The sequence below is a fragment of the Mustelus asterias genome, chromosome 3 (genome assembly GCF_964213995.1).
Source record: "Mustelus asterias chromosome 3, sMusAst1.hap1.1, whole genome shotgun sequence".
Taxonomy (NCBI): domain Eukaryota; kingdom Metazoa; phylum Chordata; class Chondrichthyes; order Carcharhiniformes; family Triakidae; genus Mustelus; species Mustelus asterias.
In genome coordinates, this window is record NC_135803.1 from 27,285,401 (window position 1) to 27,357,489 (window position 72,089).

The window sequence follows — 72,089 nt, forward strand, 5'->3', positions numbered from 1 at the left end:
CAGCTTACAACCCCACGCAAGCAGTACTGTACAGAACTTGTGAGATGGTGAATAATTTTCCTACCATGCAGTTACTGTTATAACTGCTGTGAACAAACTTTACTGTGGGCGTTACACAATGAACCTGCTATTTCAGTTGCATTTATTTTCCTGTACACCCATATTGTTTTGTTAAAATTGCTGGGACAGCTCACCACAGATTTTTGGTTCTACACTGATTTTCGTGTAACCTTAAAATCAACAGCACTGAATTCCAATGCTAATCATCCAGAGGGTGATGCTTAATCTCACATGGCAGCGTGATAGGTAACAGAGACTTGAATCAATTCGCTCGGAAGATATTTTCTGTGGGCGACAAAATATTCCTATGAATAAATATAAGGTGTAAATGTTTCCATCTCCGCTCCTGCCTTTCTTTTTCATTTCTGTTTTGACCCCCTTCGAGCTACTGAAAACCCACTAAATGAATTTGACTTTCAACCTTCAAAAGAATAGAAAAGCAAATTCTGTAAATGTATTCAGTGGCTTACGTCTGAGTCATCGTATACAGGGAAACAATGTTAATTCTCTGCACAGAACAACATAAACCCAGTAAACAAGTTCTTTCAATCTTGTGGGAATTTTGTTGCAACCAAAGTGGGCTTTTGCGTTGCTAAATTTTTTTTTCAGATTTCATTTACATTCTATTTTATCGTCCTTTTTCTCTTATTAAAAGACTGATATGGATTAAAGTATAAGGGATAGTATCTGTGGCCAAACGGGCCACCTAAGATGGTGATTTGCAAGAGCATGCTGGGATAGTTGGACAAGCGCTGAAACAGACAGACTGCAGCCTCAAAAGAAATTGGACAGAGAGAAACAGGCTGCAGCTGCCGGAGCTGGAATACACAGGATATGGGCCATCTCCAGGACAAAGGACACTTTCTGGTCAAACTGGGTTGCTTACCAGACATAGGGGCACCATAACCCCTTATTTGGGAGGGGGGTATGTGACCTATGTGCCTCCAGCACCAACAGGCATGGCCGTTGGGTATACATCCAGAGATTGGTGTGGCAGCACCTGACTGGATTTTATCGATCAGGGTAATCAAGTTCTGATCAATTGATTGGCAATGGCCAAAAAGGGCACGAAAACCAATGAGGTATAAAGGCTGCTGCACAACATAAGAATCTCTTTCTCTCCCAACGAACGAACAACAACAACAGTGACCATCGCCAGCAACGACCAGCACATGGAGAGCCACCACACCCGAGAAGGAAGGAAGACCAGAGCCAGAGTTTCAGACCAGACCAAAGGACCAGACTACGGAGACCAACACGGGGATAAAGGCCAATATCGGCCTGGGTACTTGCCAGTCACGCAAAAGTTAAGTCAAGGCCTAGTGTTGGACTTGAACTTCAGTATTCTGTAAGATAACTTAGTATCGATTGAGTGGGTGATTAATAATTGTGTGGAAATAAATATTATTGTACTAACGAGAAGTCTATTTGCAATTCTTTGTCCACCATATGAGGGTTAAAACAGACTGTGCGGCAGGCACGGCAACATATCTTTAATATATGGGATCAGGGAGATCATGGCAATGTTCAACAAGTTACATATTACATAGAAACAGAGAAACTAGAAGCAGATGTCGGCCTCTCGGCCCTTCATTCTCCGGCATTCATCTTGATCATGGCTGATCATCGAATTCAATATCCTGATCCCCCCTTTCTCCAATATCCCTTGATCCCTTTGGCCCCAAGAGTTATATCTAATTTCTTCTTGAAATCAGAAAACGTTTTGGCCTCAACTACATCCGGTGGTAGTGAATTCCACATGTTCACCACCCTCTGGGTGAAGAAATTTCTCCTCACCTCAGTTCAAAAAAGTTTACCCCTTATCCTCAAACTATGATCACTAGTTCTGGACTGCCCCACCATTATATCACACCATCTCTTAAACCCTGCATTCATTTACGTTGAGTGGAACTATTACTCCGAGATAGACGGTTTAGGGTGCATATGGGTGATAAGACAAACAATAAAGGAAATAGTTCAATGAACTTTTCCAGGGATCCGTTCTAGCCCTAACCCTTTTCAGTCTCTATATCAATGGTTTACCTCCAACCCTGTCTCAGAAGTTCATCTATGCTGACGATATCTGCTGTGCCCCTCAGGCTCAGACATTTTCTAAACTAGAGGCAACACTAAACAATGATGTTACAAAGCTGGCCAACTACTGTAAGAAGTTTAACAACACCAGGTTAAAGTCCAACAGGTTTATTTGGTAGCAAAAGCCACACAAGCTTTCGGAGCTCTAAGCCCCTTCTTCAGTTGAGTGGGAATTCTGTTCACAAACAGAGATTATAAAGACACAGACTCAATTTACATGAATAATGGTTGGAATGCGAATACTTACAACTAATCAAGTCTTTAAAAGACAAAACAATGTGAGTGGAGAGAGCATCAAGATGCTCTCTCCACTCACATTGTTTTGTCTCTTAAAGACTTGATTAGTTGTAAGTATTCGCATTCCAACCATTATTCATGTAAATTGAGTCTGTGTCTTTATAATCTCTGTTTGTGAACAGAATTCCCACTCAACTGAAGAAGGGGCTTAGAGCTCCGAAAGCTTGTGTGGCTTTTGCTACCAAATAAACCTGTTGGACTTTAACCTGGTGTTGTTAAACTTCTTACTGTGTTCACCCCAGTCCAACGCCGGCATCTCCACATCACAACTACTGTAAGACATGGCACTTTCACCCCAGCAAGAGCAAAACTGTCTCAACTATATTCCACTTCCACAATGCCAGCACCAAGAGGGAAATTAACGTCTCCTTGAATGGCAAGAGACTGAATCACAAACAAAATCCTGCTAATCTTGGTGTTTCCCTTGACTGAACACTGATATACAAAAAACATCTCAGCAAGACAGCAGCAAAGATCAAAATGCAAAATAACCTCCTCAACAAGCTTGCTGGCTCTTCATGGGACACAGATGCTCAAATCTGAGGGACCTCAGCTCTTGTCCACTCAATAGCAGTATACTGGGCACCAGTATGGTACAACTCATCCCACATCAGACTTGTAATTACCCAACTCAATACAACAACGTGCATCATCTTGGGTACCCTCCGATCAACTCAACTCTCCTAAATCCCAGTCCTGAGCAACATCCCACCCCCTCACATAAGGAGGCAGATTGCAACAGGAGAGCTCCTGGAGAAGGTCTATATCAACCCAAGCCTGCCGCTACACAAGGAGATTAACAATTGACCTGCTATTCGCTCCCATCTTGCCAGCCTGTGTGGCTAAGACCATCGTGCCCTGGAATAACAGCAGAGACCCCATGGCAGCAAGAATAGAACCAACACACCGCCATTAAAAATCACTTCCTCACCATAGTCCAACAGCCCACCCACCTAGCTTCAACCTGCTCTGCTAACATTGTAAGAAGTCTCACGACACCAGGTTAAAGTCCAACAGGTTTATTTGGTCGCACAAGCCACTAGCTTTCGGAGCGCCGCTCCTTCATCAGGTGATGAAGATCATCCTTCATCACCTGATGAAGGAGCAGCGCTCCAAAAGCTCGTGCAATCAAATAAACCTGTTGGACTTTAACCTGGTGTTGTGAGACTTCTTACTGTGTTTACCCCAGTCCAACGCCGGCATCTCCACATCATGCTAACATTGGCCATTCCCAACTGTTTCCGGACTGGCCAAGGCCTTTGTGCAGCAAATTGACACAAGTGGGATCTTGTAGGGAACCCGGCCTGCAGCTGTGGTGCTCCCCAATCAATGGCTCACATTTTTAAAGACTGCCCCCTGACAGAGCTCAGCGAAGGACTCAGAGAGCTCCATCTAGCCGTTGCAGAAGGTTTGCCTTGCTTGCTGATTGCTGCACGCGCTAAAAAAATATGTTCCAACTACGAACTGAACTTGCTGACGCTGGGTTAGATTTTTAATTTGCCACCCAGACGTATGCTGGGGTTGAAGCTTGGCTGCCTGTTATTGTCTGACTTTGATCCTACAATGGGTGGGCACTCTGCGTATACAGGTTGGTGCCCTGGCAGTAGGTTGGACATTTAGTCCACTACTGTCTGCCTGGGTAATCCGCTCCACATATTTACCACCTTACAGTATGAAGTAGTTTCCGTGACCAGAGTTTGTGATCCAGTCATTTATTATCTACCACAAACCTTAGATTTCTTTAAAAATTGATGAAGTTTTGCCTGCTCCCTCTTTTCTGCAGTGTATTGTCTCCCCTTTCAACTCAGATAGGGTCCATATTGTGAAGACCCACCCAATGCCAGTGCACAATCAGCCCATATCTCAGAGACTCAGAACAGGCTATGTTGGATCTAGTAATGGATAGTGTGGTTTAATAAATGACCTCAGAGTAAAAGATCCCCTAGGAAGTAGTGATCATAACATGATAAAATTTAATATTCAGTTTGAGAGTAAGAAACTTGAGTCAGAAACAACAGTATTTAACTTAAATAAAGGGAATTAAGATGAAATGAGGATAGAGTTAGCTGGAGTGGAGTGGGTGGATAGATTAGCAGGAAAGGCAATAAGTGAGCTGTGGCAGGTATTTAAGGAGTTAATTCACGACTCTCATATATCCCAGTAAAGAGGTAAGTTTCTAAGAGAGGGACAAGCCAACCATGGCTAACCAAGGAAGTTAAGGAGAGTATTAAGTTGAAAGACAAAACATATAAGGAGGCAAAAGTCAGTGATAGCCCCAAAGACATGGGATAAACTCAGAATCCAGCAAAAGTGGACGAAAGAGACGATAAAGAGAGAGAAAATAAACCATAAGGTCAAACTAGGAATGTAAAAACTGACACTAGGAGCTTCTTTAAATATACCAAAAGAAAGAGAGAAGTCAAAGTGAACATAGGCTCCATAGAAATGAATCTGGGGAGATAGTAATGGGGAACAAGGAAATGGCAGAGGAATTGAACAGATATTTTGCAACAGTCTTTACGGTGGAAGATACTTCACATCCCATTAATACTAAAGAATACGGGGAAAGAATTAAGTACCATCGCCATCACTAGAGAAGTATTAGACAAATTAATGGGGCTAAAGACAGATAAGTCCTCTGGCCCTGAAAGCTTACATCCCCTAGGATCCTAAATTAAATAGCTACAGAAATAGTGGATGCATTGGTTTTAAGTTTCCAAAAATCCTAGGATTCTGGAGAAGTCCCAACGGATTAGAAAACTGCCAATGTGACACCCCTATTCCAAAAGGGAGGGAGGCAAAAAGTAAGTAGCTATAGCCGATTAGCCTAACAGCTATTGTTGGAAAATGTTGGAATCAATTATTAAGGAAGTAATAGCAATACATTTGGAAAATCATAATCGAATCAAGCAGAGTCATCACGGCTTCATGAAAGGGAAACCATGTCTGACTAATTTATTGGAATTTTTCAAGGAATTCTCACCCAGAGTAAATAGAGGGAAACCAGTAGATGAGTTGTATTTGGACTTCCAGAAGGCATTCAACAAGGTATCTCACAAAAGGTTAAGTCATAAGATAGCAGCCCATGGTGTTGGAGGTAGTGTATTGGTATGGATGGAGAATTGGCTAATGGGCAGGCAACAGCGTTCTTTTTCAGGTTGGCAACCTGTAACCAGTGGGGTTCCACAGAGATCATTGCAGGGTCTGCAACTGTTTACAATATATATTAATGACTTGGAGGAAGGAAGCAAATGTACTGTAGCCAAATTTGCAAATGACACAAAAATAAGCAGAAAAGCAAGTTGCAAGAGAGATACAAACTGTTTACAAAGAAATATTGATAGGTTAAGTACGTGGGCAAAAAGTTGGCAAATGAAGTAAAATGTGGGAAAATGTGAAGTTGTTGATTTTGGAAGGGGGAACAAAAGAACAGAATATTATTTCAATAGAGAAAAACTGCAGAAAGTTGAAATCCAAAGGACTTGGGGGCACTTGTGCATGAAACACAGAAAGCTAGGACACAGATGCAGCAAGTAATCAGGAAGGCTAATGGAATGTTGGCCCTTATTTCAAGGGGGTTGGAGTATAAGAGTAGGAAAGTCTTGCTACAACTATACAAGGTACTGGTGAGGTTACTGGAAGGGGTACTGTGAACAGTATTGGTCCCCTTATTTAAGGAAAGATAATATTTCATTGGAGGTGGCTCACGAGGATGATCCCCAGTGTGGAGGGATTGTCTTATGAGGAAAGGTTAAACATATTTGGATTCTACTATTGGAATTTAGGAGAATGAGGGGCGATCTCGTTGAAACATATAGGATTCTTAATCGGCTTGACAGGGTAAATGCTGAGAGGATGTTTACCCTCATGGGAGAGCCTAGGACCAGAGGGCATCGTCTCAGAATAAAGGGATGTCAATTTAAGACTGATATGAGGAGGAATCTCTTCTCTCACAGCGTTGAGTTTTTGGAACTCTTTGCCACAGAGAGCTGTGGGGGGCAGAGTCCTTGGGCAGGGCCTTACCTGCCGTTCACGCCACGCTCCCACTGCAGTGAAGTCGGAGAATTTGGCAGCCAGCCAAATCACCGTTCACTCCAGTGGGATGAGAAAATCCCACTGGCGTGAATGGTGGTGCAATTCCGGCCAGAGTGCATATTTAAGGCTGAGTTATATGAAGATTTTTGATCAGTAATGGAATCAAGAGTTATGGGGAAAGGGCAGGAAAGTGGACATAAGGAATGTCGGATCAGTTACGATCCTATTCAAAGGCAGACTGGGCTCGAGGGGCTGAATGGCCTACTCCTGTTCCGATTTCTTCCAGTCTTATAAGAACAAAGCCCATGATTTTCTGTCTTTTGATTTAATTAATGGAAAATTATTGGTGTAAAACCTTAGCGTAAATCCCTCAACCCTTGAGTCACCCTTGAGTCAACCTCCTCTCCAAAATCGGGAGCTCCCTAATGAAGTACAAAAATCTACTGCTTAGGTTATTAATTCTTATGTTTATCCATTAACCACACTTAGGCCACAAGATCAGCCTCTGTTTTGACAGTGATGCCAGTGAATGGAGGCTCCACCCAGGGAGAAAATGGTTGCTTGGTGCTTCCGGCTACTTTTGACGGAGGATATGTGTCTCCCCATGATGTGTAGGGCATGCCACTTGGACACCAGAAATATTGGGAGTGGTCAGATTGTGATGTTAATCAACCATTCCAGCTCGTTTGATGAACAAGTTTGAAACTTGGGCCATACAAGTCCAAGGTCTGTATCATCCATTCACAGCTGAAAATGCTTTCAACGTGATGAGGAAACCCCAGAGTTATTTAAAGGGCCAATCATCTAACTAGCAGGTGAGGTGCTTTTATCTCTGGATTGGGAAGTTTGTGGTGATGCTGTGGATTGCTTTTGGTAATGTTGTGTGAGTTGGCACACCCATACTGGAAGGCAGATGATTGGGGCACCTTGTCCAAAGCAAGTCTGCAAAAGATACTTCCTTCATTCAGACCGATAGCCTCACACCGATGTGAGCACAGAACTCTGAGTGTCCATCAAGGTCACCTTCCCTTTAAAGTTCAATGCAACTGATTCCTTCCCAGGTAGGAGATGGTAACATAGCTAACATCTTGCAATACACCATCCATCACCACAGAAGGGAGGTGGTCCTGGATACCCTGGATGCCAAGAGAAATTATTTCATCTGTTTCTCTCTAAACAGCTACATGGCTGCCAGGATAACAGGATTTTCAATGGTGCAGGAAGCTATTGATTGCATGCTTAGCATGTCATTAGCTATTCTCCAGGCTCACTCAGCTTAACCACTTGGCCGGTCGAGATTATCCCCAGTGGTAATCGCAGATGGTCTCCACCAGCGGAGACCAGACGTGATGGGCTTACCGGGGGCATCAGAGGCTATTCAAGCCCTCCAGGTGGTCGGGGTCAAGGCTGGGCAATGCCCATGGAGCAGTGCTAGCCTGGCAAAGCCCACCGGGCAACCTGTCACTGTGCCAAGGGCAGTACCAAGGGGGGTGGGGCCTGAGTGGGGGCAAAGTCTGTGGGGTTGGAAGGGGAGCTCCGCAGAGTTAGGAGGGAGGGAGGGAACACTGCAAGGGTGGGAAGAAAGGTGAGAACCTTGCTGGGAGAGAGGGAAAGGAATTCTGCCAAGGGGCGATTGGGGTGGGAGGGAGGGAAGGGAACTCTGCCGGGGAGTGACTGGTGTGGGAGGGAGGGAAGGAACAGCCAATCCCACCCCCCAAAAAACTGGGAGCAGAAAATCCCCCCCATTTTCAATACTACGTTATCATTATCTCATGTCCCCACTTTAAATCCTTGAATTGAAAGATTCAGGAGGTCTGCAGGTTTTATAACCCTTCAATATCTCTTTCATACTACTGTCAGAGGAATAGTAGGCTTTGTGGCTGCTGGTTCTTCCCATTGGTTTGGAGGTTGTTCTGGCACCTGACCAGTTCCTCAGTATCATTGTACACTGGGGATAGAGAGTTTAGAGATGAGGAAGAGACTCATCCCGTTTTTCCTGACTGTACCCTTTGCAGTGCCATCCAGGTACAAGCAAGGTTGGTCCTCGTCCTTTCTAATGATGGTACCTTCTCTCTCGAGGTCTTTAATCCAGACCTTGTCACCTTTCTCTAATTGGGGAAGTGTTTGATGTGGTGTTGTAGGTGGAAGCTTGTTGCTGCTTGCTTTCTTCATGTATTGGTAATCCTTGGTTACCTCCCCTGGTGTGAGTTTTTTTCAACAACACCAGGTTAAAGTCCAACAGGTTTATTTGGTAGCAAAAGCCACACAAGCTTTCGGAGCTCCAAGCCCCTTCCACTCACCTGAAGAAGGGGCTTGGAGCTCCGAAAGCTTGCGTGGCTTTTGCTACCAAATAAACCTGTTGGACTTTAACCTGGTGTTGTTAAACTTCTTACTGTGTTTACCCCAGTCCAACGCCGGCATCTCCACATCGTGAGTTTTTTTGACAGGATTGGAAGGTGTGTGCAGACTTTCTGCACATTAGGGCTGAAACTCTACCTTCTCGCTCGCCCCTGAATCAGCGCTGATGAGGTTCCCAGAATGGAAATCTCCTTTGGCCTTGGGCGGGATTTTACGATCTCGCCCGAGCGCGGCCATTAAATCCCGCCCATGAGTTCAGATGGGGACAGATCGCATTGCAAAGGGATGGACCTGTATATTCTGTGCTGTATATCCGATGTAATATGTAATGTAATATGAGCACTGCTATGAGGAAGTTCTTATTCTTCTTTAGGAGGGCTTTCAACCTCCCCATTTGACTGTGGGTATCTCGGGGTGCTGGTGCAGTGATGGAAGCCAGATGTGGCTGCCAAGTGGACAAAGCTTTGCTCCACACTATTGACTTGGTCACTCTGTCAGTTGGTTTGAGTGTTGCTTTCTCTTTCCTGGATTGCACAGGCAGATCATTCCTCACCTTCTGGGCTTTTCTGTGCTGGGCCGGACAGGTGCCATCTTCCACTGTGACCTCCATCCAAGCCGCCAGGATCAGATGGGAGGGCCTCTGCTATCATTCCGGGAAGCAGGGCACTGTGGCACAGTGGTTAACACTGCTGCCTCACAGCGCCAGGGACCCAGCTTCAATTCTGGCCTTGGGTGACTATCTGTGTGGGGGTACTCCAGTTTCCTTCCACAGTCCAAAGATGTGCAGGTTAGGTGGATTCGCCATGCTAAATTTCCCCTTGATGTTAGGGGGATTAGCAGGGTAAATATGTGGGGTTATGGGGATAGGTTCTGGGTGGGATTTAGGTCAGTGCAGGCTCGATGGGTCAAGTGGCCTCCTTCTGCAGTGTAGGGATTCTCTGGTTCCCTGCTTTTCCTGGATGGCCCATAAGAGGATCTTCAGGAGGGCTTCACTGAAACATTAGGCCAAACGTTGTCTGGTCTGGGACATCCTGGATGATTAACCTGGAGATCCTGGCCTGTAGTGAATGAGCGACTGGCCAACTGCCCTTTAAAAACAGGACCTTCGACCCCACGACGTAACGCGGAGATGGAGACTTCCCGTCCGTCCCCAGCACGCGATTTGGCATAGGTAACATGGTGAAAGGTGCAAGACCTCACGGGGTCAGCTGTCCCATCCCACAGCGGGAATCACTCCCACCTCTGCACTCATCATCGAACATTGACTCCAGAACAGAAGATTCTGGCTAATGAATCCAGCACCATCTGTCAGAAGCCACTGCATCGGTTCTGCCGAGAGTTGTTGGCCATTTACACAGTGAATCAATGATTTAACAATTAATTTTAAACCAATCCACAGCTACTGCTATAATTCTGGATCATACCTTTAGTTCCAACACGATAAAATCCAAATGGTGCCAATTTATTTTGCTTCACATTAGCAAACTGCTCTGAATTGAATCCAACCTTCACTTGTTTTTTAAATAATAGTAATTAAATTAAATTAATTAAATAATTAGTGATAATAATAACAGACATTCAATTTCCAACTAAAATTAGTTGCTTGCCTCATCATCGCTACCGAGTTCGAAGAAGAGTCAGCAACAGTTTGGACACCTGTGTATGGGCGCATACGCGAGTGAGTGTAATTGACTGGAACTTATCACCCTCCCCCGAGGCAAGTTTGGTGGTAGGGGGGGCATTTATTCAGCTGGAGGGGTGGCTGGTGGAGACCCTGATGTTTTCCCATCTCTGCCCTGATTAAGCCTATGGCGGGAAGGCTTGAGAGTTTCTCCTTCCTTTTGGCCAACCCCCACCCCACAATCCCCCACCCCGCAACCCACCCCTCCCACTCACATGCGCCTGTCCCTCAGCTACCCTGGGCCTCTGCTAGATGAATGAGTCAAGGTGATTGAACACCACACATGCTCTTACATTACTGACAGCAGCCACCACTCTCCCAACCACCTTTATCCATTCTAGGCACAGACAGTCCGAAACTCTAGTGTCTCAATCTTATGAATTTCCATCCTATCCATTACCTCCACCACCTCTGCTTCTATCAATATTTTGCCAGATGTTGTTAAATCACTTCAGTGCCGCACCATTTTTACAAAACGTTGCTTACCTATATATCATGAAGAAAACACCCCCAAAGCAAGGGATACCCCAATTCACAGGTATCATGTGTTTTGTTTGAGCCGTGTTGTTTACTTTGTAGGAAAGTGTGGGGAAAGTGCGCGGGTAGGGAGTGCGGTAATTGTGCGACCTGTTTCAGGAATTGTTAGCAAGGGGGCAGCTGTAAGCAAATATCGTAATGGGTACCCCTCCTAATGGCAGGACCACGTCATTTCAGAGGCCGCCCTCAGTCAACTGGGCCACATTAAAAGAAAATGTGAGACTTGCAAACTGAGCAGGGGGAGCTCCCATTCAGAGCAGCAAGAGCTGGCTTGGGTTAGTGTGGGGGTGGTGGTACACACTCAGAATCAAGGCGTAATCGTTACTCACTTGTGGAGGAAACCAGCTTGCTGATAATCTCGAGTATTAAGAGCATGTGTAGTGTTCAATCACCTTGACTCGTTAATGGCACTTTTCTCCCTGGTGCTGTGAAAGAAATGGCCATGGCATTGTTTGCTCAACAAGTCATCTTGGTGCTTTCTGTAACTTTGTGGCAAAATACACTAGGTAAGTACATGTCTCTTTCAATTTTTTGTGGTCTTTTAGTCTTGCTGATGTTGAAAGAGTTGTTTAAATTAAAAAGAAACAGACTTTTTGAGCATTTTATTAACTCAAATTGATATAGAACTTCCAGTACGATGAAGTCTGGTTGTAGCATAGGCAATGACTGATTCATATTTTGTTACCTTGCATTTCATTTCCATAATAGTCTGGAAATTACTGTTTGTGTTGCCATCACAGAAATATATGACACATTTTTATTACCATTCTTTCTTTAGCATTTTAGTAATAATAATAGATCTAAAATAAACAGGGTCTTTTAAAATAGCAGAGAGAAGAGTTTGGCAATGGTATTTTAAGCGTTTGTGCAGTAAACTCACTCGCTGCGCTTTCCAAAACAAAGTTCCTTTCATTATTTATATTAGGCATACGTGTAATCCCTTTGTTGCAAACCCAAAGATTGGGCAGCACGATGGCACAGTGGTTAGCACTGCTGTCTCACAGCACTAGGGACCCTGGTTCAATTCCCGGCTTGGGTAACTATGCAAGTTTGCTCGTTCTCCCCATAACTGTGTGGGTTTCCTCCCACAGTCCGAAAAACGCGTTGGTTAGGTGCATTGGCCTTGCTAGATTTTCCCTCAGTGTACCCGAACAGGCGCCGGAGTGTGGCGATTAGGGGATTTTCACAGTAACTTTATTGCAGTGTTAATGCAAGCCTACTTGTGACACGAATAAAAAAAAAACTTTAAAAGATTTGGTGCCTTTCGGTTGTCTGTCACTTACCATTACCCACCAGTATGATGGATGATGGAAGGCTCACAGTAAGCTGTCAGATAGGGCTACTTAGGTAGGTATCAATAGAATAGGAATGGTGAGAGTCGGTGTCAACTGCTGAAGGTATACTGCATCCACAAGCCACGAAAGTGACTTACGGAGTAGTTGATAGGTAAGACTGATACAGTGTTCAGTGTGAATGAAAATGAGCAGGACCTTGAGCTTTTAGCACCATATTTACAATGAAATAAGGTATCCAATTCAATTTAAATATATATTTGTGTTTGGCTGATGCAAAAAACATTTATACTGCCAATATTTCTGAAACATTGGCAAAGCAAAGATAGTTAGCAGCTCCTCTTGCTGCTTCTTTCTATGGTGTGGTTGGGTCACACCCCACTGTAACAACTTTCCCTAAACTTACTCCAGCTGTCATGCAGCAACTGATAACCACAGCATGCAACTTCAATTTAAAAATTAATGGAATTATTGTTAATATAAAAAGACTTATAGAATCCTCACTGTGTAGAAGGAGGTCATTCAGCCCATTGAGTCTGTACTGACTCTCCCAAAGAGCATCTTACCTGGGCCCAGACTGTCCCTGTAATCCCGCACATTTACCATGGCCAATCCACCTAACCTGCAATCTTTGGACTGTGGGAGGAAACCAGAGCAACCGGAGGAAACTCACACAGACACAGGGACAACATGCAAACTACGCACAGTCACCCAAGGCCGGAATTGAACCCAGGTCCCTGGCGCTGTGAGGCAGCAGTGCTATCCATTGTGCCACCACACAAACTTATATTTGTCTGCAGGAATACAGAATGTTACTACTTTTCTTTCATCCAGAGCTTTTGAAATTTAAGTTTCTTCAGTCGGTCCTCATACAGTGACCATGGGAGTCAAGGAAAAGGACTCACATTGGAATCCAAATCAGTGATAGGAAGGAAAGAATGGGCTTTGGGGTGAGGGCAACGAACCCTGGGCACGAAATTTCACTTTTAAAGAAAAATGGAAATATGGCACCAACAAAATTGCATCTTTTGAAATATTTGGTTCCGAGGAATGGAATTTAATTGGAAATCAAAATCTGGCAATATCAGTGTTTTCTTTAAAAGACAAATTTCAACTCACGTTTTGTGACTTGTTGCATTTTAGAGGGAACCCATCACATTCACTGAGTTGTATAGTCTGATGTGTAGATGCCGGCGTTGGACTGGGGTGAACACAGTAAGAAGTCTCACAATACCAGGTTAAAGTCCAACAGGTTTATTTGGTAGCAAATACCATAAGCTTTCGGAGCACTGCTCCTTCGTCAGATGGAGTGGAAATGTGCTCTCAAACCTTATTAAGTTGTTTATTAAACCTTATTAAGTTGTTTGAGAGCACATTTCCACTCCATCTGACGAAGGAGCAGTGCTCCGAAAGCTTATGGTATTTGCTACCAAATAAACCTGTTGGAGTTTAACCTGGTGTTGTGAGATTTCTTATTGTATAGTCTGGTCAGGGTACATTCCACAACTTAGAATGCATTCATACTTTTACTATCAATGTAAGTGTTAAATGTTTCATTAACTAAGTGTATTCGCTTCTTTGTACATTTGAATTGGTTGAACAAGTTTTAAAAGCACCTGATAACACTTTTACACTGATTGCATTGCCTTCCATGCAAAATAACTGCACTTCAAAAGACATCCATTGGTTGTGAAGCACTTTGATATCATGTTGATGTGATAAGCTGCCAAAAAATTTCAAGTTCTATCTGTGTAATTTCAAATCTAAATGATTTGAGATTGCCTCCCTGAGGGGGAACAGCCTGGTCAGAACCGTACTCCAGACTTACAATGCCACTTTATGTTCTACACCAATGTTAAAACTCCAGCATAAACAGACCTGTGGCTATTTACATAATTGAAGTTCAATTCTTTTGTAACAATAAATGTGAAATAATATGTGCCATCACCGGAGACATATATTGGCTTCATAAAATGCCTCTGGGAAACTCAAAACCAAATCCATACCCTGTAATTCACTGTAATTGCTTATTACTATATTGCTTATTACAGCGTTACTTTCAAAACATCTATTTTGACCTTCTCTTGAAGATTGTTCCCTGCTTTTCTGAACAAGGTACATGTTGAGTGCTTTCTCGGTATTAACGAATGATGAAAAAAAGGGAACAATGAACTACTTTATTGCCAATTTGCCTGCAATGAAAGAAGTCCACAAAATGTTTTTAAACCTTTCACTGTGGGACAGTAAACTCCCTCACAGGTGGAGTTCCCCACAAATGATTGGACTCTGAAAATATTGTAGTCGCCGCTCGTGTTCCTACTCAAATGTGCAGGATTTGTTAAGCTGCGTTTGCAGGAAACGAGTGTGTCTCTGCAACTTCCCTGTGGAACGTTAGGCAAATTTAAGCACTGCTGAAGAACAGAGCAAGCCACGGTGTATCTCCTTAACCAATGAGATTGAAGGATTGAGAAATAAACAGAGGGATGACAGTGAAGGAAGTGCAAGGTAGAGTGGGGGGAATTTAACGTCAGGTCAAGCTTAGAAAGAGAAATAAAGAGAGGGAAAGAACAATTGGATTATGAGAAAAAAGAGACAGAAAGGACATTTTTTTAACTTTAAATGAGATTTTTTAAAATCTGCAATAATGATTAATGCATGAAGAAACGAGACTTCACACCATAAATGCTTAGTATCAGAGAGATTGATTGGTTGATACTTGATTACCTTGTTATGACAAACATGACAAACATACTTTCTGGCATGATGTGGAGATGCCAGCATTGGACCAGGGTGGGCATAGTAAGAATTCTCACAACACCAGGTTAAAGTCCAACAGGTTTATTTGGAATCATGAGCTTTTGGAGCGCTGCTCCTTCCTCAGGTGAGCGCTGCTCCTTCATCACCACTCACCTGATGAAGGAGCAGTGCTCCGAAAGCTCGTGATTCCAAATAAACCTGTTGGACTTTAACCTGGTGTTGTGAGACTTCTTACTGTTACTTTCTGTCATGCGTTAGTTCTTAACTGCCGCACAAATACAGCAACTTCATCACATTCAACGATGAGGCAGACAGCAAAAGGTCACTTTTGCAAAACTATTAGCCGAGTGTTGGAACTCGTGTAGCAACCTTTTGGAACTGGGATTAACCGCGCATCTGCCTATTCCCTGAAGTTGCTGTAACATTGATAATTAAATAACGACAAGCGCCTTTAGCCTCAGTGTTATGTTGACAGAGAAAGCTGGCCTGATAATACACACAGCTCAGTCTCCATTAGTGTAAGACACAGAGAGTGAAATGATTCCTCCGAGCTTAACGGCAGCGATTTATTTTTAAGTTTAGGTAATTCTCCCTTATGGTAGTCTGTCGCTATAGGCCTAAGTCTAATTCACAATGAAGTCTACACATGTCTAGAATAAGTGTACAATATGTTTAATGTATAATATGTGAAATGTGTAAACCTGTAAATTCTAATGTTAGCTCTGTTTGCCTCTAATTAAATTCTTCCTTTGCTGGAGCATTTGTAAATGAGTAGAAGTGATTCTCATCCCCTGGCATTTAAACATGGCTGAGAAAAATGCTCAGAAGTTTCCAAATTGATGTAGCGAACACAGTTTGATGCTGACATTGCAGAGCTTATCATATCTGTCCATCACTGAAGTCTACCAATCCTTTATTGCTTCATTCACAATCATACCGATCAGTTAAAAAAAAGACCTTTTGACCAAAGTATGGCAGTTACAGAGGCAGTGCATTGTCCTGAGCAACGACTTGTGAAGACATGAAGGACCTAGATCAGTATCAGTGTGGCTGGAATGTAGAAAACTATAACTAACAGAATTAAAAGGCATATCAAAATGCTGCCACATAAATTTAAGGGATTCATCCATCCACACATTCACACCACAGTATAAACATTGCGTCCTAAATATGGGTAGTCGTTATGCAAATAAAAAACATCCAAATAAACCTGATGATGAATTGACATATGGGTGGCACGGTGGCACAATGGTTAGCGCTGCTGCATCACAATGCCAGGGACCCGGGTTCAATTCTTAGCTTGGGTCACTGTCTGTGTAGAGTCTGCACGTTCTCTCTGTGTCTGCGTGGGTTTCCTCCGGGTGCTCCGGTTTCCTCCCACAGTCTGAAAGATGTGCTGGTTAAATGCATTGGCCATGCTAAATTCTCCTTCAGTGTATCCGAACAGGCGCCGGAGTGTGGCGACTAGGGGGTTTTCACAGTAACTTCATTGCAGTGTTAATGTAAGCCTATTTGTGACACTAATAAAATTATATAAATTATTATTATAGCTTGAAAAGCCACTCGGAAGGCTAATTAATTGAAAATGTATACTGGTTCAGTACTTTACTGAGATTGAGGTTAAAGTTCATCATTGGGACTGTGTTAGGGGAATTACTCTCCACATCTAACAATGCCATATCTGATCCAGCTTCACTTGACCCTTGACACCCAGTAGAAAAAGTGTTCCCCTCCCAGCACTGAAAATCTTCAAAATTTATCACAAAAACACCGTTAAATTATCTTATTATTTGGGTAATGTACAAAAGCAAATTTTCAATATAACTATATAGCATCATTTAATGTTTTATAACTTCAAGATCTATAATTCTGTCTTCATTATTAGCCATTAACCTTTAACATGCTGTTTCTATCATCCCAGAGATCAGTAGTAAGACAAATATCGGGAAAAAGCAGGTTAATATAAAGAATAGCAAACAGCTGGCAGTCAGCTTAAGCTGCAATTTACTTCTGCATTTCCATTTTCAGTCGCTAACCACAGGAAGGAATCCTGTGTACATTTTGGGTATGTGGTGTATTTGTCTCTGGCACATGCTGGAGGATGGATCAAATTAATGTCGTGGATAAAACATATGCTTTAGCAGAGATTTTATTTCCCCTATCTCTGATTCCATCTGATCTTTTCTTCAACACTGATTCCAAAAACAGACCATCACAACACAAATAATCTAGTCAAGTGGTAACGATTAAGTAAATCCTAGATCCAAGTGAATGGTAATTCTGAAGGCTAAAGTGATACAGTTGTGATTCTGTTATAGGTTGCTGTTAAAATCTAGTGCGCATTGATGACTGTACCAAGAAAAGCTGGCATGGTGGTCCTTATTAACCAGGAAAGAGCTGGACTTCATGTCACTCACTGCTTCAGCATGTTTTCAAAGAGAACTTCTTCAGATCAGTTTCAACTGTCTCTGGACTAAATATAAGCCAGTCTGAATATTTCTGGGATACATGTATTAAAAAGTACACGGCACATCCAGTGCCAATTTACAACACAGATCTATTTTCAAAGCAAATGGAAATTGAGAAAGTCAAATTGTGGTCCGAATCAAAAAACATAGTTGGAAAGCAAGCACACAGGAGTATATGTCCTTTAGGGGACATATGTACTATTCAAATAACTAATTTGGTATACAGAAATTGAGCAATATTGTACATATCAATTGAAAGAATGGAAACATGGAATTATGAATAAGGATCCCAACCTGTTTTTATAAGCCTGATTTTAGAGAATTAACTCCTGTTCCTATTAAAGCAATATTTGGATCATCTTGGCTACTGATTTAGTCTCACTTCCACAAAGCCAGAGCAGCATGGAATAAGTCTTATCAAACTGTACTCTGTATTGGACCATACTAACTGACCAGAGTTATCAATCATGAAAATCTGTTCGCTACTCCACCCCAACACGGGAATGAATGCCTCTGTTATTTTTTTTATTTTCAGGTGATTCCTTAACTCTGTTACAGAATCCTATGACTATTAAGCAGAGATCTGGAGACAGAGCTATCATCTCCTGCAAACTTTCCAATGGAAATGCCACTGAAGACATGAGACTGGTATGGTACAGATACATAAATCAAAGCCAATCAAAGGTTGGAGAAATCAACCTGAAGACATGTAACGCCACAGCTATTGACCATGTTGTTTTAAAATGGGACCTTCACAACCAAACGGCTACAATGGAAATTATACACCTGACAAAAAACGACTCTGGGGCATACGGGTGTCAACTAGTGGCATTATCTAGCACTGTCATTATAAAGAAAGCCAATGCAACAAACATCATTGTTAATGGTACGTCTTCAACCTTTTTCAGCACCTAAGTAAATACCTTAATGTACTCTCATGGATTGAATCTTAAAATTCATTCATATTTTTTATATATTCAGTATAATGACAAAGGGAAGATTTAAAATCAGAGGTGTGATTCATTTGAATTCTTCAGTGCAAACATGAACATATCAATATTCTTCATTGCAGCTCTGATGATAAATTCTATAGAAAAATCCCAATAGATTGGCTGCCTGCTTAATTCAACATTAGTGGATATTTGCCTATATTTTGCACATGAAAACACCATATATTTCACACATTGAGTTTGCTATTTATATCACAATTGTCAAAGCTGATAAATCTTTTATGAATTCCAGTTCAAGTACTTAAAAACCCATCAGTATTGTAATTTTTAACATGATAAAGACAATAGGTAGATTTCAGATATCCTCCAGTAAATATTTTATTATCTGACCAGAATGTTCTCACTGCAAATGTTCACTGTGCATAGAGTCATAGAGGTTTACAGCATGGAAACAGACCCTTCGGCCCAACTTGTCCATGCCTGCCGTGCATTCGAAACTGTTTATGTAAGCTTGTTGTAATTGATGGCACGGTGGCACAGATGCCAGATGGTGGCACAATAGAACATAGAACATAGAACAGTACAGCACAGAACAGGCCCTTCGGCCCACGATGTTGTGCCGACCTTCATCTGAAACCAAGATCAAGCTATCCCACTCCCTACCATCCTGGTGTGCTCCATGTGCCTATCCAATAACCGCTTAAATGTTCCTAAAGTGTCTGACTCCACTATCACTGCAGGCAGTCCATTCCACACCCCAACCACTCTCTGCGTGAAGAACCTACCTCTGATATCCTTCCTATATCTCCCACCATGAACCCTATAGTTATGCCCCCTCGTAATAGCTCCATCCACCCAAGGAAATAGTCTTTGAACGTTCACTCTATCTATCCCCTTCATCATTTTATAAACCTCTATTAAGTCTCCCCTCAATCTCCTCCGCTCCAGAGAGAACAGCCCCAGCTCCCTCAACCTTTCCTCATAAGACCGACACTCCAAACCAGGCAGCATCCTGGTAAATCTCCTCTGCACTCTTTCCAGCGCTTCCACATCCTTCTTATAGTGAGGTGACCAGAACTGCACGCAATATTCCAAATGCGGTCTCACCAAGGTCCTGTACAGTTGCAGCATAACCCCACGGCTCTTAAAATCCAACCCCCTGTTAACAAAAGCTAACACACTATATGCCTTCTTCACAGCTCTATCCACTTGAGTGGCAACCTTTAGAGATCTGTGGATATGGACCCCAAGATCTCTCTGTTCCTCCACAGTCTTCAGAACCCTACCTTTGACCCTGTAATCCACATTTAAATTAGTCCTACCAAAATGAATCACCTCACATTTATCAGGGTTAAACTCCATTTGCCATTTTTCAGCCCAGCTTTGCATCCTATCTATGTCTCTTTGCAGCCTACAACACCCCTCCACCTCATCCACTACTCCACCAATCTTGGTGTCATCAGCAAATTTACTGATCCACCCTTCAGCCCCCTCCTCTAAGTCATTAATAAAAATCACAAAGAGCAGAGGACCAAGCACCGATCCCTGCGGCACTCCGCTAGCAACATGCCTCCAGTCCGAAAATTTTCCATCCACCACCACCCTCTGTCTTCGATCAGACAGCCAGTTACCTATCCAATCGGCCAACTTTCCCTCTATCCCACACCTCCTTACTTTCATCATAAGCCGACCATGGGGGACCTTATCAAACGCCTTACTAAAATCCATGTATATGACATCAACCGCCCTACCTTCATCAACACACCTAGTTACCTCCTCAAAAAATTCTATCAAATTTGTGAGGCACGATTTGCCCTTCACAAATCCGTGCTGACTATCCCGGATTAATCCGCATCTTTCTAAATGGTCGTAAATCCCATCCCTAAGGACCTTTTCCATCAATTTACCAACCACCGAAGTCAGACTAACCGGTCTATAATTACCAGGGTCATTTCTATTCCCTTTCTTAAACAGAGGAACAACATTTGCCACTCTCCAGTCCTCTGGCACCATCCCCGTGGACAGCGAGGACCCAAAGATCAAAGCCAAAGGCTCTGCAATCTCATCCCTCGCCTCCCAAAGAATCCTAGGATACATTTCATCAGGCCCAGGGGACTTATCGACCTTCAGTTTATTCAAAACTGCCAATACATCCTCCCTCCGAACATCTATTTCCTCCAGCCTATTAGCCTGTAACACCTTCTCTTCCTGAAAAACATGGCCCCTCTCCTTGGTGAACACTGAAGAAAAGTATTCATTCATCACCTCGCCTATCTCTACTGATTCCATACACAAGTTCCCACCACTGTCCTTGACCGGCCCTAACCTCACCCTGGTCATTCTTTTATTCCTCACATAAGAGTAAAAAGCCTTGGGGTTTTCCTTGATCCGACCCGCCAAGGACTTCTCATGTCCCCTCCTAGCTCTCCTCAGCCCCTTTTTCAGCTCGTTCCTTGCTAACTTGTAACCCTCAGTCGAGCCATCTGAACCTTGTTTCCTCATCCCTACATAAGCTTCCCTCTTCCTTTTCACAAGACATTCCACCTCTTTTGTGAACCACGGTTCCCTCACTCGGCCATTTCCTCCCTGCCTGACAGGGACATACCTATCAAGGACACCCAGTATTTGTTCCTTGAAAAAGTTCCACTTTTCATCAGTGCCTTTCCCTGACAGTTTCTGTTCCCATCTTATGCCCCCTAATTCTTGCCTAATCGCATCATAATTACCTCTCCCCCAATTGTAAGCCTTGCCCTGCCGTCCGGCCCTATCCCTCTCCATTGCAATAACAAAAGACACCGAATTGTGGTCACTATCTCCAAAGTTCTCTCCCACAACCAAATCTAACACTTGGCCCGGTTCATTTCCCAGTACCAAATCCAATGTGGCCTCACCCCTTGTCGGCCTATCCACATATTGTGTCAGGAAACCCTCCTGCACACACTGCACAAAAAGTGCCCCATCCAAACTATTTGACCTACAAAGGTTCCAATCAATATTTGGAAAGTTAAAGTCCCCCATGACAACTACCCTGTGACCCCCACACGTATCCATAATCTGCTTAGCAATTTCTTCCTCCACATCTCTATTACTATTTGGGGGCCTATAGTAAACTCCTAGCAACGTGACCACTCCTTTCCTGTTTCTAACTGCAGCCCATATTACCTCAGTGTGCATATCCCCCTCAAAGTGCTTTTCCGCAGCCGTTAAACTATCCTTGATTAACAATGCTACTCCTCCACCTCTTTTACCAGCTTCCCTACACTTACTGAAACATCTATACCCCGGAACGTCCAACAACCATTCCTGTCCTTGTTCTACCCACGTCTCCGTAATGGCCACAACATCGTAGTCCCAAGTAGCAATCCACGCCCCAAGTTCATCCACCTTGTTCCGGATGCTCCTTGCATTGAAGTAGACACACTTCAACCCATCTTCCTGTCTACCGGTACCCACCCTTGACCTTGATACCTTCCCCAATACCTCACCACCCTCAACACTGACTTCTGGACTACAACTCCTTTTCCCACTCCCCTGACAAATTAGTTTAAATCCCCCTGAAGAGCCATAGCAAATTTCCCTCCCAGGATATTGGTGCCCCTCTGGTTCAGGTGCACCCCGTCCTGTTTGTAGAGGTCCCACCTTCCCCAGAACGTGTTCCAATTATCCACGTATCTGAAACCCTCCCTCCTGCACCATCCCTGCAACCACATGTTTAAGTGCACTCTCTCCCTGTTCCTCAACTCGCTATCACGTGGCACCGGTAGCGTACCAGAGATGACCACATGTTTTGTCTTTGCTCTCAGCTTCCAGCCGAGCTCCCGAAATTCCTGTTTTAAATCCCCGTCCCTTCTCTTACCTATGTTGTTGGTACCAATGTGTACCACGACTTGTGACTTTTTCCCCTCCCCCTTAAGAATCCGGAAAACACGGTCCGAGACGTCACGGACCCTGGCATCCGGTAGGCAACAAACCATCCTCGAGTCTCTTTTGCTGCCACAGAACCTCCTATCTATCCCTCTAACTAACGAGTCCCCAATAACTATTGCCCTCCCGCTCTCCTCCTTACCCTCCTGAGCCACAGGGACGGACTCAGTGCCGGAGATCCTCTCACTGCGGATGGTTAGCAGTTCTGCCCCACAGTGCTAGGGATCCAGATTCTGGCCTTGGGCGACTGTCTGTGTGGAGTTTGTACATTCTCCCTATGTCTGTGTGGGTTTCCTCCAAGTGCTCTGGTTTCCTCCCACAGGTTAGGTGGATTGGCTAGATGTGCAGGTTGGGGGATTGGTAGGGTAAATACATGGAGTTACAGGGGGTAGAGTCTGTCAGCGGGTCAGTGCAGACACGATTGGCCAAATGGCCTCCTTCTGCAACTGTAGGGATTCTATGAGATTCTAAAGTGAAGGGAAGCCAGCTGAACCTGACCATTCAGATGTCCAAAGTACAAGTTAAAAGCTTGATGATTTGGAAAGAAAATATTATAACATTATTAGAATACTTGAAGCCCAGGCTCAAAGATGTGATTCTATTCAGCAATTTTATAATGACCAAAAATAGTGGTCTTTCTTTCAGAGTAACACTCTCTGCATGGCGGCAATCACTGAGAGTGGACAGCTTAAAAAGCAACTCATTCTGGTGTCTTTCCTCCTCATTGTCTTTGCACAAGTTCTCCAGACTTTTTGTTGGATTCATGAGTATTCTTTCCTGATTTCAGGAATATCTTAAAACCTGTTGATGTAAAACCAACCACCCCAAGCTGGACAAAGAAAACAACATACATTCATGAGTATTCACAACACTAGATAAATCAGATTCGGGATTGTAAAGGTTAACTGCTGCAGTTACATAGTGGTTAAGAAAGGTCAAGTTAAATCCCGCAGTTTTGATGTGTCTATCTCTTTCCTCTCCACCTTGTGTTGAACTTTGCTTTTCATTTCTTTCCTTCTTGTTTCATGACTGACTACAATACACCATTTTACTTTCCAGTTTCACTCTTTCAGTGCACATGCACTGGAAAGCGAGTGCAGTCACGATGGGCTGAATGGCCTCCTCCTGTGCCACAACCATTTCAGAGATAGGTTCTTTGAGATTACCTGACCCTATCAAAAGCTTTTTTACACTGCAGTTGATATGGTGTAGTCTGTTTTGGGTTCAGATCAAAATCTCTTCTCAGCTTAATATTGATGTGGAGATGCCGGTGTTGGACTGAGGTGGCCACAGTAAAAAGTCTCACAACACCAGGTTAAAGTCCAACAGGTTTATTTGGAATTATGAGCTTTCAGAGTGGACTCCAGTCGCCTGATGAAGGAGCAGCGCTCCGAAAACTTGTGATTCCAAATAAACCTGTTGGACTTTAACCTGGTGTTGTGGGACTACTTACAGCTTAATATTCGCAAGCGCCTCTATGTTAATACAGTGGAGCCCCATTTTAACGCGATGGTTGGGGTCCATGAAATGTGATCGTGAATGTTATCGGGGTCACGCTAAATCGGGGTCACGCTAATTCGCTAAACTGGAAATAGTAAAAAAAAGGGTCCGTCGCGTGATCGCGTAATATCCGATTTCGCGCTAAATCGGGGCGCATAAAATCGGGGTTCCACTGTATATATAATATAAAAGCAGAATACTGTGGTTGCTAGAAATCTGAAATAAAACAGAATATGCTATAAAGATTCACTAGGTATGGCAACTTCTGTGGAGTTAACAGCAGTCCGTATGACTATTCTTCAGAACCTCTTTGTTATTAGTTGAGGGAACTGATGTGAGTTTACCCCCATTTATGCTTGTTGGAGTATCTTTTAGAATTCTTGAGTAAAATATATATCAAATGAGATTGGAATAATGGAACAGAAATCCTAACTTCTATTGACATGGAAGGGTTACTTTAATCTAATTGAAATATTTGTATGCATCATAATAGTAGATTTAATATCCCCAAAATAAAAATAAAAGAAGTTCATGTTCCAAGCTTTACTCATTTATGAAAATGAATGAGTCACTCTTAAAGATGTATTCATAAATACCCTATTTTGAACCAATCTTACTTTTTTTAAATCCATGCCACATGGCTCATCTATTGCTATGTAATAGAAACTATTATAAATTGTTTATTTTCCAGAAACTAATGTTAGGATCACTGCTGTTAATTTATTGCCAAGAAAGGGGCTTTCTTGTTTGCTTTCTGGTGTCGATGTTAGATAGATCCAATTCCAATACAAAGGAAAGATAAGTCAGTTAGGTCAGAAATGGGTAGCAATTGAATGAGATTCCTGAGGTGAGATATTACTTTATGAAAGAGGACATTAACATTTTCCGTACCTTAAGTTGAACTTTTAATTAATTTCAAAAAAAGCACTCAGACATTGAAATTCTTTCTCATCTTCCCACTGCAACACAAACAGTACTGGTGTCCACATTAGGGTCCAGGCCTTGAGAATGTAAACTTTGGTAAGAGAGTAGTTGAGATTATAGATGCACATTTTTTTGGATGGGATGGGTAGGGGAATCCAATTCTTCCTTCCAGGGCCTAGGCAGCAATACTTTAAGCCTAGCCTCCATGAACAGGCATGTCTTAATTGATCCCATCTAACTAAAGTAGGGTCAGTGGCAGAAGTCACCAAGAGGTACTACCCTTGCATAACTACAGATCACATCACAGAGATTCTTTTGCAGTCATGATGTTCATGGAATAGCTGACACAGGGAATCTTTATCATGTCAGCAGGAACTGCTGATCAAAGACTGAACTGATCCCCCAGGATGAGAAGTGAAGGCAGTCTCCAAAAATTATCTGCTCAGGGGCAGTTTTATAAACACCTTGGGGAAAGTTTTCTGTGTTCGTTATTTGTAATTAAATCATAAGTGAAAAGCACCTGTTTACTACAAACACCAAGCAGATGCAATTTTACCGAACTACCAACAACTTATTTCTAAAGTTTCCAAATGATAAATGACAGTGAATTCAATCCAGAGGAATGTGAGTTGATGAATTAGTGGAGGGCAAACTGGGCAAGGGAATACCAGAAATAATAAATGTTAGCATACTGAGAAGAGGAACAAAGGAGCCTTGGAGTCCATGGTCATAGATCCCTGAAGGGAGGGGGCGGATCGATGAATAGGTGGTTAAGTTGGCAGATGGGGTACTAACCCTAATGGACCAAGGTATGAAGGAAAGGAGCAGGGAGGTTATGCTAGAACTGCATGAAACACTAGTTAAACCACAGCAAGAGGACTGCATGCAGATTAGGTACAGCCCTCATTTACAGGAAGGATGTGATCACACAAGGGTAGAGAGGAGATTTACAAGGATGTTGTCAAGAATGGAGAACTTTACCTCAGAGGAAAGATGGGATTGTTCACTTTGGAACAATTGAGGCTGAGGGAAGATTTATTTAAGGTGTATAAAATTACAAGTTGGCCTAGTTAGAGTGGGTAAGAAAGACATATTCGCTTTACCAGATTGGTGGGTAAGCAGTAGGCCTTTATTTAAAATAATCAGTGGAAAGATTAGGGGGAATTTGTGGAGAAACCTTGGTTGTTGGTGATCAGGAACCGACTGTCGAGGCAGTAAACCTCATCACTTTAAAAGAAATACTTGGGTATGCATTTGTATTGCTGTAACCTACAGCTTTGAACTAAGAGCTGGGAAGTGGTATTGGGTGGATCACTGCTTTTTGGGCCGGCACTGGCACAGTGGGCTAAATGGTCTCATTTTATGCCATGAATCTTCTGTGTTTCTATGTTCCTATGATAGACCTCGTGCCATTATGAACCAATATCATACGCGGTGGAAAGAATGCCTCCAAATTCAACTGTCTTCACCTCCCCATTTAAGGATTATTTGAGTAATAGTTTCAAAATGCTTGATCAACTGGAAAATAGTGATTCCATGCACTGATACAAGTCAGACAAGTGATCATATTGACAGAGAGGCACAGGTGGGAAAACAACCTGGTTTACTAGGTCTATAATCTTATCAGTAAAAATAACCTAAGTAAGCCACAGGAGCTATTGCAAAAGTGATTATTAGTAATTAGGTGATTTTATGAATGTGGAAACCCGGGCTGTGAGTCATCAATAAGTCAACGTATTTTGTCTTTCGTAGTACGAACAATCTTCAGAATCAGGTGTATTATTCCATTCACATCATTTCAGAAATGTGGGCTTGCATCCAAAAATGGTCAATGAACTAATGTTGCCTCAAACCGTTTTGGGGGAAAAAGCAGTTTCCATGACTTTTCAAGCCTTGCTGTATTACGTGGGAAAACACATAAAGGTGTTACCCTGTGTGTTTCATAAATTGTTTAACTGGGCACAATGTTCAAATGGAAACAAAAAACATATGCATTATATAACAATGTGTGCATTTAGTTTTTGTCACTGGGAAAGCTAATTGTTAAAAGGTAAATGCCTTAGACACCAAAAGCTGAGTAAAACATCGACCTGGGGTTAACAATGGAATCCTCTTTTATTTAGCTGTTAGATTTGAGAATGGTTTTAGAACATCAGTCTCTCAGTAGGGAAATTCAACCTTTCTGAGACATCAGATCTCACTTTTTGACTGTTAATGTGTTTTTTCTTTGATGATTATCTCTAAGCTGCAACAGGAAGCAGTGCAACATTGAAGGATCGCAGTAGCAAGGGCTCAAAGAGCACATATCTTTTGGTGTAACCTTCATCTAACTGAAAGTGCAGTGCAGTTCTATTTTTCAAAGCCCACAGTCATTACATAAAGGAAGACTGTAATGGTCATCAATTATTTCCAGAATAGGTTAAAGAAGCTGAAAATGGTTGACAGCCAGACGATAAAATAGATGATAACAAATAGGCAGTCTGTTTTACACTCCACCCTATTTTCATTTTCATTAAGGTTTCATGACATCACTGAAGCTCTCTTTCAACCCCATGTACCTTTGAACTGTGATGTGGAGATACCTTTGAACTGTACCAATGTACGTGCTGCAAAATGAATCACATTATCAAAGTGATTTTCCTTTACCAAAGTGATTTTCAATCGTGATACACTTTGCACATTACGTTTAAAAGTTTATTACTTGTGACACTAATAAATAAACTTTTTTTTAAATGTGTGGGTTAGGTTGATTGGCCATGCTAAATTGGCCCTTAGTGTCAACGGGATTTGCAGGGTAAATACATGGGGTTGCGGGGATAGGGCCTGGGTGGGATTGCTGTCGGTGCAGGCTCAATGGGTCAAATGGCCTCTTTCTGCACTGTAAGGATTCTATCATTCTATGATGATAATGGTTTAAAGCATTTAATTATTAATTGCAAATCTCTGCTTCTGTCACACAGATTTAAATACATAGTTTGGAGTAGATTTTGGACCAACACAATAACAGTGAAGCTAACAACACTCACTGGAACTGGTACAGCAAATTAGACAAGGCTCAGATTGGCATTAAATGTGACTATCCAATGGTTGTGTGTGAGATGTGACAGCTGAGGCCATGCAAAAACAGTATTTTGCAGTTAACCCGACCATTGAAATTTGTTAAATAGTAAATATGAACTAAATTTGCGACACAAAATTGACTCTTGTCATTTCAAGCGTAAGTATCGTTTTAACAACGTAATAATTGTTGATTAGCACCAATCAACCTCTCTGAAAGTTAACTATTAAAAATACAGAGTCACATTTAATGTAAATCTGAGCCTTGCCTAATTTGCAGTTCCATTTCCACAAAACAAACAATGAGTTCTAATACAAAAACAGAAAGATGCTGGAAAATCTCAGCAGGTCTGACAGCATCTGTGGAGAGAGAATAGAGCCAATGTTTCGAGTCAGAGGTAAATGCATGGGGTTGCGGGGATAGGGTGGGATATCAGATGCTGTCAGACCAGCTGAGATTTTCCAGCATTTTTCTGTTTTTGTTTCGGATCCCAGCATCTGCAGTCTTTTGCATTTATCTCAGTGAGTTCTATTAGCCTCACTGTTATTATGAAGGTCCAAAATCTGCTTCAAACTATGAGTCTGCGTGACAGACGCAGGGATTTGCAACTCATAATGAAATCCTTTAAAGCATTGGCCACGATTCTCTGACCATGTGGATGGGATTCTCCAGTCCCGCTGCAGTGAATGGAGATTTGGCTAAGTGCATTGGACATTGGACATTGGAGAATTCAGCTAATATCCAGAAAAATATGTAGAAGATCTTGCTATATTTTCTGAAGGAGCAGACTGTTTAATAAGCTTCATGAATTTTACAATTATCCTTTTTAATTTTAGTCCCACCAGCAGCCCACAGCCTCATCATTACAAACTGGCACATTGTTATATGACCAGTTAAAGTCGACAATTGCTGATGTATTAAAGTCCCTCTGAGTGTTGGTTTCAGTGCACCTGTTAAATCATTTGCATTAATTTTTGTTAGGCTATTTTGTGAACAGCCATACATACTTCATTAAAATTAACAGGTTAAGTTGTACAGAGAGGAGTTTATGCTGACAAATGCACAAAAGATAGTCAGTGGAGAGAATTAAACCTAGATTTGTCAACCACATCCTCAAGTAATTGTTTAAGAGGCAAACTTCAGAGGCCTGTTTGACATCAAACTGTTCTTTAAACATTTATCTGTGAAGAAAAATAATCTCAGAAGCAAGTTGAAATCTGTAATTGCTTTTATGTTTAGAACACCCATTCTTATGATTATAAGAACATAAGATATAGGAGCAAAATTAGGCTATTCAGCCCATCGAGTCTGCTCCGCCATTCAATCATAGCTGATAGGTTTTTCAACACCATTCTCCGCCATTTCCTCATAACCTTTGATTCCCCCTACCACCCAAGAACCTATCTATCTCTGTCTTAAATATATTCAATGACCTGACCTCCACAGCCTTCTGTGGCAATGAATTCCATAGATTCACCACCCTCTGGCTGAAGAAATTCCTCATCACGGTTCTAAAGGGTCATCCCTTTACTCTGAGGTTGTGCTTTTGGATATTAGTCTTGGCCACTGATGGGAAACACTATTTTAACCCTTTCCCACTCAGCCCCAACTTCTCCACCAGATACTTTCAATGCCTTTCCACGACTTTTCAGCAAAGGAACCGGACCTCTGAACACATAAGTTTCCATTTGTTTCATTCAAATGACTTGGAATATCTTCTATCGCCAATTCTTTCCTTACAATTATCGAACAGATAAAGGCCAGCATTAAAGCTGCTGTAAAATATGCAGTCTGGGCTTTACAAGTATTGCATTATAATTAAGTTTGATTACAATGTTTTTTATTCATTCATGGGACACGGGCGTCGCTGGCTGGCCAGCATTTATTGCCCATCCCTAGTTGCCCTTGGAGAGCTGTTGAGAGTCAACCATATTGTTGTGGCTCTGGAGTTGCATGTAGACCAGACCAGGTAAGGATGGCAGATTTCCTTCCCTAAAGGACATTAGTGAACCAGATGGGTTTTTACAACAAGCGATAATAGTTTCATGGTCATCAGTAGATTTTTAATTCCAGATATTTTTTAATTGAATTCAAAATCTACCATCTGCCGTGGTGGGATTTGAACCCGGGTCCCCAGCATGTTAGCTGAGTTTCTGGATTAATAATCCAGTGATAATACCACTAGACCATCGCCTTCCCAATGACAGGCAAAAGGTGCATTTTGAAATGTTGTCACAGGTTAGTTCTGTAAAATGTCATTGTAACAGCTTATGAGAATTGAGATTTCTTATTGTGTTCTAAATGAAATATTATCCATTTTTTTGAAGATTTGGAGGTTCCAATCCCAGAGAACAGAAACAATACAGACAACAGGACTGAAGTCCCGAATAATGAAGCTAAAATTCAGATCATCGTTGCAGCAGTAATAGCTGCCTTCATCACCATTTGTCTGCTCATTTACATTTTATTCAGATACCGACCAAAGAAACAAGGTAATTAACCCAAGTTTTTTTTTTGTTTAACTAATTCTATAGTTCAAGTATAGAAACCACACAATCCTCTAACGTATCCAGGTCAAATATTATGTAACCACACAGTTCAAAACCTTATCAATCTTATCTCATATGCATTTATCTATCATCTAGCATTTTCAGTGACCATGGGCAGGATTCTCTGACCTCATTCACCCCGCTACCCCTTCCAGCGAGAGCAGAGAATTTGGTGCTCAGCCAAAATTTCATTCACTGCAGCGGGACTGGAAAATCGCAGCCCCGGGCAAGGCCGGAGGTTTCCAGCGCATACAGCATTAGAGACAAAGTTGCACCAAACCACAGATTTCATTTTCTTACCATTCTAAAGGAAGGCATTTTTTTAACCATTTTCAGGTTTTTCTGTAGTCCTGACAGAGGTGGATGAACTCCTGCGATTGTACAAAGGGAGGCAAAATAAAGTCAAGATCACGATGCAATTTACATCTACAGCATCTACTAGCATTGACATTTTAGCATTGCTTTTATCATGCATTTTTAAAAAATGGACAAAATCTACTGTCACAAGAGTAATAAAAACAGGAAATACGGGAAAGAGTCAGCAGGTCTGGAAGCATCCGTACAGGGAGAAACAGAGGGTGGACTTTTACCGGCACGTCCACCCAAGGTTCGTACGATCCCATCCAAGGCCATCAGAGAATGCCTTTCTCCGAGCCTCACCCGCTCCCGGAATCGGGGCGGGCGTGCCGGTAAAATTCCAGCCAGAGTTAACCTTTCCAGTCCATACGACTCTTCTTCTGCCCTGAAGAAGAAGAGGACTCAAAATGCTAACTCTGTTTCTCTACCACAGACGCTGCCAGACCTGCTGACCCTTTCCAGAATTTTCTGTTTTTATTTCAGATGTAATAACTTCTGTAATAGTGATCCTGTCCTAATGCATCACTGTGGAAAATCAGTTGATTGAGAAATTTCAGCCAAGATTTAAAAAAACTCTGAGAGGAATGATAGACAAAGAGATTAGTGCCTTCCATCTATTTGTGGAGATTGAATTGACCACCACTACTGACCTCGTTCAGGGATTCATATACAGTCTATACCGACAATATGTATAAAAACTAGCTCATCAAAGAAACATAGAAACTAGAAACAGGAGTAGGCCAGTCAGCCCTTCGAGCCTTCCCGCACCATTCATTTCAATCATGGCTGATCATCAAATTCAATATCCTGATTCCCCTTCCCCCCCATATCCCTTGATCACTTTAACCCCAAGAGCTATATCTAATTTCTTCTTGAAATCACACAATGTTTTGGTCTCAACTACATTCGGTGTCAATGAATTTCACACATGCACTACCCTCTGGGTGAAGAAATTTCTCCTCATCACAGTGCTAATAGGTTTACCCCTTATCCTCAAACTATGACCCTTAGTTCTGGACTCCCTCACCATTGAGAACATTCTTTCTGAATCTACCCAGTCTAACCCTGTTAGAATTTTATAAGTTTGTATGGGATCCCCTCTCACTCTTCTGAACTCCAGTGAATATAATCCTAACCGACTTAGTCTCTCCTCATGTGACAGCCTGGTAAACCTGGTAAATGTGTGGACTATTGGAATTACAATATTCCGAAAACCACCTAGAAAATTCATAGGAAAGTTCTTCATCATTTCTGAAATGAGGGTGGAACTTGCATTCATTTTACACAGAACATAGAATCCTATAGTGCAGAAGGAGGCCATTCGGCCCATCAAGTCTGCACCCACCACAATCCCACCCAGTCCCTATCCCCATGAGCCCACATATTTATCCCAGTGACACTAGGGTCAATCTAGCATGGCCAATCAACCTAACCTGCATATCTTTGGAGTGTGGGAGGAAACCGGAGTACCCGGCAGGAAACCCATGCAGACAATCTGCAAACTCCACACAGACAGGGACCCGAGGCCGGAATTGGACCCGAGCGCTGTGATGCAACAGTGCTAACCTCTGTGCTATCGTGGGAAGCACAGTAAGAAGTTTAACAACACCAGGTTAAAGTCCAACAGGTTTATTTGGTAGCAAAAGCCACACAAGCTTTCGAGGCTCTAAGCCCCTTCTTCAGGTGAGTGGGAATTCTGTTCACAAACAGAACTTATAAAGACACAGACTCAATTTACATGAATAATGGTTGGAATGCGAATACTTACAACTAATCCAGTCTTTAAGAAACAAAACAATGGGAGTGGAGAGAGCATCAAGACAGGCTAAAAAGATGTGTATTGTCTCCAGACAAGACAGCCAGTGAAACTCTGCAGGTCCTCTGCAGAGTTTCACTGGCTGTCTTGTCTGGAGACAATACACATCTTTTTAGCCTGTCTTGATGCTCTCTCCACTCCCATTGTTTTGTTTCTTAAAGACTGGATTAGTTGTAAGTATTCGCATTCCAACCATTATTCATGTAAGTTGAGTCTGTGTCTTTATAAGTTCTGTTTGTGAACAGAATTCCCACTCACCTGAAGAAGGGGCTTAGAGCCTCGAAAGCTTGTGTGGCTTTTGCTACCAAATAAACCTGTTGGACTTTAACCTGGTGTTGTTAAACTTCTTACTGTGTTTACCCCAGTCCAACGCCGGCATCTCCACATCATGACTATCGTGGGACTCAGAGCACTCAATATTTGCTGGTGCTTTGGTTCTACTTCAGTCTGTTAATACCCTGACTTTAATAAGGTTAAAAACCTCCACCATTCAATTAAACCAAGGCTAAGCTCGGCATTATCCTGCCATCTCTTTGTCCAGTTTTAATTCCCCTGAAAGCTGAAGTAGATATTGTGTAATTTAAAAGTTCAAAATGATTGGGTTGAGTTCCTACCCATCAGCAGTGTGGTAACTAACCGAATTGTGGTGAATGTGGTCATACAGGTGACCATTTATTGAACTTACAGAGATTGGATAGAGAAGTTGTGGTCTCATTTGTGAGAGGTGATTTCTCGAATAGTGTTGCACTATACAAAGGTTTGCTCTGGAGCAGATGGTGCTTGTCTCATCCGATCCACTTGCGGATGTATCATACCCAGCTTGTCAACTTGTATTTAACAAGTCTCTTTTTCTCTTCTAGGTATTGATGCCAGTCCTCCTGCAGCAGATGTCAGTTTTCAGGTAATTGTATTCTAGGTTATCATTACATAATATCTACATTTAAATAATTCACAGGTTTCATTTCTATTAGCTTTGATCCTACTGTCGGCATGGTGAATTTATTCAGTTAAAGTGATGGTATTCTGTGCAATAAGCATTTAGTCAGATTTACTTAGGGTGGCATGGTGGCACAATGGTTAGCACTGTTGCCTCACAACACCAAGGACCCGGGTTCAATTCAGATGACTGTCTGTGTGGAGTTTGCACATTCTCACCGTGTCTGCGTGAGTTTCCTCCAGGTGCTCTGGTTTCCTCCCACACTCCAAAGATGTGCAGGTTAGCTGGACTGGCCATGTTAAATTGCCCCTTACTGTCAGGGAGATTAGCAGGGTAAATACATGGGGTTACGGGAAAAGGGCGTGGGCAAGATTGTTGTTGGTGCAGGCTCAATGGACTGAATGGCCTCCTTCTGTATTGTAGGGATTCTATGTATAAGTATTAAGGAGATATTCTTCCAAACCAACAAATCACATGATTCCCACCAACCACAATGGTGAGGAGTGGTGCTGAATCTTTATGTTGGCCATGAAGTGATTGAAGTCTATAGAAAGATATGGAGATGATAAGAAATCGAAATATAAGATATAGCAATATGTAAAATGTGGACCTTGGTGCAAGTTAGCTCCTGGCCAGAGGGTAGAAGAGGCTCAATATCACCAATTGCCATTTAGTGACGATATGGTTGAGATAGCCCTGTATCTACACAATCTGTAACAAGGCTCATGTGGCTCACAAGTTGTAACAGTGGCATCGTAGTAATGTCACTAGACTATTAACGTGGAAGCTCAAATCAATGCTCTGAGGGAAAGGGTTCAAATCCCACCACAGCAACTGTTGGAATTGAAATTCAACAAAATCCGGAATTGAGAGCTGGTCTCAATAATAATGATCATGAAGTTATCAGCGATTGTCATTAAAAGCCGTTTGGTTCACTAATGTCCTTTAGGGAAGGAAACCTGTCGTCCTTGTTTGGATAGACCTACAAGTGATTCCAGACCCACAGCAATGTGGTTGACTCTTAACTGCCATCTGAAATGACCTAGCAAGCCACTTAGTTCAAGGGCAACTAGGGTTGGGTAACAAATGATGACATTGTCAGTGATGCCCACATTGCATGAAAGAATAAATAAATTCTTTGCAGTCACTGGGTCAAAATCCTGGAATTCCCTCCCTAACAGCATTGTGGGTCAACCCACAGCACTTGGACTGCAGCGATTCAAGAAGGCAGCTCACCACCACCTTCTCAAGAGCAACTGGGGATGGGGCAATTAATACTGGCCAGCCAACGACGCCCATGTCCCACAAATGATTTTTTTTTAATTTGGAAAAAGAGGGGAGTATGCAGCCAATGAATTACTTGTGAACGCATCCAAGTCCCACAAACAGCAAAGAACATATGACGAGCAGATCTGCTTTTAAGTGATAGATGAAAATTCAACAGGATGCTGGAAGAACACCCCAGCTCTTGTTGGGCAGTGTTGTGTGATCTTCTATATCGACCTGAGAAGAGGAGCTCCTTAAAACCAAAACATCACCATTAAAATGTGTTTCTCCTGCGGTGCAAGCTGATAATCACTGGGCAGAGCATACATGGTACAAACTCCACTTGGTTTCCATCAAAAATGCAGCTGGCTTTCAGTGTATATTATAGAATTTGATTTGCAAATTAAAAGGGACATGGCCTGATACTAGCTGCCAGAGTACTGGTGTAAACTGGGCAGTAACTTATTGACATGAGTTACTCAAGCTAGGATCTAACCTCACACATGTTCCTTTCCATCAGCAAATTAGGTGTGTGTAAGATGCTATGTGCATAAATGGTTCAGGATTGTACAGATTGTGCAGATATCCAGATGTACAATACAGATGTTTCCATTAGTACAAAAGACTAGGAGCTGAGGGCACAGCCTCAGAGTAAAGGGACGACCTTTTAGAACTGAGATGAGGAGGAATTTCTTCAGCCAGAGGGTGGTGAATCTATGGAATTCATTGCCACAAAAGGCTGTGGAGGCCAAGTCATTGACTGTATTTAAGACAGCGATAGATATGTTCTTGATTGGTAAGGGGACCAAAGGTTATGGGGAAAAAGCGAGAGAATGGGGTTGAGAAACTCCCCTCATAAAAACAATGTCTGAATTATAAGCCACGATTGAATGGTGGAGCAGACGCGATGGGCCGAATGGCCTAATTCTGCTCCTATACCTTATGGTCTTATTTAAACCAGTGTATAGATGTAAATTCCTTCCACCATTGAAAGCCATGGTTCAGTGATAGAACTCTCACCTCTGAATCAGAGGGATGTGGTTTCACGCTGCTCTCCAGAGAGCCTTGGCCATAAAATTGAGGCTGATACCCTTGTGCTAGGAGAGTGCTGGCCTGTAGGAGGTGCTGTCTTTCAGATGAGATGTTAACTCAAGGCCTTGTCAGACCTTCCAGGTAGGCTTAAGAGACCCATTGACACTGTTTCATTGAAGAGCAAGGGAGTTGTCCCCAGTGTCCTGGCCAATAGTCATCCTTCAATCAACATCACAAATAGATTAGTTGGTCATTACCACTTTGCTGCTTTTGGGATTGTTTTATACAAATTTGCTGCTGCATTTCCTGCACTTCTTTCTATTTCCTCATAAAAACTATTCTGTCCTTGCTCATGGCTGGGATTTTCCAGTGCCACTGAGAGGGAATGGAGTTTTGGCTGGAATGCCAAATTTTCCGTTCCAGCTTGTGACAGGTCCCACCATGGGCAAGACCGGAGAATCCCACCCAATAACACTATGGCCGAAATTTTATGGCTGTTCACGCCAGCGGGATCTTCTGATCCCACTGAGGTCACACTTCAAACCACAACACATGGTGCAATCAATGAGAAATCCTATTGACAGCCGATCTGATCTGATAGTGGGTTCAGTTCCACTTACCCGCCCGTTCCCCATTACCCTTCATTCCCTTAATGGTTAAAAATCTATCTATCTGTGACTTAAACACATTTAACGAGGTAGCCTCTACTGCTTCATTGGGCAGAGAATTCCAAAGATTCACTACCCTCTGGGAGAAGAAGTTCCTCCTCAACTCTGTTCTAAATTGACTCCCCCGTATTTTGAGGATATGCCCCCTAGTTCTTGTTTCCATTGTAAGTGGAAATAACCTCGCTGCTTCTACCCTGTCTAGCCCCTTCATTATCTTATATGTCTCTATAAGTTCTCCCTTCAACCTTCTAAACTCCAATGAGTACAGGCCCAGTCTACTCAATCTCTCCTCATAAGCTAACCCCCTCATCTCTGGAATCAACCTGGTGAACCTTCTCTGTACCCCCTCCAAAGCTAATATACCCTTTCTTAAATAAGGGGACCAAAATTGTGCAGAGTACTCTAGGTGTGGTCTCACCAGTACCGTGTATAGTTGCATACTCATGTATTCATACTCATGTTATGCCTCCATTGTTGCCTTATCTAAATGACGTTAAGTGATCTCTCGGGGCTTAACTTTACTGCATTCTGGAGTCAGGCTGGGTGTCAATTTGGGTTGATGCAAACCAACATTCACTTTAGGATTCTATATCTGGAAAATCTCTACAACACACAAATCAAAAGATAAATCTTACTCAAGCACACTTTCTTTGAATTCATTTCAGAAAGCAGAGGATCCCATTTCCACTGTGTGCTCCATGGACTATGCTGTACTGAAGGTCCCTGGAAAAATTGATCGACAGCATCTAGCATCTTCAATCGCCTCTGATGATTCATACTATGCTACAATAGTATTTGCACCTCAACAGCAAGCTACTGGTGTGCTGAAAACAACCATCGGTAACTAAGCGACAATACGCTTGGTTTTGTGGCACCTGACTACTTACTTTTGTCCTGCGAGCTTTCAGACATCACAATGAATTCTCACGTGACCTTTCCTATCACTTCTTCTACAAAAACATAAGGCACAATTTAACCACTGCGAATGAAATTTTGAGTCACTTTCCTAAACTGAGGAAGTAAAATCTGAGCCGAATCAATCTTACTTCAGTGACAAGAATTGACTAATTCTGGAAGGAGACGAGAGAGTTTAGGAAGCTCAGCATTAGATTCCTCAGTAAGAGTTTCGGGTTGATATCTTTGCAAGAAGCTCTTTCACAGGTGGCTGGAAAGAACAAAGAATAGTACAGCACAGGAACAGACCCTTCGGCCCACCAAGCCTGCACCAATCACGTTGTCCTATCTAGACCAACCGCCTGTATCCCTCTATACCCAACCTGTTCATGTGTCTATCCAGATAAGTCTTAAATGTCGCTAACGTACCTGCCTCAACCACATCACTTGGCAGTGCATTCCAGGCCCCCACCACCCTCTGTGTAAAATAACTTCCCCCGCACATCTCCACTGAACCTTTTCCCCCTTATCTTGAACTTGTGCCCCTCTGTAATTGTCAATTCTACCCTGGGAAAAAGCTTCCAACTGTTCACCTTATCTATACCCCTCATAATTTTATAAACTTCTATTAGGTTGCTCCTCAGCCTCTGTCTTTCCAGGGAGAACAATCCCAGTTTATTCAATCTCTCTTCATTGCTAAATCCTCTTGTTACCAGGCAACATCCTGGTAAACCTTTTCTGTACTGCCTCCAAAGCCTCCATGTCCTTCTGGTAGCGTAGTGACCAGAATTGGACACAGTATTCCAAATGTGGCCTAACCAACATTTTATATAACTGTAACATCATTTGCCAACTTTTATACTCGATGCCCCGTCCGATGAAAGCAAGCATGCCATATGCTTCCTTCACCACCTTTTCCACCTATGCTGCCACTTTTAAGGACCTATCGACCTGCACGCCCAGATCCCTCTTTGTGTCCATGCTCCTGATGGTTCTGCCATTTATTTTATAGCTCTGACCTGAATTGGATCTATCAAAGTGCATCACCTCACATTTGTCCGGATTAAATTCCATCTGCCATTTCTCTGCCCAATTTTCCAGCCTATCAATAGCCTGCTGTATCCTCTGACAGTCTTCATCACTATCCGCAACTCCAGCAATCTTAGTATCATCCATGGGCAACTATTCAGGCTGGTTGGTTTAATCATAAAATTATAGAATCCCTACAGTGCAGAAGGAGGCCATTTGACTCATCGAGCCTGCACCGACAGCAATCCCACCCAGGCCCTATCCAGTAACCCCACGCAGTCCTCCTGATACTAAGGAGCAATTTAGCGTGGCCAATCAACCAAACCCACACATCCTTGGACTGTGGGAGGAAACCAGAGCAGCCGGAGAAAACAAAACGTAGACAATGTGTAAACTCCACACAGACAGTGACCCAAGCCGGGAACTGAACCCAGATCCCTGGCACTGTGAGGCAGCAGTGCTAACCACTGTGCCACCATGTCGCCCACTGGTTTACTACTGTGTAGCTTCCCCATTTTTGGCTCTAACTGGACTCTAAAATTTGCTTTTGTTGGGTGCGATCTCACAGAGTTAGTTCTGGATTTCAATTCCATGAATTAAACCCTCAACCCTTACACTACATATATTTGTAGTATCAATAAAAGTCCATGACTAATTTAACAATATCAAAATTTCAACGGATTCTTCATTTTACCTGAACTCATTTTAAATGAAAACATTTAGTTCATGCCCCACCGCTGCTGCAGCGAGGGCAGAGAATTTGGCACTCAACCAAATCTCCGTTCACTGTAGCAGGACCGGACAATCCCAGCTGCGAGCGAGGTCGGAGAATCCGGCCCAGTGAGTCTGCATCGGACAGAAATGAATACCAGCTATTTTACAAGGACATGTTTTTTTAATTCATTCATGGGACATAGGCTGGCCAGCATTTACTGCCTATCCCGAGTTGCCGAAGGGCAGTTGAGAGTCAACCACATTGCTGTGGCTCTGGAGTCACATGTAGGCCAGACCGGGCATGGATGGTAGATTTCCTTCCGTAAAGGATAGCAGTGATAATAATGTTCTAAAATTAGTTCCCAAAATGTAAGCTTGTGTTGCGATATCTGTATTTTAAAGGAAGATAATACCATAGCTAGAAGTGTTCATTTAGAGTATCAAAATGCAACATTATCAGTCTGTTAAGGAGTGTATCAGTGACTTAAGACTTTGGCCAGAATGTTACCACCATTCATGACAGCGGGGTTTTCCCATCCCACTGCAGTGAAAGAAGATTTGGCTGAGTGCCAAATTCTCCGACCTCACTAAGTGGGAGGGTGGCATGAATGGCCATATCAAACATGAGGCACAATATGAATCAAATTATCTGATATTTCCTACACTAGGATTATCTGTCCAAAAGATATTGATGTTGGAGTTACCACATGAGATCTACCGAAAGATGCCTTCATGATCAGTTAGCTATGAATCTGTTCTGGTACAAATTAAAATTGGTTTGCAAGTGTCTGAAATGTCTGTTGTTCATGTTCTGAGATCTTTACTTTTTGGAGTCCAGATTTATGGAAAATATCAATTTAAAATCTGGTTCTTTGTCGCCTTACTTGTAGAACTTTGCAATGTTTGTGAGTCATTCGATCTGAATGGCTTTTCACAACTAACCAAACCTGAGTTTAATCAGATTGTGGAAAATTGTACCGAATGTTGTGAAAAATATATGTAAATAAAAAGTAAACTATTTATTGAAACTTCTGTTGAAAAAATATTTGTGTAATAATGTAACTTCTCATCATTCAAGTCTTTTGAAAAAAGATTTATTGTTTGCCCAGAGTTTCCATATGTCTCAATTTAAACAAATACATTGTGGTTGCTGGATAAATTTCATAGCAAATGATCTAACAACTAAGTGCTTAATAATTGATTTGCCCTGCTGTCTTTGACATGCATTTTGTTTATACCAAATTAGAGAGGTGTCTTGGGGCGGCACGGTAGCACAGTAGTTAGCACTGCTGCTTCACAGCTCCAGGGTCCCGGGTTCGATTCCCGGCTCGGGTCACTGTCTGTGTGGAGTTTGCACATTCTCCTCGTGTCTGCGTGGGTTTCCTCTGGGTGCTCCGGTTTCCTCCCACAGTCCAAAGATGTGCGGGTTAGGTTGATTGGCCAGGTTAAAAAAAATTGCCCCTTAGAGTCCTGAGATGCGTAGGTTAGAGGGATTAGCAGGTAAATATGTGGGGGTAGGGCTTGGGTGGGATTGTGGTCGGTGCAGACTCGATGGGCCGAATGGCCTCTTTCTGCACTGTAGGGTTTCTATGATTTCTATGATTACATACTAGTCAAAGAATAGCTTGAAATAAACATACTCACTAAAGCATACCTTACAACATAGACTTGTCCATCACCATCCCTGGGTATGTCCTTTTCCAGCAAGGGTAGTGGCACAGGGAGTTAGAGCATAATTTTATGCTCAACTCCCTGAGAACTTTTTCTCTACAAAGACTGAGGTCTACCTCCCTTCCTATTGTCCATCCCTCACCGATTCCCGTGGCGGATGGGACAGTAAAATTCCAGCCATAGGGTCAGGAATCCTCGACATTCTCAACCCTATGCTTTTTAATGGCATCAAGTCAAATATAGGCAAGGAAACATCTTATGAATTACAACTTTCCCTCCCCCACCCTCAGCTGATGAATCAGTGCTTCTCCATGCTGAACACCACTTGGAAGAGACATTGAGGGTAACAAGGGTATAGACTGTAATCTGGTTGTGGGCATCGATATCCATCATCAAGAGCAGCTTGGCAGCACCACCACTGGCCACACTGGCTGAAGATAACTGCCAGACCTGGCCTACAATTGGTGGTGAGGGAAGGGACAAGAGGGAAAAACCAACTTAGTTTCATCTTCATTCACCCACATTTCCTAGACGCATCTGTCCATGACAGTATTGGTAAGAGTGACCACCAGACAGTCCTTGTAGAGAAAAAGTTCTGTCTTAACAATGAGAATGCTGTCTGTAAATTTCATAGAATCATAGCTCATAGAATCTCTACAGTGCAGAAGGAGGTCACTCGGTCCATTGAGTCTGCACCGACCATAATCCCACCCAGGCCCTATTCCCCCATAACCCTCATATTAATCCTGTTAATCCCCCTGACACTAGGGTTAATTTAGCATGGCCAATCAACCTAACCCGCACAGCTTTGGAGTGTGAGAAGAAACTGGAGCACCCGGAAGAAACCCACACAGACACGGGGTGAATGTGCAAACTCCACACAGACAGTGACCCGAGGCTGGAATTGAACCCTGTGAGGCAGCAGTGCTAAGCACTGTGAAGCAGCAGTGCTAACCACTGTGCCACCCTGCTGCCCTAAAGAAGGAGCTTTATTGGGAAGAAACAGTAAGGTCCAACAAAGAGCTGCACATGCTGTTAAAACATGGATTGCTTTATTCTCCTTCGAGACCTCCTCTGCAGGTACATGTGTGTAGTAGGTTTCAGTGGACAAAATGCGTGATATAATTTTTATACATTACACAATACATTGTGTTGTGTGGCATGAGCACCAAGCTAAGTGAGATAGAATCAGAACAAATCTACCAGCTGAAAACTGGGCACCCAGGAGGTGCTGTGGGTCAGCAGCAGAATTCTATTCCATCACAATCTGTGATGGCCTAGCCTAGCATATCCCTCGCTCTACCATGACTATCACGCTGGGGAATCAATGTTGATTCATTGATGAATGCAGGAGAGCATGCCAGGAACACTACCAACTGAGGTACCAACTTGGTGAAACTACAACACAGGACTACATGCATGCAAATAATGGGAGCAACTTGCTATAGGCAGAGCTAAGCGATTCCACAAACAACAGATGAAATCAAAGGTTTGCAGCCTTGGCATGTGATAACTTAAATGGTGCTGGACAATTATTTTTTTATTATTCATTTGTGGGATATGGGCGTCGCTGGCCAGCATTTATTGCCCATCCCTAGTTGCCCGAGGGCAGTTGAGAGTCAACCACATTGCTGTGGCTCTGGAGTCACAGGTAGCTCAGACTGGGTAAGGAGGGCAGATTCCTTACCCTAAAGGATATGAGTGAACCAGATGGGTTTTTACAACAATCAACAATGGTTTCGTGGTCATCAGTAGATTCTTAATTCCAGATATTTTTTATTGAATTCAAATGCCACCATCTGCTGTGGCGGAATTCAAACCCAGATCCCCAGAACATTAGCTGAGTTTCTAGAGTAATGGTCTAGCGATAATACCACTGGGCCATTGCCTCCCCCTAAGCAACTAACTGAAAGAAGAGGCTCTACAAACATCCTCACCTTCAACGATTGTTGGAACCCAAATGTGAGTCTAAAAGAAAAAACTGAAACATCTGCAACAATCTCCAGCCTGAAGTGCTGAGTATGGTCCATCTTGGCTTCCCCCTTAGGCCCCCAGTATCGCAGTTACCCATCTTCAGCCAGCTCTATTCATTCCAGATGATGTCAAGAAACAGCTGAGTGCACTGGATACAGTAACGGTGATGGGCCCCAACAGCATTTTGGTTATTGAACTCAAGACCTGTGCTCCAAAACCACCCACACACCTTGCCAAGATGTATAGCTACAGCACTGGCATTTACCTGACCACATGGAAAATTGTCCAAGTACGTCCTGTTCACAAAAATCAGGACAAATCCAATCCACCCAATTACCACCCATCAGTTACTCCCATTCATCAGCAAAGTGATGATAAGTATCGTTGACAGTGCTATCAGGTAGCATTTACACAACAATCAACAGTTTTGGTACTACCAGAACCATTTGGTTCCTGACCTCATTACAGCCTTGGTTCAAACATGGACAAAAGAACTAAATGGCAGAGTTGAGGTGACAGTGACTGCGCTTGACACCAAGGCAACATTTGATCGAGTATGGCATCAAGGAGCCCTAGCAAAAACTGGAGTCAATGAGAATCAGGGGGAAAACTCTCCACTTTTTGGAATCATTACAATCATGAATGGAGATGGTTGTGGGACATACCTGGGCAATTTTCCACATTGTTGTGTAAAGGTCAATGTTGTAGCTGTACTGGAACAGCTTGACTAGCGGCATGGCAAGTTCTGGAGCACAAGTCTTTAGTACTATTGCTGGAATATTGTCATGGCCTATAGCCTTTGCAGTATCCAGTGCCTTCATCCATTTCTTGATGTCACGCGTGGTGAATCAAATTGGCTGAACACTGGCATTTGGCAACCTTAGGAGGAGGCCGAGATGGATCATCCACTCAGCATTTCTAGCTGAAATGCTTTTTCTGAAGTTAAGTCACTGTTGTTAAGTAAGAAACACAGCAGCCAATTTGGACCCAGCAAACTCCCACAAACAACAAAGTGACAATTGCCAGATCATCAGTTTTTAATGATGTTGATTGAAGGTTAAAAATTGGCCAGGACACTGGGGATAGCACCCTGCTCTTCGTCCACACCTAGAGAGGACAGACAGGAGCTTGGTTTTAAACCTCACTTTGATAGTGCCGTGCTCTGTCAGCCTAGAGTGCTGTGGTCAAGTGCTGGAGTGAGGCTGGAACCCACAACTTTCTGACTCAGATGTGCGATCGTGGGCAACTAAACCACAGCTGGTACAGATGGCCTGTGCCCTTTCTGTATTCCTATAGGTGATGAATCAGTGCTGCTGAGGGAACCAGGTGAGAGACATTTTTCAATTCTGGCTTCACATTTCCAGGATTAATGCCATAAGCATGTGTTCGCAAGTCCAGAAACCTGGAGCTGAAAGACCATTGGCTCCAATTTAACAGAAACAGATGAAGTCAATGGGGCAGATCAGATAAAAGGAATTTTAAGAAAGTTTTATTTGTTTATGGAATGTGGGAGTTTCTGGCAAAGTCAGTATTCACTGCACATCCCTCCAGGGAAGGTGGTAGAGTAGTGGTATTGTCGCTGGACTAGTAATCCCGAGAGCCAGGGTAATGCACTGGGGACCCGGGTTTGAATCCCACCACACCAGATGGTGAAATTTGAATTCAATAAAAATCTGGACTTAAAAATTCTACTGATGACCTGAAACCATTGTCAATTGTTATAAAAACCCATCTGCTTCACTAATGCCCTTTAGGGAAGGAAATCCGCCGTCCTTACCTGGTCTGGCCTACTTGTGACTCCAGACCCACAGCAATGTGGATAACTCTTAATGCCCTCTGATATGGCCTAGCAAACTAGTTAGTTCAAGGGCAATTGGGAATGCACAATAAATGCTGGCCCAGCCAGCAACAACCACATCTCCTGAACGAATAAAAAAAATGTCTTTGAGAAAGTGTGTGGAGGGATATGGTCCAAGTGCAGGTCAGTGGGACTAGGCATAAAATGGTTCGGCACAGACAAGAAGGGCCAAAAGGCCTGTTTCTGAGCTGTAATTTTCTATGGTTCTATGGTTCTAAAGTGATGATGAGCCACTTTCATGAACATCTGCAGTACTTATGGTGCAGGTATACCATAGCGTTGTTAGGGAGGGAGCTGCAGCACTTTGAGTCAGTGACAGTGAAGGATCGGTGATATAGTTCCATATCAGGAAGGTGTGTGACTTGGAGGGAAATTTGCAGGTGGTGGGGTTCCCGCATGCCTTCTTCCCACATTCCTTCTCATATTTGCAACCTGTCCTTGTAACCTTCGCACTCCTGTATCAATCTGGTGAATCTACACTTCCAAAGCCAATAAACCCTTTCTGAGTTACAGTGCCCACAACTGAATGCAAATCTTTAGATTGGATCTAACCAAACCTCTTTACTGCAAAATACCTTGCACCTCATTTTCGGGTTAGAAGGACATGATGAATGGTGTGCCACAGGAATCAGTGCTGGGCCTCAATTCTTTACAATTTAGATAAATTATTTTGATGAAGGGACTGAAGATATGGTTGCTAAATTTGCTGATGACACAAGGACAGGTAGGAAGGTAAATTGTGAAGTGGACTTAAGGAGCCTACAAAAGGGATAGGTGTGTGGACAAAGATCTGGCAAATGGAGCATTATGTGGGAAAATATGAAATTGCTAATTTTGTCAGGAGAATTTTTAAAAAGCATATTATCTAAATGGTGAGAGATTGCAGTGCTCCGAGGTGCAGAGGGATCTGGGTGTCCTAGTGCATAAATCGCTAAAGGTTATTATGTAGGTGCAGCAATTAATTAGCAAAGATAACAGAATGTTATCGTTTATTGTGAGGGGAATCGAATACAAAAAACCTCAGGTTATGCTTCAGTCATACAGGGCCTTGGTGAGGACACTTCTGGAGTATTGTACACAGTATTCATCTCCTTACTAAGGAAGGATGTAAATGCATTGGAAGCAGGTTTACTAGATCCATACCTGGAATGGTGGGTTGTCTTATGAGAGAGGGCTGGGGAGGCTAGGCTTGTATCCACTGGAGTATAGAAGAGTAAGAGATGACCTTTTTGAAACATATAAGATCCTGAGTGGACTTGACAGGGCGGATGTGGAAAAGATGTTTCCTCTTGTGGGAGAAATAGGGGCCACTGTTTAAAAATAAGGGGTCGTCCATTTAATACAGAGATAAGAAATTTTTCTCTCAGAAGGTTGTGAGATTTTGGAATTCCCTTCCTCAAAGGATGGTTGAGGCAGAATCCTTTTAAGGCTGAAGGAGATAGATTCCTGATAAGCAAGGGAGTGAATGTTCATTGGGGTAGGAAGGAATGTGATGTTGAGGTTAAAATTAAATCAGCCATGATCTGATTGAATGGTGAAGCAGGCTGGAGGGTTTGAGTGCTCGACTCCTGCTCCTAATTCATATGTTTGTATGTATGTTCGTATTTTAAATACTGGAGGGGGGGTGGGTACAGGGGGTGAAAGTCAGGATGTGGGCTGTCAATCTGCTACTGTGCATTTTCTTTTCCCGTCAAAGTTGAATCTTACTTCTCGCGGAGTCTACTTTCAGATTAAGTTCTTACTTTCAGCCTGAGAGCAGTTAAGCTTGCAGCTACATATTTCACTTAGTGCCTTCCTCAGATAAGCATCTTTGGAGGCCCACACAACCCTTTGCACTTGTGGTTGAGGCTCCGCATACTGAGGAGTCCACGTAACCCACCTCCTCCCAGAGCTTCATTTCCAGCTTGAAAGCAGTGAGATCTTTTCATTGCACGATCAGTATCATTCGACAAATTCTCCGATGCATCATAAATTAATAAAAGTCTGAAAATTCAACCCTGCTCAGTACATTAGGACATGCATAACAAGAGAAAAAAACTGAGCATTCTTCATTCATTTGAAGTCATCATTGAAATATCGAACAGATGCAAATGTTCTTATTTTTAAATTTTGTGCCAAAAATATTCCTTGCAGCTTCCACAATGTTACACGTCTCTTCTGGCTACCCGCTGAGCTGGAACCACGCAGCAAGTGGCCTTGGCAAGAACGAACAGGTACGTGTCACAGCACTGTGAGAAAGCTGAAAGACATGTTGTTGATTTAGCAAAATGCTTCAGCAATCAATAGGTGTTACCACATATTCAGACTAACACTTTCAAATAAAGAGAACATTTATGCTGATTGTGTTCAAAGTTGTCATTACTGCATGCCAGAATTATACCATGATGCTGTTCTTGTACATATGTGATGGACAATTCAATGGAAAGTGGAACATATACTTTTCTTTCAGTCATTTAAAACATTGACACTGATAATGGATGGAGCAATTACTTTGCCTGACAAGTGACCCCGTTTTGCTACCTGCATCTGAATTATAATATTTATTTTCTCTTTATTCTTCATCTAGTTTGTATTGTTCAGACTGTCAGGCTGCTTCGATTAGGCTAAGACAATATCTATCTATATAGAAATAATTACATAGAAGCATAAAATATACATTTTAATTACACAGAAGCATATAACATAGATCCGGCACCTCTGGTATTATACACAACTGTTTTGAAATGATGAGCGCTGAATCTTTTAACGTCTATTCCAATAACTTTTAACCTCAGTCACTATTGAAGCATTTCTATTCTAAGATTTCACCTGGAACCATCAATGTTGCAAAATGTGTGCTCAGTGCCCAGGGCCCCAATGAATAGTAGGGTGCATAACTTTATTACCTTACTATCTTGGTCAGATCATTCAATATTTTGCATCGTGCTCGTCACTTCTGGGGATGGTGTCAAAATTGGTATTCAGTACCACTTCCCTCCAGCTGCTGTGAGTGACATTTCAGACCATTTTTGTGCCACGGATATCCAGCAATCTGCATGACCTGATCTCAATTTGCTCAGGGATCACCTAGGTTAAATTGTGACATCTTCACTTAAAAGTCATGCCCTCTAGCCTTGCTTTGCTGTATGTGCCAGCTGCTCTGAAAGTCGACATTCTTCAAATGTGGCACATAAAGGCTCACAGGATTTTCAGTCAAGCGAGATAACAGTCAAGTGATTGACCCAAGCACTGATTCTAATGTATTTGGCTTGCCTCAAGGCTGCACATTAAATCCCATGCATCCCAGCAGATGGGACCAGTTTTACATGGGATTTACACATTACTCTTTTCCAATGCAACTTTCTTCGGTGAATTGTTTTCATTTTTTTCCCAGGTCGGAGGTGACGATCACGAGGGGTCACAGGCTCAAGGTGAGAGGGGCGAGGTATAACTCAGATATCAGAGGGACATTTTTACACAGAGAGTGGTGGGGGCCTGGAATGCGCTGCCAAGTAGGGTGGTGGAGGCAGACACGCTGGCATCGTTTAAGACTTACCTGGATAGTCACATGAACAGTCTGGGAATGGAGGGATACAAACGAATGGTCTAGTTGGACCAATGAGCGGCACAGGCTTGGAGGGCCGAAGGGCCTGTTTCCTGTGCTGTACTGTTCTTTGTTCTTTGAAATTATCTGATCCAGGAAACTCTCATGTAACTTTCTGTGTGGGGTTTGCACATTCCCCCCGTGGGTTTCGTTTGGGTGTTTGGGTTTCCTCCCACACTCCAGAGATGTGCGGGTTAGATTGATTGGGCATGTTAAATTGCCCCTTCATGTTAGGGAGATTAGTAGCGTAAATACGGATGGTTATGGGGATAGGGCCTGGTAGGATTGTTACCGGTGCAGGCTCAATGGGCCGAATGGCCTCTTTCTGCACTGTAGGGATTCTGTGGTAAGGGCAGTACGGTGGCACAGTGGTTAGCACTCCTACTTCACAGCACCAGAGACACAAGTTCAATTCCGGCCTTGGATGACTGTCTGTGTGGAGTTCGCACATTCTCCTTGTGTCTGCGTGGGTTTCCTCCAAGTGCTCCGGTTTCCTCCCACAGTCCAAAGATGTGTGGATTAGGTGCATTGGCCATGCTAAATTGACCCTTAGTGTTAGGGGAATTAGCTAGGGTAAATACGTGAATCTACAGGGATAGGGCTTGGATGGGATTGTTGTCTCTTGAGGCTCAATGGGCCGAATGGCCTCTTTCTGCACTGTAGGGATCCTATGATTCTAAATATCTCTCTGGACCATTGACAATGTAAAGCTTTATCCGTTGAAGTAAAAATGATGCAACGTGACACATTCTTCCCAATTTTAAAGTTACAATTAAAAAAAACCTTGAAGCAAATATATTTGCTGTTTGAGGCACGTATCGGCTGTGGTCTAAACGAGCTCATTCTTCCAGGCAGGATGAGGCTATGGGGTTGCCAACAAGATTACTCATCTATCACCAGTCTTTCCTGTTTTGATACTTTTTGTGTCACAAAGATTTCAGTATGAAATGTCAGTCAGACCCTTCCTCGAGTAAATGCAGTCTGATCACCCAATTATAGAAAGGAAATTGTTAACCTTGACTAATGTGAAGTTCTGAGAAACAAGTGACTTGCTTCTTTTGAGAAAGACGGGCATTTCAAAGATTGTATTGAGATTTTTAAATTTGTGATGGAAGTTGACTCAAATAACGAAAGATAATTTTGATGAAGAAATCATCTAAAGGGGTGAGGTGGAGAAGGAGTTGGTGCATAGAATCTACTGACCTCCCCCTGACCACAGGTTAAGTTCTGTTAAACTGTTCATTAGAGTCATCAGACAAAGTTGCCAATGTCATGTGGACCTTTACACCTTTGACATTTGATTGGCTGAGAAGTCAGTTTGAAGTGTTAGACTATAGCCAATAAAAGATTTGGGCCGAAATTCTTCAGTCATTCACGCTGGTGGGATTCTCCAGCCCCGCCAGCAGTGCACCCCCGCAGGTTTCCTGCAGGCATGGGGTGATTTCAATGGGAATTCCCATCGTCAGCGAGGGGGCCAGAGAATCCTGCCGCGAGCAAACAACGCACCACCTCGAGCCAGTGGGAAACAGGCGGCTAGGCACCCATCATGGGCATGGACCTGATTGCATCACTGGGGAAGGGTGGCGAAAATCGGAAGTCTCTCACCGGCGAGATTCACAACTCCTGGGTTTTGCCGGATCTTGCGCCCTCACGCCATTCCCATGGACAGCAAGTGTGGGCTCAAGATCACCCCCGTTTTTTCCAAATGTCCAACTCCTCTCACTGAAATTAGCAAATTAGGATAGTGATGGAAAAGGATGAGTGGTGTCCCAAGGGTAAGGTGTTGGATTGGGGGAAGGCTAACGTTACTGGGATCAGGCAGAAATTGGCAGCTCTTGATTGGAAGAGGCTGTTTGAGGGTAAATCCACATCTGGCATGTGGCAGTCTTTTAAGGAACATTTGTTAGGGCTACAGGACAAGCATGTGCCTGTAAAAAAGAAGGATAGGAAGGGTAGGATTAGAGAACCGTGGATAACCAGGGAAATTGAGGGACTGGTCAAAAAGAAAAGAGAGGCGTATGTTAGGTCCAAGCAGCTGAAAACGGAGGGAGCTCTGGAGGAGTACAATGAAAGTAGGAAAGTACTCAAACGGGGAATTAGAAGAGCAAAAAGGGGTCACGAAATGTTCTTGGCAGACAGGATTAAGGAGAATCCCAAGGCATTTTATTCATACGTTAGAAACAAAAGGGTTGTTAGGGAAAAAATCGGACCTCTCAGGGACAAAAGTGGGGACTTATGCTTGGAGCCCAAAGAAGTAGGGGAGATCCTAAATGAATACTTTGCGTCGGTATTCACAAAGGAGAGGGATGTGTTGAATGGGAGTGTCTCTGAGGGGAGTGTTGAACCGTTGGAGAAAATCTCCATTACAAAGGAGGAAGTGTTAGGTTTGTTAGAGAATATAAAGACTGACAAATCCCCAGGGCCTGATGGAATCTATCCAAGGCTGCTCAGGGAGACGAGAGATGAAATCGTTGGGCCTCTGACGCAAATCTTTGTCTCGTCACTGGACACAGGTGAGGTCCCAGAGGATTGGAGGATAGCCAATGTGGTCCCGTTATTTAAGAAGGGTAGGAAGGATAACCCGGGTAATTATAGGCCGGTGAGCTTGACGTCCGTGGTGGGGAAGTTGTTGGAGAAGATTCTTAGAGATAGGATGTATGCGCATTTAGAAAGGAATAAACTCATTAACGATAGTCAGCATGGTTTTGTGAGAGGGAGGTCATGCCTCACTAACCTGGTGGTGTCTTTTGAAGAAGTGACCAAAATGGTTGACGAAGGAAGGGCCGTGGATGTTGTCTATATGGACTTTAGTAAAGCATTTGACAAAGTCCCTCATGGTAGGCTAGTGAAAAAGGTTGGATCCCATGGGATAAAGGGGGAGGTGGCTAGATGGGTGGAGAACTGGCTTGGTCATAGAAGACAGAGGGTGGTAGTGGAAGGGTCTTTTTCCGGCTGGAGGCCTGTGACTAGTGGTGTACCGCAGGGCTCTGTATTGGGACCTCTGCTGTTTGTGAGTTATATAAATGATCTGGAAGAAGGAGTAACTGGGTGATCAGTAAGTTTGCGGACGACACAAAACTGGCAGGACTTGCAGATAGTGAGGAACATTGTCAGAGGCTACAGAAGGATATAGATAGGCTGGAAATTTGGGCAAGGAAATGGCAGATGGAGTTCAATCCTGATAAATGTGAAGTGATGCATTTTGGTGGGAATAATGTAGGGAGGAGCTACACGATAAATGGAAGAACCATAAAGGGTGTAGAGACGGAGAGGGACCTGGGTGTGCAAGTCCACAGATCCTTGAAGGTGACGTCACAGGTGGAGAAGGTGGTGAAGAAGGCATATGGCATGCTTGCCTTTATAGGACGGGGCATAGAGTATAAGAGTTGGGGTCTGATGTTGCAGATGTATAGAACGTTGGTTCGGCCGCATTTGGAATACTGCGTCCAGTTCTGGTCGCCACACTACCAGAAGGACGTGGAGGCTTTGGAGAGAGTACAGAGGAGGTTTACCAGGATGTTGCCTGGTATGGAGGGGCTTGGTTATGAGGAGAGATTGGGGAAACTGGGGTTGTTCTCCTTGGAAAGACAGAGGATGAGGGGAGACTTAATAGAGGTGTATAAAATTATGAAAGGCATAGATAGGGTGAACAGTGGGAAGCTTTTCCCCGGGTCGGTGGTGACATTCACGAGGGGTCATAGGTTCAAGGTGAAGGGGGGGAGGTTTAACACAGATATCAGAAGGACATATTTTACACAGAGGGTCGTGGGGGCCTGGAATGTGTTGCCGGGCAAGGTGGTGGAGACGGACACACTGGGAACGTTTAAGACTTATCTAGACAGCTATATGAATGGAGTGGGAATGGAGGGATACAAAAGAGTGGTCTAGTTTGGACCAGGGAGCGGCGCGGGCTAATTGTTCCTTGTTTCTCGTTTCAAGGCTTCATTCTATGATCATCTTGCTGGTGCCAGTACAGAGCGAGACTGCGGATAGTTGGGAACCTGTCTCGGGGGCAGGGAATTCATATGGTGTTCGTGGAAGTGGAAATGAATAGGGTTGGGAAGCATTTTCCGATCAGGGCCAGTGTGATCTCCTGGACTCGTTTTGATCGCCTCAGGGGGTCGGAGAGGAATTTCCCAGATTTTTTTTTTCCCCATATTGGCCCTGGGGTTTTCACTCTGGGTTTTCGCCTCTCCCTGGAGATCACATGGTCTGGAATGGGGGGGTGGGGGTGAGTTAATAGGTTGTGATGAACAAAGCATCGTAGCTGTGAGGGACAGCTCGGTGGATAGGATATTGGTATGTAGATAGGCTGGAAAATTGGGCGGGGATCCTGGATTCAGGATTCAATCCTGGACCGGGGAGCGGCGCGGGCTTGGAGGGCCGAAGGGCCTGTTCCTGTGCTGTATTGTTCTTTGTTCTTTGTTCTTGAAAGAAGATCAACTAGCAATTAGAAATAATGCACAACTGGGCTACACATTAAAGTCATTGGAGAGCAATAAGGATTTTATCATTAGTTTTATTGTGTTTAGAAGCATTCATATAAAATTTGCGATCTTTTACATTTTGCAGAAGTGACCACAACTGACTCATTGGAGGAACTGTGACTCTGATAAGGAGCATGCAACATTCTGGCTGATAAAATACTGTTTAACCACAGGTTTACACCACAGTAGCCAACATGGACCAGAATGTAGTGCACCAAAGGCTTTTATATAACATTGATCATCATAAATGAGACATAAAAATCTCACTAAAAAGATGGCCAAGGTGATTCACTGTAAACAAAAATTTCTCCATTGTGATCATGAGTGTTATTTTTTGGCTCGAATTCTCCGATCTCTCCCGCGGCTGGGATTCTCCAGTCCTCCTGCAGTGAATGGAGATTTGGCTGAGTGCCAAATTCTCCTTTGCCGCTGGCAATGGTGGTTGCACAACATTCAAGGATTCCGCCCCTTGTGTTCTTACAAAGATAACAATAACTATTACAATACGTGTTTTTTTTCTCTCAAAGGTTAGACAAATAAAAACTGTCCATGGCTGGAATGGTTATCTTCTCATGCTATGTTACTTTTGGCTGTCCATGTAACATTGAGAATTTGCAATTGCTCACTTCCCACAACTGCTCATCATCTGATTACAATGATTATGTCTGTGCTTTGACCAGGTGAGAAAGGGTGAACTGGCTCCCCGCTATTCAATATCCTTAGTTGGTCCCAACAATGGTTTAAGTGGCTCTTCCATGAAGATGTGCCTTTTCCAAATCAGAATATATTTTACTATTCAAGCTGTGAGCAATAAGATGCCAATCAAGCAATGTTCGCTTGAGTCAAAGAAAGAACAAATTTATTAACTTCTAAACACAAGAGAAATAATAAAAATGCAACATCAGACATTTGGCCCTCATCCAATCATTCGGCAATGTTGCCTTGAAATACTTCACCCATTGTGTACTTTGGATATATCTGTCTGTGGCAGCAATTGTTTCAATATTCAACACTTTGCATTTTTAATGTATCTTTCTTAGACTGTTACAAGTTTTGATGGGTATCTGGGGAATATAGAAATTGCCTCACTTTTCACATTCCCTTGCAGGCAATTTGTTGCTTGTCACCTTCACCTTGGAATGTAGCCTTGCAATTTTGAGAAATTTGCTCTGTTTTAGTTCAAATTGCAACATTTCCAGTCAGTTTAAATTTGAAAAGTCAACCTTGTGACAACTGCTTTTAGGAATCGGGAGAGAAAATATCATAGAGTCATGCAGCACAGAAACAGGCCCTTCAGCCCACCATGTCTATGCCAACCATCAAATACCAATCTATACTAATCCCATTTACCAGCACTTGGACAATAGCCTAATATGCCTTGGCGATATAAATGCTCATCCAGACGCATCTTAAATCAAATGCATTTTTAAAATAACTTTACTTAATAGGTTCTTTATTTAAACTTGAACTTAAGATCTATTGACGGAGTATAAACCACCAACGATATGATCCTTAACTTAGTGCCAATGTTAAGTCAGAGCATCCTGTAAGAAATTAGTTAAAGTCATTCAAACCTACCACGCTAACAAGTGGAAATGAAGCATTTGATGTGATCGGATGCACATAGTTTACACAATTGTGTCATTAAGAGAAGGGTGAATGACAGATAGAGTTCATTAACATTATTATTTGCTGTGTCAATGGAAAATATGAAAGGATCCATTTCTTGCAAACCAAAATTATGATATTACAACAGCTTTGGTCTGCCAGTTTCCCATCCCAACTTCAGGTAAGGACTGCAATTCTATTCAATGCCATTTGATTCAGAGAATGGAATTGGCGCCGATTTAGATTATTCTTTTCATTCTATTACCGCTTTCAAAATTTGTGGGGGGAATTCTCCTGATCCGCCTGCCACGGGAATCATAGTGAATGGGGGAGTGGACCATGCAAAGATCCATTGACTTTGAGTGGGATTTTCAGGTTTCAGGGCGAGCGCAGCAGGAAAATCTCGCCCTGTATATTTTCCCTATGTGCTAAAATCTGCAGACATTTCTAACACTCTGGAAAGAAAGAACACTTTGCATTTATGTAGAGCCTTTCACAATCTCAGGATGCTCCAAAGTGCTTTACAGAGAATAGAATACTTTAGAAATGTAGGAAATGCTGTAGCCATTTTGCGCACAGAAAGTTCCCACAAACAACAATATGATAATGAGCAGCCTGTCCATTTTTGTAATGTTGCTTGAAGAATAAACATTGGCCAGGATATTGGGGATAAATCCACATGTTCCTTCTTCAAATTGGTGCCACGGAATGCTTTATGTCCACCTGACAGGGAAGACAGGCCCTGAGTTTAACATCTCATCTGAAAGATGGCACCTCTGGTAATGCAGCACTCCCACAGTGCTAGCTTAGATTTCCGTGCTCAAGTCACAAGCACCTGCTTTGGGGCAGAGAGTGCTACAAGCTGAGGTGAAGCAGACACCGTACTTATTAACCATGGTATGTCTGGCATAGCAAAGTAAAACTACAGAAATTGGACAGTGAATTGAAACAGTAAGCACATAACACTCTTTTGCATTCACTGTACCAAAGTAGCTGTAGTTCAGTAGCAAATTGTCCGACACTGTTCTCTTTGGGGAGCTGATATCACTTGGGTGGACATAAGGTCCACAAAAGAAGTGGAAGGTGCTGGCTTGGTGGCATTATCGCTAAACTATTAATCCAGAAACTCAGCTAATGCTCTGGGGACCCGAATTTGAATCCTGCCACGGCAGGTGGTGGAATTTGAATTCAATAAAAAAATCTGGAATTAAGAATCTACTGATGACCATGAAACCATTGTTGATTGTTCACTAATGTCCTTTAAGGAAGGAAATCTGCCATCCTTACCTGGTCTGGCCCACATGTGACTCCAGAGCCGCAGCAATATGGTTGACTCTCAACTGCTCTCGGGCAACTAGGGGTGGGCAATAAATGCTGGCCCAGCCAGCAATGCCCAAGTCCCAAGAATAAAAAAAAAGAAAGTTTTCTCTGCCCTAGATATTGTGAGTTCTTGCCATGAGCAGTGTGCTTGTTATATTTGGCCAGCATCAACAATGGTAATTCTTTTTCAGAGTATTTAATTTTGGATGTAAAATACTTTGAGGATTTAAGAAATCTGCATAAGTGCAAATCTATATAGGCCCAGGACGTTGGTGGAGTTGCCTTCACTCCACTCCTTTTTACTTACCCAGGTTGGGAGCTGCACATTTCTCGTCCAATCTTCCGACTGGGAATTGTGCAGCACAGCAACTTCAGAGACCCTTCAGCGCAAGACAGCAGCGTTGGGGAAAGTGAAGCCTTGCCCCCTTTTAACAACACTGGTGTTGGAGGGTGGGGGCATTAGAGGTGGGGAATAGTCAGAGCTTGAGGGGGAGTCCAGTGGTGGGGGTTCATTGGGGTCAGTACCACAGTTAGCCTGGAGTTAGAGATGGTTTTAGTATATATTAGAATCATAGAATCCACACAGTGCAGAAGGAGGCCATTTGGCCCATCGAGTCTGCACCGACCACAATCCCACCCAGGCCTTATTCCCATAACCCCATATATTAACCCAGCCAATGCCCTTGACACTAGGGTCAATTTAGCTTGGCCAAGCAACCTAACCCACACACCTTTGGACTATGGAAGGAAACCGGAGCACCCAGAGGAAACCCACGCAGACACAGGGAGAATGTGCAAGCTCCACACAGTAAGTCATCCAAGGCTGGAATTGAACACGAGTCCCTGACACTGTGAGGCAGTAGTGCTAACCACTATGCCACTGTGCCACCCCTTTGAGCACTGGTATTTTTCTACCTTTTACTGGATAACTATTCTGCTAAGTAAATTGGAATAATCCCAAATCTCTTACTTAAATTTGAGTTTTGGATAATTTCAGATGCAGGATAATAGCCCAACAGAAGTTTAACCTTCTTGTGCAGTCCCCGAGGCCCCGAGCACATCTTCTAGTGTAGAGCCACGGTACAATCCTCCCACCCTATGGAATGGAAGTTCTGGACCATTGTGCCACTGGCATTGAGTGCAAGCAAGCACTCTCTCTCTTAAAACTACATTGCCACAGAAAGTTTAATGATCTGACCAGAGCAAATAAGGTAACACAAAGGCCACTCCCCCATTTCATCCTTGGAAGAGGCATTGAGAACAAACATGCTCTTCCAATCTTCAAAATAAAGAGCTGCACAACTTGACTCTGATTAACAGAGGTTGGTAATTCAGGATTTTACGGTATGGGTTGCTATTTCCCCCAAAATTACTTCCATGCAGAACCTTAAAACCCCTTGATATGATTAAAGGTTTTAGTGGGTATTGCTTTTCATTGGCAGCCTCTAGCGGTCCCTTTAAGCTTGTTGGCATGGAATCTGCGCCTCCTTGATATAATTTGTTTGAGAAGTGCTTGAATGTTTGAGTCAGAAGCATTCAGTGATCTTTTGTACCCGGGTATTATGCCTGTGGCGATGTTTGGCTTTCTGCTGCAGACAATCTCGAGGAGCATAAACAGATTAGTGAGTCATATGGTGAAGTTATCTGGGAGCTACGTATGTGAGCCAAGCGCTGTTTCTTCTTTGCCTTATTATTCCACCTCCTTATTCTGCTGCTGAAATGTAAGACTGAACTGTCACGTTAAAGGCAGCAGCCCGGTTTCAACGCACTCCAGAAATTTAATCCTATTTTACACAGGATTTATGCTAATCACAATCACGATAGGCAGTCTATTTTAAAGTTTCCAAGCAAAGGCCTTGTGGCTTCACTGAAAAGTAAATATATACCTCTGTCCACATAGCACAAGATACATTTTTATGCATTTTCTCCTCATAAAGTCTCTCTCTCACACACTCTCTCTCTGGTTTGCTGAATCTCCTCAAAGAAATTTGAAGGTGGATCTCACTGAAATTATAGAGTCTCTGTGCAATTAATTTGTTCCTTCTTGGCTGCCCATGCCAGTCAAATGCATTCTTAAAAGGTTGAGCAAATCACACACCAGCCCATTCAAGACTTACATTCTTAATTACTGTTTCCCCATTGTGTTTTATTTTTCTTGTAGGGCACGGTGGCACAGTGGTTAGCACTGTGCCTCACAGCACAAGAGGCCCCGGCTTGGGTCATTGTCTGTGTGGAGTTTGCACGTTCTCCCTGTATCTGCATTGGTTTCCTCCCACACTCCAAAGATGTGCGGGTTAGGTGGATTGGTCATGCAAAATTGACCCTTAGAGTCAAGGGCTTTAGCAGGGTAAATACATGGGGTTACAGGGATAGGGCCTGGGTGGGATTGTTGGTGCAGGCTCGAAGGGCCAAAGGGCCTCCTTCTGCACTGTAGGGATTCTATGATTCTATGTAGGCACCACTGGCAAGGGCAGGATTTATTTAGTAATCTCATATACCCTCGAGAAGGTGGTGGTGGTGAGCTGCCTTCTTCAGCTGCACCAGTATATCTGGTGCAAATTGCTCCCACAGCACTCTTCAGAAGGGATTGCAGGATTTTGACCCAGTGACAGTGAAGGAAAAGTGATCTTACTGGCCATTCATGCCACACTCCTGCTGCAGCGAGGTTGGAGAATTTGGCACCCAGCCAAATCTCTGTTCACGGGATAGGAAAATCCCAATAGTGTGAACAGTGATGACATTCTGACATACTATTTCCAAGTCAGGATTGTGTGTGGCTTGGAAGAGGAGCTTCAGCTGGTAGTGTTCCCATGCATCCGCTGCCCCAGTGATTCTAGTTGGTAGAGGTCACGGGTATGGAAGGTGCTGCTGAAAGAGCTTTGGTGAGTTACTGCAGTGCATCTTGTATATAGTACTGTCACGATGCACCTGTGGCGGAGGGAGTGAATGTTTCAGTTGGTGGATGGGATGCCAATCAAGCGGGTTGCTTTGTCCTGGATGGGTCCACGCTTCCAGAATGTTGTTGGAGCTGCACTCACCTGGGCAAGTGGAGAATATTCGATCACACACCCTCCTTGTGCCCTGTGAATGATGGAGTCCGGAGGTGAGCTACTCATTGTAGAATTCTCAGCCTCAGACCTATTCTAGTAGCAAGTATTTATATGACTGGTCTAGTTCAGTATCTGGTCAGTCGTAACCCCAAAGATGTTGATGGTGGTGGAATCAACGATAGTAATTAAATTTTAGCCGCAATTTTAACCACAAACCACAATGTGATAATGTGATAATGACCCCACTTGTTTATTGTCCAGGAGTAGCTCCCGTGCTTTTCTTAGACATAGGGCAGAATTTTCTAGCCACGCTCGACCCAAAACAGGAAATTTCCACCCAAGTTCAACGGACCTTTGCATGGTCCGCACCCCACCCGCTACAATTACGGAGAGCTTATGGGCCTTTTCCCACCCAGTCTCCATTTTTAGGTTGACGGGAGATGGTCCTGGATCTAGGGGAAGCCTGAAAATAATTAGATTCATGCTTCGGGCTGAAATGGAGGGGCTCCTCCATCTGAAGCCCCCTTTTAACTTTGGATGCCTCCCCCATAAGGTCTAGTGTCCACAGGACCTTCCCCCCTCCCCAGTCTCTCCCCCGACGCCTCAGTCCTCCACTGTCCACCCTCCACCCAGGCCTCCCCTTACTGCCGCTCCCTGAGACTCCCAAAACTTACCTCTTCTTGAAATCCCGGGATTTAGGCCTGAAATCCCAGTCCTGTCCATTACACCTGCTGGCACTGCAGGGACCTGAGTACTGCTAGCCTATCAGATCGGCTGGCAGCTCTCTAAGACGGGACTTTCTTCCCAGTGAGGGAAGGAAGTCCCGTCTGCAGCCAATTAATAATTGTTGGAACGTGAAATGGTTGTGGGACAGATGAAGTCGGCGGGATGGTGGCAGAGTGGTGCCTCATAGCAAAGGGACCCAGGTTCAATTCTGGCCTCGGGTAACTGTTGGTATGGAGTCTGCACATTCGCCCCATGTCTGTGGGTGCTCTGGTTTCCTCCCACAGTCCAAAGATGTGCGGATTAGGTTGATTGGCCAGGCCAAATTGCTCCTTGGTGTCGTAAAATGTATAGGTTGGATGGATTATCCAGGGTAAGTGCGTGGGACTACGGGGATAGGGTGGGTGGTGGGCCAGGATTCGATTCTCTATCAGCAAGTCAGTGCAGACTCGATAGGCTGAATGGCCTCTTCTGCAGTGTAGGGATTCTATGATTCTACGAGTGTGTTCGCTGCTAACTTTTCGGATGGTGGGATGGTAAACTCTATCATCCAAAATATCCTGGCCCAGATGCCTGTGTTTTAAAAAAACAGTGAATTTTGTAAATCCTGCAATATTCCCGATGCCGGACAGAAAACTATTCATCAATTTCTGTCTGTATCCACAATAGCTTTAGTGTTATGAGATGTTTTCGGGGCCAATCAAGTCTGGTGGAGAGGGGATAGTAGGTGAACAAGTCAATGTCAGGAGTGACCCCGAACAGCCTCTGACCGCGACCTCATCTAAGTCCAAAGACCTCCTCGCATTTTGATTGACATCATTGCCGGGCCTGTTCTAGCCTCTTCCAGGCATGTCTTCATGCAGTTTATTTCTAAGGGAAACCAGTTAATGGCTCTGTGGGGATGCAGTGGTACAATGGTAATGTTACTGCCCTGGTAATCAGGAAGCACTGGGGGGATGGGTTCAAATCCTACCATAGCAGCTGATAGAATTTAAGTTCAATTAACAAATATTGGTAATAAAGCTAGTCTCAGTAATGGTGACCATGCACTGATCATTATAAAAACTCATCTGGTCCACTAATGTCCTTTGTGGGAATCTGCCATTCTTACCTGGTCTGGCCTACACTTGACTCCAGATTCACAGCAAAGTAGTTGATTCTTACTGCCCTCTGAAATGAGCCTCTCAGCAAGTCACTCAGTTCAAGGCAATTTAGGAATGGGAAACAAATGCTGATCTTGCCAGTGGTGCAAGAATAAAGAAAGAGAAGATCAAAGGGGGAACTCTCTGCAGCTCAGCTCCTTCTAGTCTCACAAATAGACTTCCTTATTTGCAACAGGAAGTGGGTTTTATTTTTCAACTATTCTTCCTGGAGTTTGAGGTGCCTATGGCCATACTAGTCTGAAAACGCCCGATTTCGTCAGATCTCAGAAGCCTGATCTCAGAAGCCGAACCCTCACATATATCCCCTCTCAATACTGCCGTGATGTTTTCCCTAATCAAAAGTGCAACTCCCCCTCTTCTCTTACCTCCTGTTCTATCGTTCCTATAGCATCTGTACCCTGGAACATTGAGCTGCCAGTCCTGTCCCTCCCTTAGCCATGTTTCAGTCCTTGCTATAACATCCCAGTCCCACGTACCCATCCATGCCCTGAGTTCATCTGCCTATCCATGCCCGGGAGTTTGCCTGGAAGTGTCAGGTCTGCTGGCACTCCAGATTCTGACTGTGTACCTGATGCACTCTTAGAAGTGGAATTGAGTTTGTAAATAAAGGTAATCTAGTGAAGGCACACTGGCCTCTGAGGAGTTATTTCAGGAGCCTTTTCCATAATGCTGATTTAAGACTTGGTATCTTTCCTTCTTTTCCATGATCACAGGAAACTGGATGCTGTTGAGATAAATTTACTGCTTTCTAGTTACCTGCCAGAGCCCACTTGCTGTACAAACTACCTGACCGAAAGTCAAAGTGTTGGTAGCTTCATTGAGGATGTGCCATCAGCAGTGAGTAATCTATAAATCCCAGTTTCTGTTGTTTGTAACCATGGGGATAATGTGCAGAAGCCTGAGTAGAGATTCAGGAAGGCGGGAGGCATGGTGGTTTCTCTCTGGGGCAGGGGAATAAGCCACTACAACAGCATGCAATATTCTAGAAACTCGAATTTCAAGTGTATTGAAGTTATAAGCCACAAGATCTGATAAATGAAAGTCATCCATGATATAAAGCTGAAATTAATGAACTGATGGAATAATCCTCTCACAAGCAGGTATTCAATCTTATATTCCTATAAATAGGAGCATGTTGACTCACTGCTGTTTTTCCATTTGCCCACATAATTACCAACAAACAACGTCGCCAACTTGAATGTAATTATTTATCGCTGTTCTGTGGTTAACAAGCTAGACTTTAATCTAGGACATGCTGAAGCTGTTTCTTCAATTTCCTCTGTTTGTCATCTTAACCAAAGAACAAATGTAATTTTCTTGTTTTCGCTTCCTTCCTGTGTGTTCGTTTTGTGACATCATACGATACCAGCAGTGGCGCGAGCAGCTTTGCTTGTCAACAAAAAGTTACTGGCAATGAGAAATCTAAACCACACCAAACAAGTTACTGATAACACTAACATCGGTGTGCGAATAGATTCCAAGCGAAGTAGCAACGAGTCGAGTTTACACAATTCCCTCGTTTATGTTCTGTTCCACTAAACTCCTCATGACATCTGTTCACTTTTTTTTTCAACAGAGCACGTATCAAAAATTATTGCAGATTTACAGCAGGAGAAAAGACACAAAAAGAAAATGTTTCTTATCAAATAAAAAATCAGTCTCTTTTTAAAAAAAATATTCATTCTTTGGCATGGTTGGCATTTGTTGTCCATCCCTAGTTGCACCTGAGAAGATGAGACAAGCTTTTACTTGAACCATTGGATTCTGTGGTGGCGAAGGTGCTACCATGATGCGGTGGGTTGGAAAGTTCCAGGATTTTGCTTTTATTCATTCATGGGGTGCGGGCATTTATTGCCCATCCCTGAGGATGTTTAAGAGCCATAGAGTCATAGAGATGTACAGCACGGAAAGAGGCCGTTCGGCCCAGCTCATCCATGCCAACCAGGTTTCCTAAACTGAACTTGTCCCATTTGCCTGTGTTTGTCCCATATCTCTCTAAACCTTTCCCATCCATGTACATGTCCGAATGTATTTTAAATGTTGTAACTGTACCTGCCTCAACCACCTCCTCTGGCGGCTCGTTGTGTGCGCGAAAGTTGCCTCTCAGGTTTCTTTTCAATCTTTCCCCTCTCACCTTAAACCTATGCCGTCCAGTTTGGGCTCACCTGCCCTGGGGAAAAGACCTTGGCTATTCAGCTTATCCATGCCGCTCATGATTTTATAAACCTCCATAAGGTCACCTCCTCGTCCTGCTACACTCCAGGGACAAAAATCCCAGCCTATCCAGCCTCTCCTTGTAATTCAAACCTTCCAGTCCCTGTAACATCCTTGTAAATCTTTTTTGCACCCTTTCCAGTTGAGTAACATCCTTCCCATAGCAAGGTGACCAGAATCGTACACCGTACTCCAAATGTGGCCTTACCACATTGCTGTCGATCTGGAGTCATAGAAACCCTACAGTGCAGAAGGAGGCCATTCGGCCCATCGAGTCTGCACCGACCACAATCCCACCCAGGCCCTACCCCCACATATTTACCCAGTAATCCCTCTAACCTACGCATCTCAGGACTCTAAGGGGCAATTTTTAACCTGGCCAATCAACCTAACCCGCACATCTTTGGACTGTGGGAGGAAACCGGAGCACCCGGAGGAAACCCACGCAAACACGAGGAGAATGTGCAAACTCCACACAGACAGTGACCCGAGCCGGGAATCGAACCCGGGACCCTGGAGCTGTGAAGCAGCAGTGCTAACCACTGTGCTACCGTGCCGTCAAATATAGGCCAGACCAAGTGAGGACAACAGATTTCCTACCCTAAAGAACATTAGTGAATAAGACAGGTATTTGCAACAAGGTTTCATGGTCATCATTATACTTTTAATTCAAGATTTATATTGAATTTTAATTTCACTATCTGCCACGGTGGGATTCGAATCTGGGTCCCCAGGGCAATACCCTTGTGACAATACCACTATGTCACTGCCTCTCACAACGGCAAATGTCCAAGTCAGGATGGTGAGTGATTTGGAGGGGCATATGTAGGTGAGGAAATTACAGCCTGGTTTTGCGGTGTGCTGAAGATCAAAGGGTCAAGGGCTTGGCAATCATTACAGGTGATGGTTTCTCCCTGGAATTGGAAAAATACCATGCAAATGCACTGACTGTTTTTGAGGCCCTGTTAACTCAAATACAAATCAGGAAATTAGAAATGGATGTAACAAGGGTAATACTGTAGTACAATCACCCCCTGGTGGCCTCACAACAACATGACATGAAATGATCCATTTCGTATGAATCAATTGAAACAATCTTCCCATCACATCATGGGCCCTATTTTACCATTGCCTCACGCCCAGTTTTGGGCGCAAAAACGTGGTAAAGTCGAGTGAGAGGCCATTATCGCGATCCGCACCCGCATCCGCGCAGCTGGCCACTTTACTGAAACCCGGGAATGGTGGCGATTCGATTCGCGCCCAAAACGGGCGCAATGACGATCTAAATGTATTTGCATGCATTTAAATTGAATTAATAAACTGCCCGCCCAACTTTATCAGCGTTTCCCCCTTTCCCACCGCGTTCGCCAATCCGGAACCGCGCCGTAATGGACCTGCTGAATAAAAGCCTGAGTCGGGTGCTCCAGCTTCTGAAGGGCGCGTTCAGTGTTTCCAATTGCTCCCTGACTCAGATCAGTGGTGGGGGGGGAGGAGGGAGGCGGGTCAGATCATTGAGGAGGGAGGAGGGGAGTGAGGCCAGATCGTTGTCTGGTTGGGGAGGGGGGGGAGGAGGAGGAGGCGGGTCAGATGTATCTCTTGGGGAGTGGGGGGCGAGAGGGCCGACCATTGTCTGATGGTGGGGGTGAGGACTGATCGTTGTCTGGTGGTGGGGGGAGGGCTGATCGTTGTCTGGTGGGGAGGGAGGAGGAGGCGGGTAAGATGTTCCTCTGGGGGGGAGGGGGAGTGAGGCCGGACCATTCTCTGGGGGGGGGGAGTGAAGCCAGTTCGTTGTATGGTGGGGGGGGTGGTGGGTGAGGGCAGACCATTCTCTGGGGGGCGGTGGAGTGAGGCCAGATCGTTGTCTGGGGGGGGAGCGGGGGGGGGAGGAGGGAGACGGGTAAGACATATCTCGATGGGGGGGGAGGCCCGATCGCTCACTGGTGGGGGGAGGCAGATGGATCTCTGGTGGGGGGGGGCAGATGGATTTCTGGTGGTGGAGGGCAGATGGATCTCTGGTGGGTGGGGCAGATGGATATCTGGTGGGGGAGGGGGCAGATGGATTTCTGGTGGTGGGGGGCAGATGGATATCTGGTGGGGGGGGCAGATGGATCTCCGGTGGGGGGACCGATTGATCTCTGGTGGGAGGACAGGGGGGTCTGCTGCCACTCTGTGGGCGATCAGTGGGGAGGGGAGGGGGGGCAGAGGTGGCAATCGGTCTGGGTAGTGGGGGGGTGGATAAGGGAGACAGTGATGTGTGTGGGTAGTGGGGGGGTGGATAAGGGGGACAGTGATGTGTGTGGGTAGTGGGGGGGTGGATAAGGGGGACAGTGATGTGTGGGGGTAATGGGAGAGTGGATAAGGAGGACAGTGATGTGTGTGGGGCGTGGGGAGGTGGATAAGGGGGACAGTGATGTGTGTGGGTAGTGGGGAGGCGGATAAAGGGGACAGTGATGTGTGTGAGTAGTGGGGAGAGGGTGATAAGGGGGACAGTGATGTGTGTGTGCACCCTCGCTCCCGATTTTCGCTCCCGGGCCGCTTTCTCCGCTTTCTGCAGCCCGGGAGCGATCTGACACAGGTGCGCTTTTTCAAATTTGTTTCAAACTGCGCATACGCAGTTCAAAGCTCCGATCGTTTCAGCCGCACTAAGCCCCGCCCACAGCGCGAATGGGACTGGAGATGGCTGAGAGCATATGGGGGCGCCTGAAAGCGGATTTCTAAGTCGGATCTGCATTACGCCCAGATTCAGCACTTAGAATGAAAATGGTAAAATCAGGCCCCATGCATCCTGCATCATCCCTGACGATGTCACATGCCATAATTAAACATTATATTTATGGGCATCACACCCTGTATATCTGAAATGTATAGATACCCAGAGCAACGCCGGCATCTCCACATCATATCTGAAATGAAACAGTTTTCTTTTATTTAGGTATTTAAAATGGAGAAGCTGTTTGTTGAGGTACAGCAGGCTCAGGTTGTGGTAAAAAGGTCCAAGGCCCAGTTCATGGCTGGCCATGAAGCTCCCACTTGGGGTGAGAGTTCTATGCGTGGCACCGACTTCAAACTTGAAAGCACATCGACTGATTGAGATTCCGAAAGGATGGGGCTAAATATTGGATTGTTTAGATTTTCAGACACAGGGATCATGATGTGCGATTATCCCAAGTCTAGTCAAGCTGATATAGGCAACTGACTGTCCTGTGGGCCCAGGTATATGCGTGTCTCACACAAATTACATCTAGGCTGCATTTCTTAAAGGCACCCTGCTCCGCTTAAAGGGACGTGCATTCTGGCAGCAGCAAGTGGTGGAACTGTCTCCAAAAATGTTTTTCAGAAGGAATGAAAATATTGATGGAACAGCATGGCTGAGAGAGAGTTCCCGGGTTCACCAATTTGGTGCCTGCAGTCTTATTCCTGAAGGTGAAAAGGAGAAGGAAGATCGTGCTTCCACAAGAAGCCAGCGGGTCATCACAGCATACAGTGAGGGGAATGGGAGCAAGTTAACCATAGAGGTCAAGTCAACGACCCTGGCTCCCAAGGATCTGACCTCAGTGCCCTAAAAGCTTTTGCGTCCTTACACAAGAGGTTTAGGTCAGTGAGCGTATCTTCAAACACCATCTCCAATCCATACACTGCAAACCTTACACACGATTCATTGCACCAGTGAAACATAGCAAGCAGGAATAGGCCATTCGGCCCTTCGAGACTGCTCTGCCATTCAATATGATCACAGCTGATCCTCTATCTAAACACCATACTCCCGAGCTCTCCCCATACCTCTTGACACTTTTAGAGCCTAGAAATCTATTTATCTCCTTCTTAAATATATTGTGACTTGGCCTCCACAGCCTTCTGCAGTAGAGAATTCCACAGGTTCACTACCCTCTGAGTGAAGACGTTTCTCCTCATCTCACTCGTTAATGGCCTACCCCGCACCCTGACCCTCCAGCCAGAAAACAACGTCCTTACATCTAGCCTGTCCAGCCCGGTCAGGATTTTATGCGTTTCAATGAGATCTCCTTTCCTTCTTCTAAATTACAGTGAATGCAACGAATCCCTACAGTTCAGAAGGAGGGCATTCGGCCCATCAATTCTACACCAACTCTCTGATAGAGCATCTTACCCAGGCCCACTCCACCTCCACCCCCATCCTATCCCTTTAACCCCACGCATTTACCCCGCTAATCCCTCTAATTTACATATCTTTGGACATTAAGGAGCAATCTAGCACGGTCAATCCACTTAATCTGCACATCGTTGAAGTGTGGGAGGAAACCGGAGCACCCGGAGGATACCCACGCAGACACATGGAGAACGTGCAAGCTCCAGACGGTGACCCAAAACCAGAATCGAACCTGGTCCCTGAAGCTTTGAAGAAGCAGTATTAACCACAGGCTCAGTCAACCCAATCTCTCCTCATACAACAATCCTGCCATCCCAGAAATGAGTCCAGTGAACCTTCATTGCACTCCCTCTATGTCACATATTTCCTTTCTTAAGGAAACTAAAACTGCATACAATACTCCAGCTGTGGTTTCACCAATGCCCTGTACAGCTGCAGAAAGACACCCTTGCCCCTGTACTCCAATCCTTTTGCGATGAAGGCCAACATACCATTTGCTTGTTGTGAGGTGTTTGCTGCACCTCCATGCTTGCTTTCGGTGACTGGTGTACTGACACACCCAGGTCCCTTTGTACATCAACATTTCCAATCTATCACCTTTTAAACAATACTCTGCTATTCTGTTTCTCTGTCAAAAATGGTTAACTTCACATTCATTCACATTATTCTGCATCTGCCATGTATTTACCTGCAAAGTCAACGGGTGAGATTCTCCCAAAAAAATTTTAAGTGTCGAATTCACATAAAAACGGAAATAAATCCCACTGTTTTTTCAGTGGGAGTTTCAAAATGAATGTCATGACAATTGTGTAGGCGGGGCCTATTCCCGCTGGAGAAGCCGGCAGCATAGCGCTGAGCGGGCCATTGCGCATAAGCCAGTCTGTCAGTGCCAAGATCACGCATGCGCATTAGCCCCACACTGCCAGCCCCCCAATCACTGGCCAGTCACGCAATCCCCCATCACTGGCCATGGAGCACGCCCCCCCCTCCCCCCCCGATCGCTGGACCCCGGACATGTCCGGGCAAACCTCAACCCACCCACTCAGCAGCTCCGATCACCTGATATCTCCTCATTGCCCCACCGGCAGCCTTGACCGCCCCCACCCCCCCCCCCCCCCCCCCCCCCCCGCCATAGCCATGACCCCCCCCTCTCCCTGCCACAGTCCCAACTCCCCTGTCAGGCCAACCCCCACCCCACCCCAATCACTGGCCTTCCTCCTTCCACACACAATCCCAAGTACAGAGTGGCAGGGGAACCCCCCACCCCAACGATCTCCCCCCTGAGGCCCTGCCACCCCCCCACCCCCCCAATCAGGCCCCACTCCCAATAGGCCCCACCCCCTTGGCACTACCCAATGCCTGGTGGGCAGTGCCGAGATGCCCCCTGGGCATTGGCACTTTGTCCCTTGGACAGTGCCAGAGAGCCAGGCCGGCACTGCCAAGCTGGCAATGCCCGGGGGCACCTCCCCTTACCCCCAAACTTCAGGGGGGGGCCTCAATGGCCCTCTTCACTCCAGCGGGGTCGGGCTGCCAACTCCCGGTTATTGGGGACTATAGTAATCCCAGCTGGAGTGAACCTCTCTGGCAGGGTGGGAGATTTTGGCAGGCCTGGAGATTCCAGTCCCGGGCCCACTAATGACATGTAAAATATATTTAAATCAGGATTTGAATGATTTATACAGCTCCGTGCCGATTTCTGGCGCAGAGCTGATGGTGCTGGAAATCCGCTTGCTGGAGACTAGCAGATGCCGTGAATCCCTGCGGGAAGCCTGCGAAACGGCCTCCGCTTAAGTCTCCCAGCCCACTGTGCTACAAAAGCAGTGCAGCAGGCTGGGAGAATCACCCCCCAAGTTGTTTAAATTCCCTTGAAGCCTCTTAACATCCTCCTCACTCACATTCCCACCAAGTTTCATGTCGTCAGCAAACTTGCAAATATTACTTTTGGTTCCAAGATCCAAATCACTGATGCATATTGTGAATCGCTGAGGCCCAAGCACTGATCCATGCAGGACCCCACTATCCATCTCCTGCCACTGTGAAAAGGACCCAGCTATTCCTGCTGTCTGTTCCCTGTAGAAAGGGTGCAAGGAATAGGCCAGAAAAGTATAGGCCAGTCAGTCTGATTTCAATGGTGGGAAAATTATTGGAAACAATTCTAAGAAACTAAAATAAACTGTCACTTAGAAAGGCATGGATTGATCAGGGCTAGCCAGCATGGTTTTATTTGGGGCGATTGTGTCTTACTAACTTAATAAAATGCTTTGAGGAAATAACAAGGAGGATTGATGAGGGTAGTGCAGTAGATATTGTCTACATGGATTTCATTAAGGCATTTAACAAGGTCCCACATGGTAGACTGGTCAGAAAAGTAAGATCTCATGGGATACAGGGGAAGGTAGCAATTTGGGTCCAAAATTGGCTCAGAGACAAGAAACAAAGGGTTGATGGATGTTTTCGTGAATGGAGAACAGTCCTCAGTGGTATTCCACAGGTCTCAGTCTTGGAGCCCTTATGATTTGATGAATACATTAATGATTTAGACTTAAATGTGGGAAAAATGATTGGGAAATTTGCAAATGATACAAAACTTGGCCATGTAGTTGATAGTGAAGAGAATAGCTGTCAACTCCAGAATTGTATCAATGGTTTGATTGAGTGGGCAGAGAAAAGACAAATGGAAGTCAATCCAGACAAGTGTGAAGTAATGTGTTTGGAGAGGGCAAACAAAGCAAGGGAATACTCAAAGAATGGGAAAATATTGCGAGGGGTTGAGGAACTGAGAGACTTTGAAGAGCATGTCTACAGGCCCTTGAAGATGGCGGGATAAGTGGACAAGGTGGTAAAGAAAGTAGATGGAATGCTTTCCTTATTGGACGGGATTTGGAATACGAAAGGAGGAATGTAAGGATGGAACTGTATAAAGTGCTGGTTAGGCCACAGCTGGAATTGTGTGTACAGTTCTGGTCACCACGTTACAGGAGGGCATAATTGCTCTGGAGAGAGTACAGTGGAGATTTACAAGAATGTTACCAGGGCTTGAAAATTGCAGTTATGAGAAGAGATTGGATAGGCTAGGGTTGCGTTCCTTAAAACAGAGGAGGCTAAGGAGTGACCTATTTGAGGCATACAAAATTATGAGGGGCCCAGATAGGATAGACAGGGAAGACTTATTTCCCCCCAGCTGAGGGGTCAATTACTAGGGGGCATAGATTTAAGATGATGGGTAGAAGGATTAGAGGAGACATGAGGAAAAGCTTCTTCGTCCAGAGGGTAGTGGGCATCTAGAATTCACTGCCTATGTTGATGACTGAGGCTGAAACACTCAACTCATTTCAAAGGTATATGGAACTGTATCTAAAGTGCTGTAACTGGTAAGGCTCTGAATCAGGTGTTGGAAGTGGGATTAAAATGAGCGGCTTCTTTCTTTTTTCACTTTTTTGACCAGCGCAGGCACGATGGGCTGAATGGCCTCTTTCTGCACTACAAGTTTCCTATTGTTATATGGTTGCTGAACCAACTTCCTCAGACCTCAACCTGAGCACTAAAGAGTCCGACTTGTTTTCTTCATTCTACAACATGTTTGGACACCGCAAAGCAAATACCTCCCCTTTTAACCACCGTAGACTCTACAGAATCTGAAGCAACAACAGTTTAATTCCCACCTGTGAATTGATGAGCTGGCTATAAATAGGTTGTTTAATGCTGCCAATTCACTGCCACACTAATGAACGGTGACCCAGAAAATGAAATGGGTCACCATCGCTATCGCCCCACATACATCCTGCTGGTTTTATGGCAACACACTAAAATGGAGCAAGGAGTATGAGTTAAGAAAGAAAGCATTCACCCCCCGTGGTACGTACGTGAAAGCAAGAAGTGACTACCCCAGGGTTTGCTTTCCACTTAGCATGAGCAATGCCAAAGACGTATGAATATCATTCAAATACTGCGGAGGCTATTTTCCACTTTTCATAAGCATCTCAAGATTAAATATAGGGACTCATTCTTCTGACGGAAGGTCTCTTCCACAGGCTGTGCGTCTCTGAGATTTAGCTATTTGCTACTTGCCGGGAGCATAAATATTTTTTAAAATGCAAAGTAATGGTGCCATTAGTTCAGGTAATGGTGTGGATGTTACGACTGCAATAAGGGTGAGGCTCTCTGTTTTTACAAGTAACTTGGACAACAATTTCGAGATATCACAATGCACAATTAAACAGAAATCTTCACATTGCTGTCCGAGTCACCTTCCTCCTTCATAGGCTGTGCGATAACAGAACCTTACTGATGGACTTGGCATTGCCATCCATGTAAAGGTTTGAAGCTGCTGTACTTACTTCCTGGTTACATAATAAGCATGGCAGACAAAACTTAGGGTTTGTGCATTCTGATTATTTGCCAGTATTATCAAATATAATTGCAACGGAAAAAATTCTTGGCCCTGAAAATTTAACTTTACAAGTGTGGAGTTTTATTCCTTCAGAATTTAAGTATGTTGAAGATTTTTTCTTTCGATTTTTTAAAATGTCTCTCTTAATCACTTAATCTCTTAATCTTATGTCTTTCTTTCCCTCCCTTTCTTCTGCTGTCTTTAAATGTTTTTACAATGAATTAACTATTTTAAGTTTAACTTCCAAGTTTGAACTCTACAGCCACAGAATTTGGCTCTGTCGTTTTGCCAATGTGGGTGCTGATGTATCCCAAATAGGCATCGATGTCCCTGCTGGCGTGGCCCAAGTCAAATGCTATTCCAATTGAGGCATTTCATAGAATTATAGAATCGTTACAGTACAGAAGGAGGCCATTCGGCCCATCAAGCCTGCGCTGACAACAATCCCACCCAGGTCCTATCCCTATAACCCCACATATTTACCCTGCTAATCCCCCTGACACTAAGGAGCAATTTACCTTGGCCATTCCACCTAACCTGCACGTTTTGGACTGTTTTTTGGTCTGTGGGAGTAAACTGGAGCACCTGGACGAAACCCAGGCAGACACAGGGAGAATGTGCAAACTCCACACAGGCAGTGACCTGAGGCTAGAATTGAACTCAGGTCCCCGGCACTGAGAGGCAGCAGTGCTAACCACTGTGTTGACATGCTACCGCGTATAAGC

General features: G+C 43.9%; 1 protein-coding gene across 1 annotated transcript; it reads left to right on the plus strand.

The window, feature by feature from the left end:
* Positions 1–11,501: 11,501 nt before the first annotated feature.
* On the plus strand, positions 11,502–37,920 carry LOC144483210 (uncharacterized). Its single transcript, XM_078201985.1, has 5 exons — positions 11,502–11,568; positions 18,115–18,465; positions 30,263–30,427; positions 33,518–33,558; positions 37,226–37,920. Exons 1-5 carry the CDS (start codon positions 11,505–11,507, stop codon positions 37,406–37,408), a joined length of 804 nt encoding a protein of 267 aa, XP_078058111.1. The 5' UTR covers positions 11,502–11,504; the 3' UTR covers positions 37,409–37,920.
* Positions 37,921–72,089: the final 34,169 nt, after the last annotated feature.

Excerpts from the sequence above, each read along its gene's own strand:
- LOC144483210 (XM_078201985.1), top strand. The coding sequence starts at position 11,505 with ATGGCATTGTTTGCTCAACAAGTCATCTTGGTGCTTTCTGTAACTTTG. Across the intron at positions 30,428-33,517 it reads ATACCGACCAAAGAAACAAG|GTATTGATGCCAGTCCTCCT; the intron begins GTAATTAACCCA and ends TTTCTCTTCTAG. Across the intron at positions 33,559-37,225 it reads CAGCAGATGTCAGTTTTCAG|AAAGCAGAGGATCCCATTTC; the intron begins GTAATTGTATTC and ends AATTCATTTCAG.